Source organism: Triticum aestivum, chromosome 3B (genome assembly GCF_018294505.1).
Source record: "Triticum aestivum cultivar Chinese Spring chromosome 3B, IWGSC CS RefSeq v2.1, whole genome shotgun sequence".
Lineage (NCBI taxonomy): Eukaryota > Viridiplantae > Streptophyta > Magnoliopsida > Poales > Poaceae > Triticum > Triticum aestivum.
Window position 1 is genome coordinate 755,812,045 of NC_057801.1, and position 72,089 is coordinate 755,884,133.

The following is a 72,089-nucleotide window of genomic DNA, read 5'->3' on the forward strand; positions in this document are numbered from 1 at the left end:
AGACATTACATCTATGATGATCCACACCTTTATAAAGAAGGAGTAGATGGTATTATTAGACGTTGTGTGCCTGAGCATGAACAGGAACAAATCCTACGCAAGTGTCACTGGAGGACACCACGCTGGAGATAGAACTGCAGACAAGGTACTACAATCTGGTTTTTATTGGCCTACTCTCTTCAAAGATGCTCGTAAGTTTGTCTTATCTTGTGATGAATGTCAAAGAATAGGTAACATTAGTAGACGTCAAGAAATGCCTATGAATTACTCTCTTGTTATTGAACCGTTTGATGTTTGGGGCTTTGATTATATGGGACCTTTTCCTGCCTCTAATGGTTATACACATATTTTAGTTGTTGTTGATTACGTTACTAAGTGGGTAGAAGCTATTCCAACTAGTAGTGATGATCATAACACTTCTATTAAAATGCTTAAAGAAGTTATTTTCCGAGGTTTGGAGTCCCTAGATATCTTATGACTGATGGTGGTTCACACTTTATTCATGGTGCTTTCCGTAAGATGCTTGCTAAGTATGATGTCAATCATAGAATTGCATCTTCTTATCACCCGCAGTCTAGTGGTCAAGTAGAGTTGAGCAATAGAGAGCTCAAATTAATTTTGCAAAAGACTGTGAATAGATCTAGAAAGAATTGGTCCAAAAAACTTGATGATGCATTATGGTCCTATAGAACTGCATACAAAAATACTATGGGTATGTCTCCATATAAGATGGTTTATGGAAAAGCATGTCATTTACCTCTTGAACTTGAACATAAAGCATATTGGGCTATTAAAGAGCTCAATTATGACTTCAAACTTGCCGGTGAGAAGAGGTTGTTTGATATTAGCTCACTTGATGAATGGAGAACCCAAGCATATGAGAATGCCAAGCTTTTCAAAGAAAAAGTCAAACGCTGGCATGATAAGAGGATACAAAAGCGTGAGTTTAACTTAGGAGATTATGTGTTATTATTCAACTCTCGTTTAAGATTTTTTGCAGGAAATCTTCTCTCAAAATGGGAAGGTCCCTACATTATCGAGGAGGTCTATCGTTCTGGTGATATAAAAATCAACAACTCCGAAGGCACAAATCTGAGGGTGGTAAATGGTCAAAGAATTAAACATTATATTTCAGGTAATCCTATCAATGGTGAAACTAATATTATTGTAACCATAGCCCCTAATGAATACATAAGAGACACTTTCCAGAACGTTCCACACTCCGAAAAGGCATAGGTACATGGTACGGTAAGTAAACCGACTCCAAAACAACTCTAATGGAAATTTTTATCAGTTTTGGATTATTTGAGAATTTTTGGAAGAAAGAAGTAGTCCGAAAGGGACACGAGGCTCCCACGAGAGAGGAGGCCGCCCGCCCCCCTGTAGGGCGCGCCCCCCCTGTCTCGTGGGCACCTCGTGTGCCTCCCGGACTCCGTTTTCTTGTATGTTACGTATTTTGGTCGGTGAAAATTCATTATATATACTCCCGAAGGTTTTGACCACCGTATCACGCAAATATCTTCTGTTTTCGTTTCGAGCTGTTCCTGTTGCAGATTTGGAACAAGATGTCATCCCAAGATTCGGAGGGAGAGAGCTAGATGGCTGATTATATTGCAAATCCAAAAGTGTATGGGGATGTGGAACATTATGGCTAGACCACAGAGGAAGAAGAAGACTATGATCCAAAGAGGAAGGAGGAGACAAGCTCCGATGAAGAGGACGACCTACTACCTCAACCTGGTGATATGCATGTGGAGTTCAAGAAGTCAAGCCTCCCTAAGGTCCAAACTATCCCACCACGTTTTTTGCAGGACAGCAAAGCAGCATTATGCAAAAAGATAATGAAACTTGAGCTTGAGAATGAGGATCTGAGGGAGGAAAATTTTAGCCTCAGACGCAAGCTAGAGAAGAAAAATGCAACAATTCCACCGTCATCATCACCACCTCCATCAGCTTCGAATAAATAATCACATGGGTATGGGCACTCCCCTTGGCAACTACCAAGCTTGGGGGAGGTGCCCCGGTATCGTGTCACCATCACACTCCTATCTTTACCGCTTTATTTAGTTCGATCCTTTAGTAGTATCTTGATCTAGTAGATTGAAGTTTTGATACCAAGTAGTTTTGAGTTTTGCTTTGTGATCTCTTTATGTAAGAGAGTCCGTGTGCTATCTATAATAAAGATTAGTGTTGAGTCAAGGACTTTGCTATGTTGCTATGATCTTGAGAAAGTATAAAGAACAAAGGAGTTTATATTGATCTTATGGATAGTGATAACTTCACACATAGAAACAGTGAGGCATAAAAATTGTTGAGAGTTGATGAACGTAGCCTTGGTCATCATTGAAATTAATAGGAAGTGATAAGGAAAGAGGGGTTCACATATAAATATATTATCTTAGACATCTTTTATGATTGTGAAGCACTCATTAAGTATGAGATGCTAAAAGAGTTGATGTTGGACAAGGAAGACAACGTAATGGTTTATGTTTTCCGACATCTCAGTTAAAGTATATTGTCATTAACCTTCCAAACATGTTGAGCTTGCCTTTCCCCCTCTTGCTAGCCAAATTCCTTGCACCAAGTATAAATACTACTTGTGCTTCCAAATATCCTCAAACCCAGTTTTGCCATGACAGTTCACCATACCTACCTATGGATTGAGTAAGATCCTCCAAGTAAGTTGTCATCGGTGCAAGCAATAAAAATTGCTCTCTAAATATGTATGACTTATTAGTGCAGAGAAAATAATCTTTGTACGAACTTGTTGTGGAAGTAATAAAAGTGTCGGATTGCATAATAAAGGTCCACATACAAGGGGCATTATAAAGTGACTTTCTTTTGCATTAAGATTTCGTGCATCAACCCTAAATGCGCATGACAACCTCTGCTTCCCTCTGCGAAGGGCCTATCTTTTACTTTATGTTTTTACTTTATGCTTGAGTCAAGGTGATCTTCACCTTTCCCTTTTTCATTTTATCCTTTGGCAAGCTCCTCGTGTTTGAAAGATCATGATACATATATCCAATTGGATGTAAGTTGGCATAGGCTATTATTGTTGACATCACCTAAAGGTGAATACGTTGGGAGGTAACACAATAATCCCCTATCTTTCTCAGTGTCCGTCTGAAACTCTATAACCACAAGTATTGCGTGAGTGTTAGCAATTATGGGAGACTACGAGATAGTTGAGTATGTGAGCTTGTTGAAAAGCTCTACTATTGACTCTTTCTGATGTTACGATAAATTGCAATTGCTTGAATGGCTGAGATTATAGTTTGTTAGTTCCCAATGAATTTTATGAACCATACTTGACATTGTGAATTTCTTATTACTTGAGCATAGGAAATCATATGACAAAATCTATATATGTTCCTGTTATTAGAATGATCATGATGCCCTCATGTCCGTATTTTATTTTTATCGACACCTCTATCTCTAAACATGCGGACATATTTTTCGATTTCGGCTTCCGCTTGAGGACAAGCGAGGTCTAAGCTTGGGGGAGTTGATACGTCCATTTTGCATCATGCTTTTATATCAATATTTATTGCATTATGGGTTGTTATTACACATCATATCTCAATACTTATGGCTATTCTCTCTTATTTTACAAGGTTTACCATGAAGAGGGGGGATGCCGGTAGCTGGAATTCTGGCTGGAAAAGGAGCAAACGTTGGAAACCTATTCTGCATAGCTCCAAAAGTTCTGAGACTCCACGAAACAACTTTTTGGATTTATTAAGAATTTATGAGTGAAAGAAATAGGCCAGGGGGCCCACACCCTGTCCAGGAGATAGGGGGCGCGCCCCCCTGTAGAGCGCGGCCCCCTATCTCCTAGGCCCCCTGGTGGGCCTCCGGCGTCCATCTTTTGCTATATCATCACTCTTTCCCTGGAAAAAATCGTGGGCAAGCTTACGGGACAAAACTCCGCCGCCACGAGGCGGAACCTTGGCGGAATCAATCTAGGGCTCTGGCGGAGCTGTTCTGTCGGGGAAACATCCCTCTGGGAGGGGGAAATCATCACCAACGTCATCACCAACGATCCTTTCATTGGGAGGGGGTCAATCAGCATCAACATCTTCACCAGCACCATCTCCTCTCAAAACCCTAGCTCATCTCTTGTATCCAACCTTGTATCAAAACCACAAATTGGTACCTGTGGGTTGCTAGTAGTGTTGATTACTCCTTGTACTTGATACTAATTGGTTTACTTGGTGGAAGATCATATGTTCAGATCCTTTATGCATATTATTACTCCTCTGATTATGAACATGAATATGCTTTGTGAGTAGTTACGTTTGTTCCTGAGGACATGGGTGAAGTCTTGCTATTAGTAGTCATGTGAATTTGGTATCCGTTCGATATTTTGATGAGATGTATGTTGTCTTTCCTCTAGTGGTGTTATGTGAACGTCGACTACATGACACTTCACCATTATTTGGGCCTAGAGGAAGGCATAGGGAAGTAATAAGTACATGATGGGTTGCTAGAGTGACAGAAGCTTAAACCCTAGTTTATGCGTTGCTGCATTAGGGGTTGATATGGACCCATATGTTTAATGTTGTGGTTAGGTTTACCTTAATACTCCTTTTTGTAGTTGCGGATGCTTGCAATAGGGATTAATCATAAGTGGGATGCTTGTCCAAGTCAGGGCAGTACCCAAGTGCCGGTCCACCCACATATCAAATTATCAAAGTACCGAACGTGAATCTTACGAACGTGATGAAACTAGCTTGACAATAATTCCCAATGTGTCCTCGGGAGCTCCTTTCTCATTATTAGAATTTGTCCAGGCTTATCCTTTGCTACATAAAGGATTGGGCCACCTTGCTGCACTTTATTTACTTTATTTACTTTTTGCTCGTTACTATTTGTCTTATCACAAAACTATCTATCACCTACTATTTCAGTGGTTGCAGAGAAAACCTTACTGAACACCGCTTATCATTTCCTTCTGCTCCTCGTTGGGTTCGACACTCTTACTTATCGAAAGGACTACGATAGATCCCCTACACTTGTGGGTCATCAATCATCATCACCGTGATCTTCACCAACACCGCCGTCATCTTCACCAACATCTCCATCACCTTCCCCCTTCTATATTCAGCGGTCCACTCTCCCACATCGCACTGTACCCTCTACTTGAACGTGGTGCTTTATGCTTCATATTATTTTCCAATGATGTGTTGCCATCCTATGATGTCTAAGTAGATTTCTATTGTCCTATCGGTGAATGATGAATTGCTATGATTGGTTTGAGTTGCATGCTTTATTACTGGTGTTCTCCTATGGTGCCCTCCGTGTCGCGCAAGCGTGAGGGATTCCCGTTGTAGGGTGTTGCAATATGTTTATGATTTTCTTATGGTGGGTTGCATGAGTGACTGCAACACAAACCCGAGTAAGTAGGTTGTTGCGTATGGGATAAAGAGGACTTGATGCTTTAATGCTATGGTTGGGTTTTACCTTAATGAATCTTTAGTAGTTGCGGATGCTTGCTAGAGTTCCAATCATAAGTGCATAAGATCCAAGAAGAGAAAGTATGTTAGCTTATGCCTCTCCCTCAAATAGAATTGCAATAGTGATTACCGGTCTAGTAACATAGTCAATTTCTTAGGGACAATTTCACAACTCCTACCACCACCTATCCACACTCGCTATATTTAATTTATTGCATCTTTGTCTAAATAGCCCCTAGTCTATGTTTACGTGCTCTTTATTATCTTGCAAACCTATCCTATCACACCTACAAAGTACTTCTAGTTTCAAACTTGTTCTAGGTAAAGCGAACGTCAAGCGTGCGTAGAGTTGTATCGGTGGTCGATAGAACTTGAGGGAATATTTATTCTACCTTTAGCTCCTCGTTGGGTTCGACACTCTTACTTATCGAAAACTGTTGCGATCCCCTACACTTGTGGGTTATCAAGACCTTTTTCTGGCGCCGTTGCCTGGGAGTCATAGCGTGGGGTGAATATTCTCGTGTGTGCTTGTTTGCTTTATCACTAAGTAATTTTTATTTGTTGTCCTTAGTTGTTTTCTATCTTTAGTTATGGGTAGGAAATGCAAAATACCAAAAAAATTAGTTGTACCTACTTCTCCAATTGTTGAAGAACCACTCAAAATCTATCACACTACTGAAGCTTTTTACTTGGATCATCTTTGATCCCTATGTGCTCGTGCTGAAACCCCAACTAGCTTAGTTGAGGGAAAATCTTTAGATGAGCGTGCTTGTTATGTGCGACACCGTATATCTGAAAAAGGGAAACTATTATGGGATCAAATTCAACGTTTGCAGTGCTATGCTTGGAATTTATGTGAAATATATGATGTTACTTATTGTTCTGAAAACCCTAAGAAACACCTTCCCTACCAATGTGAGTTTATTGATAATGGAATCATATCTTCGTATGCTAAGGGTGTTTATAATTACTATGATGTTCAACAAATTGAAGAATTTGTTGCTTTTAAGGGTGCTTTTGAAATTGCTTCTTTGATTGAAAAGTATGATGCTACTCTTTACAAATCTGAAAGTTTTGCCATACTTGAATATTGTTATGATAATTATGCTTCTAATGCCTATGTTAAACCATATATTGAGAAATTCTCCGCTGTCCAAGAAGAGACTAATATTTTGTAGGAAGCTATGGAAGAAGAAATTGATGAAACTGTGAGCTCATCGGATGAAAAAGATGATGAGGAGAGCAAAGAACAAAAGGAGGAAGAGCGGATTAGCTACCCGTGCCCACCTTCTAATGAGAGTAACTCTTCAACTCATATATTGTTTAAATCCCCTTCGTGCTTACCGAAGGATGATTGCTATGATGATTTCTATGATCCCGTTGATTCTCTTGAAATATCCCTTTTTGATGATGCTTGCTATGCTTGTGGCCAAGATGCCAATATGAATTATGCTTATGGAGATGAACTTTCTATAGTTCCTTATGTTAAACATGAAATTGTTGCTATTGCACGCACGCATGATAGTCCTATTATCTTTTTGAATTCTCCCTACTACACTATATCAGAGAAATTTGCGCTTAGTAAGGATTATATTGATAGGTTGCCTTTTACCATTACATATGATGATTTTGATGAATGTAATCTGCATGTGCTTGCTGCTCCTACTTGCAATTATTATGAGAGAGGAACTGTTTCTCCACCTCTCTATGTTTCCCATACTATGAAATTGCAAGAAACTGCTTATACTATGCATTGGTCTTTACTATGTGTGCATGAATTGTTCTCTTATGACATGCTGATGCATAGGAAGAGAGTTAGACTTTGTTGTTGCATGATATATGTTACTTTGTGCTCACTACTAAATTAAAAATCATTGTTAATTAAAACTGGCTTTGATATACCTTGGGATCCGGGTGGATCCATTACTTGAGCACTATATGCCTAGCTTAATGGCTTTAAAGAAAGCGCTGCCAGGGAGACAACCCGGAAGTTTTAGAGAGTCATTTATTTCTGTTGAGTGCTTTCATATAGTTTAAAAACACACACAAAAAGAGGGGAACCTAAAAACTTTTTAAAAAGGAAAGTGAAAGTGAGAAAGACAAGCATTGTTGAAGTGGGAGCTAGCCTTGAACTTTGTTCATGCTCACGGAAACTTTGTGAATCTTGATTACATAAACTTTTTATCAAAACATAATTATCCCCTTGTGCAATTACATTGTATTATAAAAATAATGTGCTAAGATTTGCCTTTAGGATGTTTACGATGCTTGTTGGTTTGTACGGTGCAGAACAGAAACTTTGGCTGTAGTGCGCGATTTTACATTTTTATCTGGAACGTCAAATGGTTCTGATTCCTTTTGCACTGTCTTTCTATACCACTTTTTTATTTTTCCTAATTTTGGTAGTATTTTTGGGGTACCATAAGTATGGTGGATGTTCAGATCGCTACAGACTGTTCTGTTTTTGACAGATTCTGTTTTTGATGCATAGTTTGCTTGTTTTGATAAAACTATCAATTTATATCAGTGGATTAAGCCATGGAGAAATTATATTACACTAGACACAATGCGAAAACAAAATATGAATTGGTTTGCAAGAGTACTTAGAGTGGTGATTTGCTTTATTATACTAACGGATCTTACCGAGTTTTCTGTTGAAGTTTTGTGTGGATGAAGTGTCTAAACGAGGAGGTCTCGATATGAGGAAAAGGAAGAGAGGCAAGAGCTCAAGCTTGGGGATGCCCGAGGAACCCCAAGTAAATATTCCAGGAGACTCAAGCGTCTAAGCTTGGGTATGTCCCGGAAGGCATCCCCTCTTTCTTCAACAAGTATCGGTATGTTTTCGTATTTGTTTCGTTTATGCATTATGTGCAAGTCTTGGAGCGTCTTTTGCATTTAGTTTTCATTTTTCTTTTATGCACCATGCTGGTATGAGATAGTCCTTGGTTGATTTATAGAATGCTCATTGCACTTCACTTAAATGTTTTGAGTGTGGCTTTATAGAATGCTTCATGTGCTTCACTTATATCATTTGAAGTTGGATTGCCTGTTTCTCTTTACATAGAAAACCGCCATTTGTAGAATGCTTTGCTTCACTTATATTTGTTAGAGCGTGGGCATATCTTTTGTAGAAAGAATTAAACTCTCTTGCTTCACTTATATCAATCTAGAGAGATGACAGGAATTGGTCATTCACATGGTTAGTCATAAAATCCTACATAAACTTGTAGATCGCTGAATATGATATGTTTGATTCCTTGCAATAGTTTTGCAATATAAAGATGGTGATATTAGAGTCATGCTAGTGGGTGATTGTGGATTGTAGAGACACTTGTGTTGAGGTTTGCAAGTCCCGTAGCATGCACATATGGTAACCGTTGTGTGAAAAATTTGAAGCATGGGGTGTTTCTTTGATTGTCTTTCTTATGAGTGGCGGTCGGGGACGAGCGATGGTCTTTTCCTACCAATCTATCCCCCTAGGGGCATGCGTAGTAGTAATTTACTTCGAGGGCTAATAAACTTTTGCAATAAGTACATGAGTTCTTTATGACTAATGTGAGTCCATGGATTATACGCACTTTTACCTTTCCATCATTGCTAGCCTCTTCGGTACCGTGCATTGCCCCTTCTCACCTCGAGAGTTGGTGCAAACTTCTCCGGTGCATCCAAACCCCGTGATACGATACGCTCTATCACACATAAGCCTCATTATATCTTCCTCGAAACATCCACCATACCTACCTATCATGGCATTTCCATAGCCATTCCGAGATATATTGACATGCAACTTCCATCATCATCATACACATGACTTGAGAATTTATTGTCATATTGCTTTGCATGATCGTAAGATAGCTAGCATGATGTTTTCATGGCTTGTCCGTTTTTTATGTCATTGCTATGCTAGATCATTGCACATCCTGGTACACCGCCGGAAGCATTCATATAGAGTCATATCTTTGTTCTAGTATAGAGTTGTAATATTGGGTTGTAAGTAAATAAAAGTGTGATGATCATCATTATAGAGCATTGCCCCATGAAAAAAAAGAAAAAAAACAAGAAAAAAGAAAAAAAGGAAAGGCCAAAGAAGCCTAAATAAAAAAGGGGGCCAAAGAAGCCCACCGAAAAAAAGAAAAAAAAAAGAAAAAAAGAAAAGAAAAGGGGCAATGTCACTATCCTTTTTCCACACTTGTGCTTCAAAGTAGCACCATGTTCTTCATATAGATTGTCTCCTATGTTGTAATTTTCATATACTAGTGGGAATTTTCATTATAGAACTTGGCTTGTATATTCCAACGATGGGCTTCCTCAAATGCCCTAGGTCTTCATGAGCAAGCAAGTTAGATGCACACCTACTTAGTTTTCAGTTTGAGCTTTCATACACTTATAGCTCTTAGTGCATCCGTTGCATGGCAATCCCTACTCCTCACATTAAAACCATTCAGCTGCGCATCAAGGGCGCCTTCTCGCGATGTCCACATCGGCACAAGGAGACGAGCGATTCGCGACCTGCTCGTTTCTGCGGGGCTCTTGCTGGGCTTTCGTTGGGAAGAATAACAAAAGGGGAAAATGACATCGTACATGTCACTAAGGGGATTGGGCAGCGACTCTTCCTCTCGTCTCGCCTCCGAGCTAGGTTTAGCGCCGCCGCCGCCGCCTCCATACCTGCTGCTCTGTTGTTGCGCTCCGGAGGAAGGGCCCCTGTTTAGACCCGCTCCTTCCCTAAGTTAGGCCGTCTGCACGTCGTCATCGTCCTCGTACCTTCGTACGCGGTGCTGGAGAGATGGGTGAGGAGCTCGAGCAGTTCGTGCATTCATCCCTCTCCCCTCGACCATCGAAGTTACTGCGACAAGATCCGCCACCTCGTCGACCCACCTCGACCCACCTCCTGGGGCGCATCTCCTTCCACCGCCACCACCTCCTTGAATGACTGCCGCCTCGAGGGGATCACCAAGATGGCCGATCTAGTGCGCCCCTTCCCACCTCCCCTCCCTTGGCCGCTCGCACTCGTCCTCTAATGGGTCTCCATCGTGCCATCTCTTCCTTGTTGATCTCGATTGCTGCCTCCGCCTCGTCTCTTCTCCACGGGAACAACATATGGCAACAAGGAAAGTGGCTCGGCCCAGCCATGGCCATGTCGCCGCCATCAGTTGTTTTCTTCGCCCTTCCCTCCGAACTCCTTCTGATTCCTTCATAATTTTGTAGCTAGGGTTTGTGTGTCCAGTCCACAAGATTTCTTACACCAACGATTGTTTCCATAAATCTATGTTTGCTATGGAGTGGTTTTGGGTACCCGTAAGATTCTTACACCAGCAACTAAAGTGACCAAGATTTGTCTTCATAGAATCCAGGTCTGCTATGGAGTGTTATTTTTCCTGCTGAGTGTACAATTTATTATAAATATTATACGATGAAGTACCAAAGTTCAAAGTGGCATATGATCAGATATTCAGATTCCCTTTGCAGGTTAAACTCTATACCAGCAAAAAAAATGTTTTAGAGTATATCTCCAAGATTCTCCATTTCAGATATTATAATTTCAGTGATGATGCCTTATTTCAAGATAAATGGTGTTGTTTTTGCTGCAGCTCAGGCCGGATTTTGGATTGCAAGGCTAAGCAGGTCATCTAAATTGGTATGCTTACATAGAATTCTTTCTATATTAGTTCTTTTGCAATCTCATTCTATCTGAACAACAAGTTTAGTGACACAAATGCAGAAGGTGAAAAGAAGAAATATATAAACCACATTGAGAAGTTAGTCCAATGAATGGGATGGGAGCCCTTCAAAGTCACATATACAAGCGATTTATGTTCAAGCTTTATACGAGCAGGCAATTGAGTTAATCGGAAAGGGGATAGCCTATGTGGATCATCAGGTTCATTTTCTCTTCTCCTTTCTTTATCATGGTATAATATGGAGTTTGAAAGGAATAGACATGTATATCGAGTCCTTGACAAATAAGTAAAGGCTAACTGGTATATGATGCTAGATTTTAGAGCAAATCAAGAAATACAAGGAAAAGAAGATGGATAGTATAGTTAATCTGTTGCACACATCTAAAATTGTTGGATGATTTCATTTTTTTAGTTCCATAGATGGGATTCAAATATTTACATGCATGATATATCACATATTTTAGAATATGCTTTTCCTTGTCTCCTTATTATGCTAATTGAGATTCAAAAAGAGAATCCATGACACATGTCCTTTGTTCTTTCCATTTTTTTCTAGGAGTTCTTTCAATTCTCCTATGCTTGGGATCTGTTTGATTGATGGACCTTAAAGCTCATGCGATAATGCATGAACTTGTCAAAAGGTGCACATTCTAAATCAGTAATCGTGCTTCTACATTAAATTATACATCTTTGGATGGATCACTATTTACTAACTACTGAGTCATAAGCACCAACGTTTGGGGCGTGTGTTAGTATCCCTGTGACTTGGCATGTGCAGAAAATACACCATTTCTCTTTATTTGCATCTGTTCATGACATTCTTTTGTCGTCTTGATACTTCATAAGTAATCTGACAAAGTCTAGGTAGTTGTTTTACTCTTTGTTGAATTCAGTTTTTATTGTGATACAAAGGAAATAATGTAAATCATTAGGATTCTCCAAGAGTAAATCAGAATGCATGCTTCATATAAAGGCTTGGTTGATCTTAATAAAATTTCACTATCGATGTTCTATTCTTACATAGTTTTGTTCGAATTCTTCTTACATACTTCAGTTTTGGTGTGTTGCCTGCTCATTCTTCTTAAATAGTTTAGTTTGAATTCTTTGCCTTGCTGATAGTATTTATATTGGCAGAGTAAAGAACTAAGCACTTGTCCTCTACGCACAAAAGCTAGATAGAGATTCTTTTGGTTGCTGCAGCGCATGCAATTCTATACGAGTATGTCACCAACTGGTTCAGATTGGATGAGTCCATGTACCATTGAGCTCTCAATGACTACTACGATAGCACCGGTAAGGTTCATGCTTTTCGATTTCTCCTGTGCAGTTTCCCTATAACTGTGAGGAATCGAATTCCATCTGTGTCTTGGTTGTCATTCTTACAGTTTGATATTAGAGCTTCATAGTAATTACAGTCTTTATTTTTATGATGAAGATTTGGTGGGTGAATTCTATCTGTGGTTGACGTTGTTGTTGTTATATGTTGAGGTTTTAAGTGTTGATTGGTGTCTTGTCAATTTGATAGATGCTCATAGATGTCTCCTTTACCGTATGTGTGGTTATTGATTTGGCTCTAATATGTATATATACGATGTGGTGAATATGTACAAATGGTTTAGGTACATGTGGTGCATGGTGCCTACTGCCAAACTAAAGTCGATCTCATCTTGTAATATCCGTAAAGCTGGAAGACGGAGATAATTAGGCCTGCAACACAAGGCAAAAATAGATGCTTAATCACACCTTTTGGCTCCTATAGGAATGATGAAGAATTTTCTTGGGCCAAAATGTACACTAGGCTTGTCATATCGTCTAGAGTAGCATACTTTGAAGCTTATGTGAAGTTGTTCCCTTGTTCTAGCTTTGACAAATATGACTGACAAGCGGGTGAAATGACAAGTTTGAATTTGCTGTTATGTTATTTGCATCATTCAAGGGCTCGTGTCACTAATCTCATGCTAACCTTTAACCTTCAACATATGTTGAAAGCCAAAGATGGCACCAGAGAGATAGGAGGTGTGTTTGGGAATAGGGTAGAAAAAAAGCATAGTACTAGCCTGTTACTTACATTTCAAACTAGATGTCTTTGATACCATACTTGATTTGTATATATAAGAGCATGTTTGTTTGATAATAACCTTCTTTCATACATCATCCACTTGCTCATTTTTGTTATCTATTTTGGTTGACTTGTATACCTAGAGGTATATCCTCTTCCTGAACATATGTCAACTGTGTGATTTATCTACTTATTGTGGGATTTCACATCCAGGTTCAGCTGCTACCAACATAAATGTGGCTATGTTGGAAGATGATACAGGAAATGTTCATGCCGCTCTAAGCCATTTGCACGAAGCACTATTATTAGTAGTTACAGAAGCTGGCACTTACATGGGTGCATGTTGGTGCCTTCTACAGATTAGGTTCATGTTTATCTAATGCAAATTTTGCTACCTATATGGCGCAAGATTGCTTTGCAATTCTCTTGGACACTAGGATTGATTGTGTTGCTTGGTTCTGGTATCTAAGGATCTCTTGTGCTGAAACATTGCGGTGCTTTGCCAAGTGTTTGTGGTTCTTTTTTACTTGTAAAGAAAACTTACGCTAACAATCGTTAGTTCATTGGGGCACATGAACCATAGTGAACATTGGTTAAGATGAACACATTGACATAACGGCATTGATGTTTGATGTATGTATGTTTGTATGGTCCGCGATGGTGGCATGAAAAGTGAATCAAGTTGGTAAACAATCTGAGATGATGGTTGGTTTGATATTATGGAGATGGTCACTGTAGAAGTGAAATTTAATCTATAGTAATGGATGTGTCTGATACAATACTGGCAATGTCAGTATCATAGTGCTGTATGGAGTAGCAGAGGGAAATGTGTGGTGTAACATGGTTGAGCGAGCCAGGACTTTCTGGTCTCTTGCTATTTGTAAATAAATTAGCTGATTTTATCTTGATTCTAAATTTCTAATACAGCTACATATGTACATACTGCTATGGGACTGCATATTGTCAATTTTCTTATTTTAGTTAAGTACTGCATTTTAGATGTGCACTGTGCTTGGAGCAACTAACACCACCAGGACCGTAAGATTTTGTGATTTATACCAAAAACTGTTCCATGTTACTTGACAATAAATGTGTATGAACTCATGTGAATATAGACACCCTAAAGGTGCAATGAGGTGCATCAGCAAGGCCAGTGTGCCACAAGTATGCACTCAGGAGGCCCGCCATTGGCGGGCCCCAACCACTAGTTGACATTAATTGATGGGCATCTCCATAGCCCGTTGATTAGCTGCGTCGATGTGAGACTTTCTCCCTTTTTGTCTTCTCCACATAACCTCCATCATTATATTCTATTCCACCTATAGTGCTATATCCATGGCTTGCGCTCATGTATTGCGTGAGGGTTGAAAAAGCTGAAGCGCGTTAAAAAGTATGAACCAATTGCTCGGCTTGTCATCGGGGTTGTGCATGAGGGGGGCATTTTGTGGGACGAAAATGAAGCATGGCCAAACTATATGATTTTGTAGGGATAAGCTTGCTTTGGCCTTGTTGTTTTGAAAAGACATGATTGTTTTATTGGTACGCTAGAAGTATTATTGTTTTTATGTCAAATGATAGACTATTGCTTTGAATCACTCGTGTCTTAATATTCATGCCATGATTAGACATATGATCAAGATTATGCTAGGTAGCATTCCACATCAAAAATTATCTTTTTTATCATTTACCTACTCGAGGACAAGCAGGAATTAAGCTTGGGATGCTGATACGTCTCCATCGTATCTATAATTTTTTATTGTTCCATGCCAATATTCTTCAATTTTCATATACTTTTGGCAACTTTTTATACTATTTTTGGGACTAGCATATTGATCCAGTGCCCAGTGCCAGTTCCTGTCTGTTGCATGTTTTATGTTTCGCAGAAAACCAATATCAAACGGAATCCAAACGGGATAAAAACGAAGAGAGAATTATTTTGGAATATTTGGGATTTTCCGGAGGAAAAATCAACGCGAAATGGTGTCCAGGGTGGCCACGAGACAGGGGGCGCGCCCTGGACTCTCGTGGGCCAACCATAAGGAGGTTGACGCTCTTCTTTTGCCACAAGAAAGCTAATTTTATGAGAAAAATCTGGGTGAAAGATTCACCCCAATCGGAGTTACGGATCTCCAAATATAAAGGAAACGGTGAAGGGGCAGAAACAGAGAGCGCAGAAACAGAGAGATAGATCCAATCTCGGAGGGGCTCTTGCCCCTCCTAAGCCATTGGAGCCAAGGACCAGAGGGGAAAACCTTCTCCCATCTAGGGAGGAGCTCAAGGAAGAAGAAGAAGAAGAAGGGGAGCTCTCTCCCCCTTGCTTCCGGTGGCGCCGGAACGCCGCCGGGGACCATCATCATCACCGCAATCTTCACCAACACCGCCGTCATCTTCACCAACATCTCCATCACCTTCCCCCTTCTATATTCAGCGGTCCACTCTCCCGCATCCCGCTGTACCCTCTACTTGAACATGGTGCTTTATGCTTCATATTATTTTCCAATGATGTGTTGCCATCCTATGATGTCTGAGTAGATTCCTATTGTCCTATCGGTGATTGATGAATTGCTACGATTGGTTTGAGTTTCATGCTTTATTATTGGTGCCGCCCTATGGTGCCCTCTGTGTCGCGCAAGCGTGGGGGATTCCCGTTGTAGGGTGTTGCAATATGTTTATGATTTGCTTATGGTGGGTTGCGTGAGTGACTGAAACACAAACCCGAGTAAGTAGGTTGTTGCATATGGGATAAAGAGGACTTGATGCTTTAATGCGATGGCTGGGTTTTACCTTAATGAATCTTTACTAGTTGCGGATGCTTGCTAGAGTTCCAATCATAAGTGCATACGATCCAAGAAGAGAAAGTATGTTAGCTTATGCCTCTCCCTCAAATAGAATTGCAATAGAGATTATCGGTCTGTAACGTAGTCAATTGCTTAGGGACAATTTCACAACTCCTACCACCACCTATCCACACTCGCTATATTTACTTTATTGCATCTTTATCTAAACAGCCCCTAGTTTATGTTTACGTGCTCTTTATTATCTTGCAAACCTATCCTATCACACCTACAAAGTACTTCTAGTTTCATACTTGTTCTACGTAAAGCGAACGTCAAGCGTGCGTAGATTTGTATCGGTGGTCGATAGTACTTGAGGGAATATTTATTCTACCTTTAGCTCCTCGTTGGGTTCGACACTCTTACTTATCGAAAACTATTGCGATCCCCTATACTTGTGGGTTATCACATACCACATCACCTTCGCAGGAATCTTCTTCCTGGGCCGCTCGCCCTCGACATCACCAGGGTCATCGCGGCTGATCTTATAGCGTAATGCACCGCATAACGGGCACGCGTTCAAATCCTCGTACTCATCGCGGTAGAGGATGCAGTCATTAGGGCATGCATGTATCTTCTGCACCTCTAAACCTAAAGGGCAGACAACCTTCTTCGCTTCGTACGTACTCACAGGCAATTCGTTGTCCTTTGGAAGCATATTCTTTATCATTACCGGCAACTTTCCAAATCCCTTCTCAGATAGACCATTCTCTGCCTTCCATTGCAGAAATTCCAGTATGGTGCCCAGCTTTTTCTTGTCACCTTCGCAATTCGGGTACAACAATTTCTTATGATCCTCTAACATGCGCTGCAACTTCTTTTTCTCCTTTTCACTTGCGCAGTTTCTCTTTACATCGGCAATGGCCCGACCTAGATCATCAGCGGGCTCATCTGATGCCTCTTCTTCAGCTTCTTCTCGCATGGCCGGCTCAGCTTCTTCCCCCAATGTTGTATCATCGTATTCAGGGAACCCATGGCCAGGATAGCTATCGCCATCCTCTTCTTCTTCATTGTCTTCCATCATAACCCCTCTTTCTCCGTGCTTGGTACAAACATTATAGTGGGGCATGAAACCGGACTCAAACAGGTGGACGTGAATGGTTCTTGAGTTAGAGTAATTGTGACCATTCTTACATCCAACACATGGACAAGGCATAACACCATCCGCCCGCTTGTTTACCTCAGCCGCAATCAAAAAAGTGTGCACGCCATCAATGAACTGGGGAGAGCATCGGTCATTGTACATCCATTGCCGATGCATCTTCATTACACACCACTGAATAGACCAAATTAATACAAGTTCATACATAAAGTTCATATACAACACTTAAATGCAACATACAAATAACTCTCTAGCTAAAAAATTTAAATGCAACAACAAATGCGATCAAGATCGCAACTAAGGTAACAATTGATCTAACAGCATAATGATACCAAGCCACACTATCAATGGCATATTTTCTAATCTTTCTAATCTTCAACCGCATTTTCTCCATCTTGATCTTGTGATCATCGATGACATCAGCAACATGCAACTCCAATTCCATCTTCTCCCCCTCAATTCTTTTCAATTTTTCTTTCAAATACTCGTTTTCTCTTTCAACTAAATTTAACCTGTCGACAATAGGGTCGGTTGGAATTTCCGGTTCACATACCTCCTAGATAAAAATATCTATGTCAACTTCATGGGAACAATTTGTCATCAACACGAAATGCAACAAATAGTTTTAAAAGGGAGTATACGACATCTGAATCATAACACAGACAAGGGCCGGCGGGGACGGATATCAAAACGATGGCACTATGTATAACAAACAACGTATGGGTAAGATAATTATACAAGTAACTATATATCTAAATCACACAAACAAGATTTTTTTTATATAAAAAAGATAAGAACAAGAGGCTCACCACAAGGTGGTGCCGGCGACGGGTCGGTGCGGACGATCGACGGTGGTTACGACAGAGACGGGACGACACTAAGTAAACCGCACCTACATATGCAAACTAAGAGTTATTTTAAGCTTAAATTGCATATAAATCAAATATACTACCACATATAATTCCTCCCAAATTACTAAAACCCACAAATTAATCATTATATAAAGCATTGCAAGAGCTAATATAGCAATGAGAGATGAAAGGACAAAGTTGCTAACCTTTGTGATCACTTGAATGGATGGGGGCCTTCAAATCTTGACAAAATTTGGGAAAAATGTGTGATGAGCTCGAGGGGAGAAGAGGAAGAACAGAGAGGAGAGGAGAGGGGAAAGGGGGAAGAACAGAGCGAGCTGGACGAAGGGTTTATATGCAGGACGACCTATAGTACCGGTTTATGGCACGAATCGGTACTAAAGGTGCTGGACGGGCCCCAGTCTGACAACATCCTGCCACCACATCCTTTAGTACCGGTTCGTGGCACGAACCGGTGCTAAAGGTTCGCCACGAACCGGTACTAAAGGGAGCGGCCCGCCTAGCCATTGGAACCGGAACTAATGATCACATTAGTGCCGGCGCAGTTTCAAACCGGGACTAATGAGCTGCACATTAGACCCTTTTTCTACTAGTGCCACCCCACGCCGCCCAAAGTAGCTCCCAGGTCGGAGAAGCCGACGGAGCCGTCATCTTCGAAGCCTGCGTCAGCGAATCCTGAGATGAAAGAGAAGGGCACGTCAGAGAATTCGACGAAAGAGAAGGGCAAGTCCGAGAAGCTGGCGAAGCAAAAGATGAAAGAGAACGGCAATGGAGCCGGTCGCCATGGAGAGAATCCTCCGGTAACGAGCGAGATCCTTCTATTCTGTATACTCCATTCTTCCCAAGTCTAATTTTTTGCATGCAATCCCATAATTTACGGCACACTTGATCAAGGATGCCTTCCTCTTTTAGTTTTTAGTCGTGAATGCCTCTCTGTAATGAAACTTGCGCTAATTTTTGTGCTGGAAAGTTCTACGCTTAACGATATGGATAGGAGGGACTAGTAATTTAACTTTGTTTAAAACCAGCAACCGAATCAACAAAATAATTGTAGTACTCCTAAATGGCTGATCAAATACGCAGTAGACATAATACAAAGTAGTTTTGTACGTAAGTTGTTTTCTCTTTTTGTTGATTGGCCTGTTTTACACTAAACGTCTAGAAATTCAAGACTAGTGTTTGTAGCTAATTTGTTCACTGTGAATCTGTGGTAACTGGGCCAACTTGTCAGTTATGCGCGTTCCAACGGTCACAATGTATGTACTATACATACATTGTATGTACTATATTAAATTTTAGGCTCACATGTTTCAGTCCATGTCAACAATTTTAGGCTGCTTGATGATGCCTAGTTGTGTTTTTGGTTGCTCGAGTCAACTATGGTCATGTTTACTGGACATCATGGTTATCGTCTCTGTTTATATGCCTTAAAATTTGGAAATTGCTAATTTTTTAGCATAGGCTTTCTAAATGACGTTCAAGTTGACTGGAGAACATCATATTGATTCGACTTATGCAAGTTCTTAGTCTCTAGTCATTGAAACTGTTGGTGATTGCCCTTAATTTTGGATGGTCTTTACTATAATATTTTTTTTGCATGGACAAAAATCAGAGAGGCGAGCTTGATCCTTTATTTTGTCATGCCACTTTCTGTTGCTTCTTTCGTTATGCTACTCAAATACAATCAGTGTGGTTACTCTTTGTAGATCCTTTCGGGATTCGTGCCAAGAGCATTTGAGCTCGAGCTCAGATTAGGACTTTCAGGAACAATGTATAGATACTGAAGTATCAAGCCCATGCCAATTCCATTTCTGTTCTCAACGAACTTGATAGATAATAACTGACTGAAACAGAAAGTGACAAACTTAAAGATAATAACTTAATGTTCCTTCTTTTTTGAGAAAAATAACTTATCATTTCTGGAAAAAAGAATAGATATATTTTGTTTGAGATGAAAAGAATAGATAGATAGATAGATAGATAGACTAATCGATAGATAGAATTTTTATGATAAAGGGTGGGATAGACAGATAGATAGATAGATAGATAGAGGAAACTGCTAAGATTTGGGTACCGAGCATAAAAATTGGTTACCAGGGGCGGTAACCGCAAATCCCAGTACACCATGAGAAGCCGTCTTACCGGGCTGAAAATTCTAAAATTTTGAATTTGAATCAATTTTGACTGAATTTTGGATGAATTTTATCCAGAATCAAAATTCATTTAAAATAATTGTTTGGTAACTGTCCGGCATTTTTGGTTACCGTGGTAACCAAATACCTCAGTGCCCCACGAGATTTTCTTTCATCCGGGGTCCATTACCTTGGTCGAGTGAATAATATGTATAGCTGGTTGGGGTCTGGTCTTTCTGATACCTTTAAACTATGTGAAACTGATTGTGACCGTATTATTTGAATAACACAAGTATCTTTTTTCTGGCGAGAAAATAATACAAGTATCTCCCATGCAAAAACATGAGTGAATGTATAGCCAATCTTTAAAACTAGAAGGCTGGAACAATGGATATAATGAAGTCTCAAGCCCAGCCCAATTCCATTTCTTTTAATTACCAACGAACTTAACAGATAATATAACTGACTCAAACTGAAATTGACACACTTAACAGATAATATAACTTAACAGATAATATAATAGCTTGGCACTCTTTCTGGAAAAATAATAGATAGATAGAGGAAACTGCTAAAAATTGGGTACTGCTTGGCTGCCTGGCTAGGCCTTGAGACTTGAGTCCCACATCTCCCCTGTGCACTACAGGTTGAGAAACTCCGGCAGAGCGCAGAGCCTCACGTCGCCACGGCACATCGGGCAAGTTGTCTTCTTAGAAAACCATGTGGAAATGCACTGGCTGTGGAACGGGTGCTTGCACGGCAGCTCCACGGCGGGCTGTCCTTCCAGCTCCAGGCCATCCAAGCAGATCGGGCAGTCGTCGGCCCTCTTGCTGCCGCCCAGCTCCCACTCCTTGCAAGCCATAAGGAGGGCCAGCTCGCCGTGTATGAACCGCCGGTTCACCTCCATCGCGAAGCAGAAGGTGAAGCCGTAGCTGGCGTCGTCACCGTGCGCCAGGCGGACGATCTGCGGCACGACGTCCGCCGGCACGACGGCGTCCCACTCGTCCTCGGGAAGGTCGAGCGCCCGGACCTGCGGCAGCTCCGCCAGCATCCCGCGGAGGGCCCAGCGGCAGGCGCCGTCGCTCTGGAGCGTGGAGAGGTCTCTGACGAGGAATGTGGTGGTGGCGGTGTCGCTGCCATCCCAGATGTACTCCTGCTCCAGCACGTACGGGCGCTGGCCGTGCCCGCGGAAGTCCAGGGACCGCTTCACGTAGCACGTCACCATCACCGCGAACAGGTAGCCGGTGTTGGCCGGCGCGGGATCCTCGGAGAAGCAGATCGTGGTCGCCTCCACCTGGCGCACGACTACTGGGCCAGCGACGGCGGCGAGGCCGGCGGCATGCTTCGACATCGCCATAGCTGCACCGGGCCGATCCGAAGTGGCAAAGTGGTAGATGGTGTTGGTCACCGGGCGGTCGGCGGCGCTATATGTAATCGACTACCGGGCGGCGCGGGCGCGTACCGCTCTTATCACTCGGAGAATGCTTCGCGCCCGCGGGAATTTTGAATTGTTTTTCTTTTTAGGAAACAAACGCGATGCAAACCAAACTATTCCCCGTTTCACACGGCCAGTCGGAGAATGCTTCGCGCCCGCGGCATTTAGCGCAAGTGAACCCAGCTTCGCCTCAAGCACCAGTAAAATGGGCCGGATATTTGCGCGGCCCATTAGCATATATGTTTTTCTACTTCCAAAATAGCATTTTCTATTGTCTTTAAAGTATATAAAATATACTTCTTTCGTCCCATAATATAAGAACATTTTTGACACTTCTTTAAAATATACATTTTAGTGTTCGGTGTGATGGATGATATATAAAAAGTAATAACAAATCAAGAGAAAACATTACGTCTAACTCATTGTTTTTTTCATGGTAATACGTGTCTCATTTATATCATAAGGATCATAGTACAAGTCACGTACATACCGACCTCACAAAACTGAAAAGACAACAGAACACTAGCCTTTGCACCCAGAAACACCAGCCAAGAATTAAAATTACAACCAAGACCAAATAATCCTCTGAGCTTGACACCAACGCCCGTCACCTGCATGTGGCACCACCATAGCAGCCACCAAAGGAGAAAATGACGGATCACCTCCATATTGGAGCTTGAAGTGGCTCCATCGATGATATGCAGCTTTGCGGTCCTTTAAGGTGGCTCGCCAATAAAGTCGAAGCCATTGCCGTTGAATGAATCAGACCGTGGCAACAATTCAGACAATGCCATTGAACTCCAGATCTGGCTCCCCCGCCCAACTAAGACGTTGAAGGAGGAAGACATACATGTCTGCCACGAATCACGAACCCAGCACACGATCCACCATCTTCCAGATGCCGCCGTTGCAGACCACAATTTGCATCCTCTCCTAGACTACCTCCCAAGCTCCGCGGCGGCGCTGGAGCAAATGATGTCGCAACGGCGGAGCCCGAGGACACAGGTCCACCACAATGATGCCGCCACCGCCGCACCACCCTTACTTGAACAGACTGGTTTCCAAGTCAACCCCAAAAGCGGGTCGTCTCATCGAGGAAGGATATGAAGATTTATTAGTCGGCGCCATCGCCATCACCGAAATCAAGATGATGAACACCCAAAATCCCTAAGAAACTAATGCCTAAAACAATTCACACGCGTGGATCCGGCGACCCCCCCCCCATCACCACCACCAACACGACCACCACCAACGACCGAGGTCTTCAACAGAGGTGAGGCGCCGGAGAACGGCGGTGGAGGAAGGCACCCTGGCGGCTGGAGGCGAGATCGCCTTTCTTTCTTCTCCTGGAGTAAAGAAAGCGATGCGTGTTTTCCAGATCTGCTAAGTGGATCGAACTAGACGCGTCTAACTCATTGCGTTTTTTTAACACAGTACAGACGCAAGCGCTCATATACACGCGCATACACTCACCTGTATGAACGCACACACGCATACCCTACCCCTATGAGCAGCTCCGAAAGATTGAGATGGCATATCATCTTGAAATTTACGAAGTCGCCGTAGGCACCTCGTCGTCGATGGGAACGTCTCCTCCCACGGAATACACATCGCCGAAAATCCTGAAATAAATCCAGGAATAAATGCGAGCACCATAATTTGAACCCTGATGAGCTGGGGATACCACAGTCCCTCTAACCATACAACCACAGGTTAGTTCGCGTCTAACTCATTGTTTGTTCGTATGGCTTCTTAGATTGGTATGTGTATATACCTAAAAATAGGGTATTTACGTTTCTAGTGAAAAGTATTCCAAAAAATCACAAGTTCAAAATATTTTGTGAAATAGTTTGCCGCCTGAGTGCGAAATAAAAAAACTAAGGACGTAGGAGTTGAAGTTTCAATAACGACGATACATGGCAAATGATCTGAAGTGTGACAATTCTGATGATTTTCCATGGTACTGGGGAATCGCAGGGTCCAAGTGTGTGTCTTGGAAAACCAGTCTAGCTAACTGTTCTAACATTGGGTGATCATGCATGTTGCTCTAGGCAAACGCACACCCTTTAATCGTAAGGTCAATAAGACCCAAGTGGTTGATCATTACATTCAAGATGAATATATCATTCATATTAGCTCCTGGTAGATTGTAGTTTCTAGTAGATCGTTAGAAGCTCTTCTCTCCAAGGAGAATCCAGTTATGAAGTTAGTTGACAAGCTCTGGTCATATCGGTAGGAACCTTGTGGCAAATGTTTGGAACACTTTCTACCCTGGCCTAGACGCCTAGTTAGCAAATGCATGTCTGCTAAATTTCAAACCCTGGTAAAAAAGCTATCAAGAGAAGGAAAGTAAATATATTCCACATGGATCTTCAAGTGGAGATAATTATTACGCCCATCATTTTTTTTGTTAGCTATGTATATTTTGTTCGGTTTTGTTTGTCCTTTCCCCTGTTTTTGGTTTATACATCATTATTTTTTTGGAGTAACATATTAATTCCAATTGCTATTTTTAGTGTTTTCGATGCAAAAGAAAAAGGTATTTTACGGAGATATAAAATCAGGAAAAAAATCACTTCCAAAATTTCATCGAAGGAGTTATATCAGCCAAAGAACCACTAGAGGAGGCGAGGTGGGCAACACATTCATGGCCCACGTGGCCCAGAACTAGGGCACGTGGAGGGGGCGTGAGGAGCCCCTGGTTACCGCCTCCAGCACCTCTTCACCCCGATCGCTTTATATGCCCCCCAAAACCCTTAGCTATATTTATCGCATAATTTTCTGCCTCCACCTAGATGTGATCCGAGGGGATCCAATCAGGATTTCTTTTCTGATATTGTGGTTGTGAGGGAGATCATCGTCGATGACATCTTTATCGACATTGTTGCTCGCCTGATTATGTGTGAGTTTCCCTTAGACTATTTGTCCATAAAAGTAGTTACGTGGCATCTTATCTCTCTCGTTATTCAGTAAAAAGATATATAACATGAACTACCTACCATGATTATGATCAATTTGAACATGGTGTGTTTGTCACGGTGTGAGGAATTGTTGTTTTGATTTTGTTTTGGTTATGTGAACATGATTTATATAATGATATACTCTCGAGTCGTTTAGTTTATTCGCTGGTTATGTTTTGATGAACGGTCTGCAATAGGGAGTGGTGTGCATTAGTTTGGTTTGATCGCTTTGAGAGATTATTTTTAGGGGTTGTAAGAATAGAAAGCGCAATGGTGTATCATTGCCACTAAGGATAAAAAATATAGTTAATCTCGCTATCTTTTCAATGGATGAGGTGTAGAGAACCCAATTGATAACAATATTGCACGTTGCTTAGTGCAATACTCTATTTTATGACTTAATACTCATGATGTGATGTTGTATAGCAGTCTTTGGGTGGACTATTAGCTATATATGCATGTTGGATAGTGGTCTATGGATATAATGCTGTAATGCCTATATATAATCATGACATGTATGATTTTGCCATAAACACTAGAATTTAGTTGGTATGTACTTGTAATTTGTTAACCATGCCTATGCTCTCTCTAGAGACGTCGTTAGTGAACTTATGGATCCCGTTCCTATTTTCCTCATAAATACAAATAATTATTTTCTTTTGTATTGCTATTTAATATCTGAACTTTTTTATTTTATTCATTCTCAAACAATTCCAAAGACTTGATATGCTAATCCTTGTTTAACTACCCAAGCTAGTGAGATTGAAAACCTCACCAGAACAGTTGTGGACACAAGTTAAGTTTTTTAGTTGAGTTTACGGCCGATGATTGAGCTTGTAGTTTAGCTTCACGGATTGATTACCTTGGTTCCTTAACTGAGAGGAAAGCTATATAAGTAGTACAAACCCTTATGTCTCAATGCCAAAAACATAATTGTTTTCGCACCATAGCCAGGGAACATCAGGTTCCTATCACAAACAATTCCCTCAAGCAAAATTGTATGTGTAGTCTTGTATTATTTCTGACCCGTAAAGCCAGAGGTTCCCACAATGGTTTTTATCATATTTTGTCGTAGGCTTTCCTATAGTAGCTAGTGATCAATTCAAAGTAAATACAATGTGCTCTTGCTTTGTCACGGGACACATAAGTATGAAAAGTCAAATATGATGGGTATTAGGCCTACACCACAACTTAGCTATTTCGAGCAAGAAAACTACATAAAAATCTAAAAGATAGGGAAGAAAAGATATTTCTAGGTCAATCCATTTTTCTCCAAAGATAAAAATTAAGTCAACGCCATGACAACTCTATTCTCATTTTTGTTGTCAATGGGTCACTACTAGAAAAAGGCCTACTAATGGTGCACCGGTTTTGCCTATTAATGGCGCACTACTGGTGCGCCATTAGTATCACGCCACTAGTATTTTTTACTAATGGCGCACAGCTGGTGCGCCATTAGTATCTGGTATACTAATGGCGTACCGTGCAGTGCGCCATTAGTTTTGCCCACAGTGCGCCACTAGTGTCTGCTATACTAATGGCGCATCATATGGTAGTGCGCCATTAGTAACAATTTTTTTAATTTTTTTTGGTTTTTTCTTAATTTCAGGTCACTATTTCACATATGAGATATACATACATAGCCAACACATAGCCAACACATAGTTCCATATAACAATCATAGCCAACATATATATATACAACAAGCATCCATATAACAATCATAGCCAACACACAAGTTCCATCATATATACATACATAGCCAACATTGATACATAGCCAACATCATATACAACAAGCATCCATATAACAATCATAGTTCCATCATTACATATTACAAAAGTTTCACATTGTTCATCCAACACCGTTATCCATCAATTCACAAAAGTTTCACATTGATACAAAATAAAAACACAAATGGAAAAGAAGCACTCCATCCATGCAAGCTTCCGTGAATTAAATCAAATCTGCAAAATGATAAACAAGAAGTTAGAAGAAGAAGAAGAAGAAGACTAGAAGAATACTAGAAGAAGAAGAACACTAGAAGAAGAATAAGAAGAATTTTGGAGCCAACTTAGGTAAAATGAATCTAACCTATGCCATTTTGGAAAAGAAGAAGAATAAGAAGAAGACTATAAGCTTATTATGTAAACTTGATCATTTTGTGTGCTAACATAAGTTATTTTGGAGCTAACCTATAGGAAACTAAGCATATAAGCTCTAAGTTAGCATATTAGAGCCAACTTAGGTAAAATGAAGCTAACCTATGTCATTTTGGAAAAGAAGAAGAATAAGAAAAAGACTATAAGCTTATTGTGTAAACTTGATCATTGTGTGCTAACATAAGTTATTTTGGAGCTAACCTATAGGAAACTAAGCATATAAGCTCTAAGTTAGCATATTAGAGCCAACTTAGGTAAAATGAAGCTAACCTATAGGAAACTAAGCATATTAGAGATAACATAAGTAACTAAGTATATATATATATATATATATATATATCATTTTGGAGATCTGACATACCTGACATAGTTCAGTTCTCATTGTTCTTCTCCTTCTTCTTCCTCAGTCTGATGCGCCAAGAGCGGCGAGGCGGTGGAGGCAGTGGGGTGTAGTCTTCTACCACAATTGGCGTGGTCATGTCGCCCAGCTGTGGGATCGTCGGCGCCACCACCGGTGCGTGGTCATTGTCAGGCACCACCACCATCGCGAGGCCACCTTCAGGCAGGATGGGCACGACCATCGCTAGGTCATCCTCAGCCACCTCCATCTCTTGCCCATGGTCAGCCACCACCATCTCTTGCCCATGGTCAGCCACCACCATCTCTTGCCCTTGGTCAGCCACCACCATCTCTTGCCCTTGGTCAGCCACCACCATCTCTTGCCCTTGGTCAGCCACCACCAGCGCTAGGTCATCCTCAGCCTGATGCCCATCGTCATCCTGCAGCTCCTCATCCCCACTCTACTCCTCTTCTCCCGCACTCCAGTCCGGATCAGCGTAGCGCATGCGACACATAGTCGCGTTGAACACCTTCACGATGAGCATGGTGGCGTCGTCGTCGTACCTGAAGAGAAGGAAGTACCCCAGCCGCAGGTCGTAGGCACGGTAGAACTTCTCCCACCCACGAGACAAGTACATGTGGCCCTCCTTGATCAACAACTCCACATCCCACTGCCTGCGAAACCCGCTGCCGGCCTGTCGCGGCTTCACATTATTTGGCGGATCTTCACCCAGCATGTTCATAAAACTGTCAGGCGGCCTCTGCAGTTTGGGACAATGAGTGATGTAGCAAACAACAGATATCATAATGAGATGGATGAAGGGGAGATCTCTCGTTTTATATACCTGCGTCATGGATGATACTGAAGTCCCAAGTATGATACTGAAGAACTTGGAAGCATCCAACTCGTACTGCGGTGTCGCAGAGCGGCGGTGGCTGCTTCCCCCCATCTCTGATAAGCAGCAGAAGAGACCAATTAGTACGCTTACAACAGATCATAAAACATGCATGATAACAAGCTATACTGAAAGGCCAATTGTACTGGACTATAAATTAGGGTAACAATGACACAGAAGATGGGAGCACCTAGTACACATTAGCAAAACAAAAAGGTACCACGCTTAAAAGGAAAGACCACTTGGCTCTATTGCCACCTATGGTTTAATGCAGCAAGAATAAAGGGGTCGTTGATCCTACTTAACTAAGTACTAAGATACCCCGGCCCATGCATTAGTCTCAAGTACCCCATATGTCCTATTTTCAGCAAAGTATGACTTTGCTAAAAATACGACATATGGAGTACCCGAATTTGCCGGAACGGAAGTTAACCGACAATCCGGCAAACTCAAGGGCCTCTCAGGGTACCTGCAAAATCATTATCCCCGCGTAATGAAGTCCCCAATGGGTCGACATTTCAGAAGATCACAAGTAGCACGCACCTTGCTACCCACACCACCACAAAATAATACTGGAAAAAAATAACATTACTATGCCAAAGCAAGTGACTTCCACAGCCACACAAATTAATTACTACTAGATGGAGTACTCCTAACTAAGCTTGTACTACAAGTGACATGACAAGCATACCAAATAGGCAACTAAACTGTTTTTTTACCAAATAGGCAAATAGTATATGCACACCATGCATAGAGGGACAAATCAGGAGTTCAGGACGTGGATTCTCTGCTCCCGAGCTCAAATACACCATCTTGATCAGTAAAATAAAAAATACATAAATTTAAAAGATCCTTAATTTGTTTGACAACAAACATTGCTTAATGTTCACCGTCAAACATACTTTAAATTTCCATTAAAAAAAGTCCTGATGCTTATAAGAACAATGAACTTATAGAAACTCCTTAATTTGACAGCAATGCTCCCAAGAGAGAGAAGTTCCAAACTTGTATGTTTCTTATCCAGCAACATTCAGATTATCAGATTGGCAGTAAAATTCACAAGATCGGTTCCCAGACTTTTATTTTCCTTATTGAACAGCATTCATATTGGCAGGAAGAGACACACTAGTACAATACAACTGCCCAATTCACTAGAGGAACGTTACACATGACACATGAGACCAACAGAATTGTGTACATCCAACAAGTGCAACAACGGCCACCACATACCTATCACAACACGAAATGCGCAAAGCCTATCTACTTGAAGCAAATGTGACAAAATGCAGAAAGCCTATCTATATCTACTTCATCGGCACATTCAAAGCAAAGCGACACTTGTATCTGGGCCATGTGACACAACACAACCGATGCCAGCAATGTGAAGCCACATGACTGCTGGCAGACAATTGCTATGCATTGTGGGGGAAATAATCTTAAGTATTTCTCCTAAGCGTGATTAGCATTCCAAGAGCACTAGTCTGCTCCAAAGATCTGTGATGCAACGTTTCATCATTCTGGTACAACAGTTTACACGACTGACCTCGTCACTACACTTGTAACATACTCCCTCTGTCTCAAAATGATTAATTCAGGGTGAAGTGTGACCAATTAAATTGTACACGTGCGCCAAGCAAACAAAAAAATTGCAAGATGAAAGGAAAATAATATTTCAGTTTATCAAGGATCAACACAGCTTCTTTTTTGGCAGAAACATTTGTATTAGTAATAAGCTACAAAAATAAACATGGTTTATTCAAGGAGTACACTTGACTGAACTCAACAGTACACTTAACATTGCAATTTCAGGGTGAAGCACAACCGACTAACCTGTACAAATTTTCCATCCAATATAACATCGAACAAGGTTGTAAATTAACAGTCAGGCCTTAACGGCTTAACATGTCATTATTTTCACAGAAAAATTGCAAGAGGGAATTAAGCAATAAATATTTTCCAGTGCCATGATCATCATGGTCCTCACTGGGGCAACGAGAGAGGAAACCTATCAGATGCAAAATATGTTTCTGCGATCATCAGGTCATAGTTCATTCCGTCTTCAGAAAGAAAGCTATCAGCTACACAAGTTTTTTTTCTGTGATCAGGAGGTCATAGTTCATTCCACCTTCAGAAATAAGCACAACCATGGGTTCTTAGATGCAGTTTGGACAGTGAATACAGTTTGGACAGTACTCCACTGTCAAATTTCATTTAGGGCAAAAACTAAATACAGTTTGGACAGTTTGGACAGTTTAGAGAGCAAAATCTAAAGATTTGTGAACATTTGTTAATTTTGAAAATTTAGAGAGAAGAAAAAGGGGGATACCTCGAGCTTGGATAGCCTGGGCTGCGGCTTGGGCTTGGGCGGCGGGGGCGGCGCGTAGTCTGGCGGCGGCGGGGACGGGGACGTCTGGGACTTGGTCGGCCGGTGGTGCGCCTCGTAGGGCGTGAGGGCGGGCCTGAGCTTGGGTGCGGGCGGCGAGTCCGGCGCGAGGGCGGCGGGGGGCGCCGACACGACCTTCTCGGGTGCCGGTGTTGAGGAGGCGGTGGGCGGCGATCCGGAGGAAGGGGCCGCCTTCTTGACCTTCTGAGCAGAAGAAGGCACGGGCGGTGAGAGGAGGAGGAGGAGAAGCTAGGGGAAGGGAGGGAGGGGACGTACGTGCTGCGGCGTGGCAGCGAAGGAGCGGCGGGGGACGACGACCGGGCGGTGGAAGGACGGGGGCGGGGGCAGGGGAGGCGTGAGGGTGGGCGGCGAGGCGGCCGCGCGGGGGAGCTGCAGTAGTGGGGCGCGGGGACGCGGGGGCGGCGGGGGTCGGGGCGGCGGCGGCGGGGGTCAATCTGGCGAGGGAGAGGGACGAAGGGATCTGGCGAGGGAGAGGGTGGAATTAGCTAGGGGGGAGATTACTAATGGCGCACCCCGCAGCGGTGCGCCATTAGTATGTTTTTTTTATTACAGTTCGAGCCCTCGGGTTATATTCCACCTAACCCAATCTAGATCAGAACCCGCCCACTAGCCCGACTGATCAGCACGTAGCACACACACTAGTTGGTCCTGGGTTTGATTCCCAGGCTCCCCAATTTTTATTTTTATGCATTTAAAATGTTGTTTGATATTTATTTGTGTTTAAATATCTTCAAACTTGTTTAAATCATAACAGTAATATTTTTTTATAAAAACAAGAATAATTTTTTTAAAAAATATGTTCAAATTTGTTATTTGAAAATATTTATGAATATGAAAAAGGTGGAGTGGAGGGTGCGGTGGGTCATTAGCGACGGTGGAGTGGGGGAGGGTGCGGGCCGGGGGTCGGCGGCGGCGGCCGGTGGAGCGGGGGAGGGTGCGGTTGGTCGGCGGCGGTGATGGAGTGGGGGAGGGTGCGGGCCGGGGGTCGGCGGCGACGGTGGAGTGGGCGGGCCAGGCATCACATAACAACTTAGCATTCAAGAGTACCATGATAACACAGACCAACACATGCCCTAACCAAAACATGCTACGAGAGAGGGCAAGGAGGGAGGAGCAGAGAGGGAGAGGTGGGAAATGGAGGCGGGGGTGAGTTGGATGGGGTACCTGCAGGCGTAGAAGACGGGGGCGTCGTCGGGGACGAAGACGTCGATGCTGTGGATGTTGCCGCCGCGGGAGGCGATGCAGTCGGAGATCCGGGACGGTGAACTGCGCGCGGAGGCCAGGGGAGTCAAGTCAGTCGGGAGGAGGGGGGGCGGGAGGGAGGAGAGGAGGAAGAGAGGAGAAGAAGATTACCTGACCACGATGAGGTGGTGGCCGGAGCGGAGATGACGGAGGGCAGAGACGGCGAGCTTGGGGGAGGCGGGGAGGTCGCCGGCCTCCTGTCCTGGTGGACGTGGGGCCTCCTCTCCCTGGTGGACGTGGAGGCGGCGCCGAGGCTCCAAATCTCCGGTGGCTCCGAGGGTTAGGGAGGGAGGCGAGGGAGGCGGCGCTCGTGGGGGAGGCGGGGCTCGGAGGGAGGCGGTGCGTGGGCGGCGGGGGCGGGGGCGGCGGGGCGCGTGTGCGGCTGCGGCGGCTGCGACGGACAGAGGAAGGGGAGAGGGAGGCGGCGGGGGCGCGTGGGCAGCGGCGGCGTACGGTGAATCTGTTATTTGAAAAAAAAATATTATCAAATTTGTTATTTGAAAATATTTATGAATATGAAAAAATATCATCAAATTTGTTTTTTTTTGCAATTTTAGTGGCATTCATTTGTGACGGTGGAGCGGGCCGCGGAGGGTGCGGGGGAGAGGGTGCGGGTGGTCGTCGGCGGCGGTGAAGTGGGGGACGGTGCAGGCCGGGGGTCGGCGGCGGTGGCCGGTGGAGCGGGGGAGGGTGCGGTGGGACGTCGGCGGCGGTGGAGTGGGGGAGGGTGCGGGTGGTCGTCGGCGGCGGTGGAGTGGGAGAGGGTGCGGGCCGGGGGTCGGCGGCGACGGCCGGTGGAGCGGGGGAGGGTGCGGTGGGACAGGGGGTCGGTGGAGGGTGCGGTCGGCGGCGGCGGCCGGTGGAGCGGGGGGTCGACCCTGGTACCATTAGAAGTTTTGCAAAAAAAAGTATATATTCTAATAGCGCACTCTGTGTCCAGTGCGCCATTACTAGTTAGAACTAGTAATGGCGCACTTCGCTCGGATGCGCCATTAGTATGTATGGTAAAATGGAAAAAAAATACTAGTGGCGCACCGTGTGTCTGGTGCGCCATTAGTGTCTTCCACACTAATGGCACATCAACAAATGGTGCGCCATTAATATATAATAGTGGTGCGTCATTAGTACCCATCCCATCTATAGCCCTTTTCCTAGTAGTGGGTGATCGTTGAGATCAAGAATTAAGGATAACCCTCATTTAGTTGTTTGACTATGGGCTAAATCACTCCAAGGATCCTACTAAGTAAATATGCAAGATAACAAATGTACCTAAGTAAGCACTTACCTAGAAATGTCAACAGAGGTGGGATGATCGGTTAATGGTGATTTTAAAGACCAAAAGGATTGAGTATGAAATAGAATTCTTAGTTGGATTGAGTGGATTTCGTTCCTTTATTTTGAAAGAAGTTTTAATCAAGTTACACTGAAGCAGGCGGTCCCCACTAAATTTATGGCTTGCTTCAAGCTCGCGAGAGGTTTATGCAAGAAGATAAATTCATTAATAATTGTTTTTTGTGGGGAAGCAAGGATGGATAGTGAAATCCTCAAGGAGTTTCATGGGATTCTCACAATGCTTGAACATATGGGGACTTGGTTTTCGATATATTGAGTTATTAAACTTCGCACTTCTCGCACACGAAGCTTGAAGTTCTTTTGAACTTAGAGACATTGAGTGCTCGAATTCTTAGTGGTCTATTTTACAAATGCGGACATCATGAATGAAACTTTGGGAAATAAACCATGGTGAATTTGGAAAGTGATTTTTCAAGAATGGGATGTTCTACAGGTTGGTTTCGCACGTCGTATTTGCAATAGTATGACGACGTCTATTTGAACTATAACTAGATACCAAGATCAGAATGGATATGGCCAGTGGTTGCGCTTTCTGATGGACCACCAGAGTCTATGTTGCCCTCATTCATGGTATGAATGGAAGTGGACCAATGAAGTGTTGCAGATTTATTTCTGTTGATGGACATCAATGCCATTAATACAATACCAACCAACATGGTACATAAAGAGGACTTCTAGTCATGGCTGCATGAACAAAGTGGCCCTTTTGAGGTAGATCTTACTATCTCATGTTGGTGACCATGAACAAGACATGAGAAGACTAGTTGGAGGGTAGGCTGAGCTCGAGCTCCTATAGATCAACGAAAGCATGGCAATTCACATAGAATTCACTACCAACGGATATGTCTTGCATCGGGCATGTGTACTTCAACAAAGTGCACGATTTGCGAATGATCAAAGGAAACATGGCAACATGCCCTCGTTGATTGCACTATGGCCAGGAGTGTGTGGGCACTGGCACATGGTCAGCTTACCAAGCATTTGTGCGCAAGTTTGCATTAAGCGTAAAGTAATGGTTGTTCCATCTAATGGATACTACAACACATATAGAATTCTCAACTATATTGTTGATGTTGTGGGAAATTTGTGCGGCATGCAGGAAGGCAATTCTTGAGGAATTTTTCAAAGCCTTCTATGGTGTTGTGTAGAGATTACAGGTGAAGCTTGGACTGGCGAGATGTTGGAAATATGCCCTAGAGGCAATAATATTTGTATTATTTATTTCCACATTTATAATTAAGTGTTTATATTCTATGCTATAACTGTTGTGATTCTTGAATAAGTGATTAAGAGGAAAACTCATAAGCACATGTAGAATGATAACCTAATTCCTAGTCTTGCCTCTAAGCCTACCTAAGTGTTGTATGATGATTATGGTTTCCTGACCATAGGCATTTGTTTAGTGTGATGACTCGGTGTCATATTTCCTCTCAGCTAGAGAGATATTCTTAGAGAGATATTATGCCTTTAGAGAGATATTCTTAGGGCCCTCTCAGTGTGATGACATCCATCATCGTCTGGCCAGACACATGTGACTAGATCACAAGGATGCCTGAACTTGACAATGAGAAAGAAGAACAAAACCGGTAACGAGCAGACTGGTATAGTGAGCATGTGTATGACTCCTAGGCCAACATATCTCACCTTGGGTTTTGTAACGTATCGCGAAGCAACGGGAATATCATGTGATAACCAAAGCTTCACTTGAATATCATTCATGTATATATGGATGTCCATGGTTCCCCTATTGATCATTCAACAAAAGATGTTTTTGTTCATGTCTATGTTTTACAGAACCTACAGGGTCACACGCTTAAGGGAATTATGATATGTTAAGTTCTAGTGGAGTAAGGAATGTGAGAAAATATTCTCCAAATAGTTTTGGTAACAAAAGAATAGTTTCAAGAGAAACCGGTAATGTTTTGGGGTTACCAGAAGTGTTTCAGGGAGTACCGGGTAATACCTGGAAATGATAGATAGGCGGTAAATATTTCTGGGGATATATATATATATATATATATATATATATATATATATATATATATATAGTGGCCTTAGATAATTATCTAGGAGTCCATATTATTTATTTAGAGTCAATGGGATAAACAAAATATCAATAAGGCCTATTAGGGGAGAGTTTGGGCCTATGGGCCCAATAAGGTTGTGGCACCCCACTATCTTGTTGGACAAGCTTGGGGCGAATTGCATTGGGAGTAGGACTCCTCCCTTGGCCGGTGCACCAAGGAGTGAAGCCTCCTCCAAATTGGCCACCCCGCTTCCCTTCACCTATATATACTAGAGGAGTTGGCCCCAAGAGACACACAAGTTTTATTGTTTAGGGCCTCCTCTAGTTCTCTCTTGTTATATATAGCTCTAATTTAGACTTGATATATAATAGAGCTAATTCTTGTTTTTATCTTATCCACACAATAGAGAAGACCTATGAGGTTCTCAACTCTCTCCTCTAATTCTCATGCAACGTCTAGCACCGGAATGTGAAGCCTGAATGCATGCAATGTGTAGGGAGTTCGTGCTTTTGTTCTTTGGTTCGAGGGGTCATTCTTGAACAGTTCGAGGGACTTCGTCAATGATCTACACTAAATCTTCTTCTGCTGCAACTCGAAGTTGGTAATGATCCAATCTATAGCTCTAATGCTTCTTCATCGTGATCTTGATTATAGGACACCATTTTCTACTGTGTTTCCCAACATGAGACACTAAAACACGACAAAATTGTCTCTTCTTGAGGGCCAACTCCCAGGAGGATTCTGTCATCAAAGGGCTACCTGGAGCTTAATGTAGATGTGGGTGTAGCCAAGGTAAAGTCAAAGGGAGTCGTTGTTTGTCTATCTGGACTAGGATGGTATCTACCATGATTCTTGGGTATGTGTATTTGATGACCTCGTGGACCCTGCAACCCTTCTGGCAATGGCATATTGCCAAGCGCTTTCTCCAGCAAAGCATCACACATCAAATTTTGATAGTTATAATTTAGATAGGAGCTATCCTTTGACAGTGGAGGCAGGGTTTGGCTGATCCAACTGCTTAACTCACTCATTGTACCCATAAATAGTATTGAAAAAAGTTTGTGTTGATGATAAAAAAACATGAGGCGGTGGGTGGCCGAGTACAAGAGGATAATCTCTTTCTTAGTGGAGGGTATACAAGAACAAGACTCTGGGCGGACACCGCTCATTGTGTACCTTCCCTCCCACCCCTCTCCCTCTATCTTCCCCCGCCCCCTTTCTTGTTGCTTGAAACATGTATCCCAGATATGTAACTATCTAGTAGTGAATTGAAAGAATGAATGTAGTAATGATCCTATCATCTGGTATTCAAAGCCTGAAATTATCACCCACCTTCTCTTGATTCGGTTGAGCAATCCTGGATCACACCCATACTCGAGCCTCGCGTAGATTATGGCAAACTTTGATCTACATAAGCAGATAGTTGAGGCGGTGCAGGAGTGCAGCAACATTCGTGCACCTCCTGATCCAGTCAACACTAGACAAGAAGAGTCGACAGTGTCGAAGATGGAGCCTAAGTCCATCTGTTGATGGCTATTGTGTGCTTTGGTTGGCAGTGCCTTCTCTTGATCGCCACTTCACTCTTTTTGTGTCTTTTTTGTAACCCGTCGATCCTTGCGCTGTAAGATCACAACCTATGTGTTGTGACCAATGGCAGAAATTTGTAATGTAACTTGTTGAGTACCGCATGTTCTTAAGTAATGAAATGTATGTATCAGTTAGCTATTTCTTTTGTTATTGCTAGGTTCCATTTATTCATGAAGAATGGTCAGCGTTTATGTTTAGTAGCGCATGTGTCTAAGCTATATATGATGCTAACGAAAAACTATACTAGTAGACATATTTCTTGCCACTATGAAACCAATAATACTATACTACATTATAATACAGTTTTGTAAAAGTCAATCCCCCACAAAACAAAATCAATCTCTCTCTCTCTCTCTCTCTCTCTCTCTCTCTCTCTCTCTCTCTCTCTCTCTCTCTCTCTCTCTCTCTCTCTCTCTCTCGCTCTCTCTCTCTCTCTCTCTACACACACACACACACACACACACATTCGAGCTATTCTTTTGAACTTAAGAATTCAAGCGATTGGACTGATGCTTTCATTTTCGTCGAATAGATCAACTTGTTTTGTTCAAAAATTTGCAAATTTCTTTGTCGGAACGGGGCGCGTAATATATCGCTGGAAAGCTCTTGACAGCTAGATTACAAGTCATATATATTTATTTTTTGCAAAAAAAACTCACGGTTTAAGAGCGGTTTTTTAAAAAACTGTTTTTCAAATTAAAAAACATGAATCGTATTTTGGCCTTAATTTTCAGACGGTTTGTCGAAATTGAGCAAATGAGATGGCGTTGGAAAGCTGGTGAAATTCTTCTTCCGTATATAGAATGTTTTTTCAAATTATATATGATTTAAAAGTAATAAGAAGAATGGTGAAATTCTAAGTGAAATCTATTTTCTTGAATTTTTTCAAACGGTTCGTTGGATTGATGCAAGTGATACGGCGTTGGAAAGATATGGAAAATGTGCAACTTTTGCGTATAGAAACTTTTTTTCTAATTCCTTATGGTTTAAATTCAAATTCGAATACGGTGAAAGTTGGTTTCGAACACGATTTTTTTAGAAGTTTGTCGAAATGAGTCAAATACTATACTGTTTGAAAGCTATCAAAAATGCAAAAAATATTCATGTTGAACGTTTTCCTAAATTAACAGCCGTTTAAGAGTAATTTTGAATATGGTGACATCCATCGTGTTGTTTTCCGTCCGAAAAACAGAGTACTCATTCTTATCTATGTCTGTGTTTGTACTGAGGCATTTTTCATATAGTAATTTTGAATGGTTCCAAATGAAGAGTACTTGAACTGATGTCCGTATGGGTTTTCTCTGAGCCTGTTTTCATAGACTAGACTTTACTGATCTGTTTTTTCGGTATGGTTTTCCTCATAACTTTTCAACGTTTTATGGTATCATAGTCCCCGAACTTGCATGGTTTATATTGTTGAACTGGATTTTTCGTTGAGCAGGTTTGCGCTGAGCATTGTTTCATGATTGCTCGCAAATGATAGTACGAATTGAGCTTTGTGCGGGTTTGTACTGAGCATTGTTTCATCATTGTTCGCAAATGATAGTACGAACTAAGCTCTGTGCAGGTTTGTACTGAGCATTCTTGTCACGGTGGCATGATGTCCAAACATATATTGTTTTGTTCTGCGAACTTTCTAAAAGTTTGTTGGTGAATCACCCCGGTTCTTTTTCTTGCTGAAATTTTTGTCCTCTAAACTTATGCCCTCTGGAGTTTGTACTGATGTGAATCCTTTTGCTGAACCGCTACAAAATTTTGTGTGCCGGATCACCATATAACTTAGAACGAAATTGTTTTTGAACATATACTCAACTTTTTCTATGTGTACATGGAATTGGGGGAATAGTAGCAATAGTTATACTTTCTGGATAGTAATACATGAACTTCTTGGTAAATAATTGAAGTTTGTACTCTGGACAGTAATACATGCCCTCTCGAGTTTGTACTGATGTGAATCCTTCCAAACTTGTGTGGCTTACATCGTTGAACAGGCTGTATTCTTTTTCACCACCGCCATTGTTTTGTCCATCTCCTTCACCACCATTCCACGAATACATACTGGACTAGCACACCTAGTTTGTGTTTCAGGAAATAAGATTGTAGGTCAAGGTTCATATACACAAAGTTTGAACTTCGCTCAAAATAGATACTTCAACCTCACATACAAACCGAAAACACGCAAAAATTGGTTCTCTTTAGACATATTAACATGGAACTATTCTTTTTTTAATAACTATAGTTGAATTGTTGTGTTTTTCTTGTTACTAAACTAGTATAAAAATAGTTATTGATGTATATATGAACTGATATAATTTTTTGTCAATGAGTTGATGTAATATCTGTACTAGATCTGCTACAACTGTATTATATATAGAACCAAGCACGCTCATCAGAGCAAGTAATTGAAATGATTAAGCCAAGTCAGAATGTCCACAAGGCACCTCCACAGGAAAGCATAATGTGAGAAATGATTCAGCCATGTCAGGATGTCCACAAGGCACTCAACTCATTTCACATTTCTAATCCAACTGCGAATTATCTCATATATTCTAGCCTGTGATGTGTGAGAAGAATAGATGGAGGTTCATCACCATAGCACCTGCACTGCTCCAGCATATAGAGATTCAGATGACTCCATTTTTACAGTAAAAGAGAGTGAGGTTCGCCTTCAACAACCTGCAGAAGTAGAAACAATGTAACTTTTTAGATGTTGCAGATATATAACTCAAAAGCACATATACCATGATGACTCTATCATGACAGTAGTTATAAAAAATCAAACTTGTTGCTTCAGTTACCTCATTTTCCCAGTCTAGTTCTCTCAAGAAAAAAAATACAGGAACATCTAAAAGAATGCATTCTTTTAGTAGTCAGACACCAGAGAGAAATCCAGAGAAAATCGTTGAACCTTCAGAAGCAGAACAACGAACAGGTTGTGAGCATGGGGCAGTTCAAAAGCGGGATTTTGATGCAGCATAATGTACATGATGCACCTCCCCTATTGTTCAGATTGTGTAGATCATTTAGTTCCATAACACGCTCACACACGCAGCAGACAGACGCAAACACATTGGTCACCTGGAAGCCGGAGCAGGAGCAGCCGCGCAAGGCAGAGCTTTGGAGGCGGCCGCAGCCGGCCGGACTACAGGACGGCGCGTCGCAAGCGCCGGCAAGTACTACTCCCTCCATAAAGAAATGTAAGATCGTTTAGATAACTACTTCCAAACGATCTTATATTTCTTTACAGAGTTGATAATGTCTACAAATTACAAGTCCGCATTATGATTCATTTTATGGGGAGAAATCTCTAACAGAGAAGGGATAACTGGGTGAAATATGACAGACGACCTTACAATCTTTCAACGAACATAACAGATAACCGAATGAATCGCTAACAAAGAAGGGAATAACTGACAGAAATGTTGACGACGATATTGCAATCTTTGGTATTTGGAAGAAAGGAAAAAGGAGACTGGATGCTGCTGCTCTGGTCGGCCTTGAACCGTACGTCTCATGAGTACACTACTACAGAGCAAGAAACTCCGGCAGGGCACAGATCCTCACGTCGCTGCGGCAAATCGGGCACGTCGTCGCCTGGCAGAACCACCTGAAAATGCACCGGCGGTGGAACGCGTGCGGGCACCTTGGCGGCTGCACGGCAGGCTCTCCATCCAGTCCCTCCAAGCAGATCGGGCAGTTGTCGGGCCTGTCGCTGCCGCCCAGGTCCCTCTCCTTGCACGCCATCAGGAGAGCCTGCTCGTCATGTATGAACCGCCGGTCCACCTCCATGACGAAGCGGAAGGTGAAGCCGCGGGTGGCGCTGTCGCCGCACGCCACGCGGACGATCTGCGGCACCACGTTCGAGGGTACGACGCCGTCCCACTCGTCGTCGGCAAGGCGGAGCACCCGGAGCTGGGGCATTCTCGCCAGCATCCTGCGGAGCGCCCAGCGGCAGGCACCGTCGCTCTGGAGCGCGGAGAGGTCTCTGACGAGGAACTTCATGGCGGAGCCGTTGCTTGGCCCGATGTACGCCTGGTGCATCACGATCGGTGGCTGGCCGCGTCCGCGGAACTCCAGGGAGCGCTTCACGGAGCACTTCACGAACACCGCGAACTGGTACCCAGCGTCGGGCGGCGCGGGATCGACGGAGAACCAGCTGGCGGTCGCCTCGACACTGCGCATGACTAATAGGCCAGAAGCGGCGGCAGCGGCGACGGCGTGATTCGACATCGCCGTCACTATTTCACTACACCGGCTGGCAACATGGGATGTGTTGGGGCGCTATTTGTAGTCGACGGCCGGGGGGCGCGTGCGCGTACCGTGGCTACGAGTCGGAGAGGCTTCGGGCGGGACATTCGAATTCTTGTTAGGAAACGAACGCGATGGAAATATTTTTGTCCGTTTCACGCGGCAAATTCGAACTCATTTTAGGAAACGAACGCGATGCAAAATGTTTTTAGGAAAGAAACGAACGCGATGCAAATCTTCCGTTTCACACGGAAAAGGTAGGCAGTTAAATGATTCTTTATTTGACATCGAAGTTAAATGATTCTTTTTAGGAAACGAAACGTGATACAATTCTGCTCTCCGTTTCAGGCCTTTAGCCTGGCAGATCCTATATGACGCCCGCGTGCGTCCGTTCGTCGCTGCTTCGCTGAAGCGAAGCGAGCGAATGAGGCGCACGGGCCGGCCCACTTCGAGCGAGGCTTGGTTTTGGGAACCTTCTAGTAGGTTCCCTGAACCGTTTTTTTTGTAGTTTTTCCGTTTTTCCCTGTTCCTTTTTTTACCTTTTGTTTCCTTTTTCTGTTTTTGTTTCTGTTTTTTACCTTTTGTTTCCGTTTTCTGTTTCTGTTCCTTTCTTGCATTTTATCCTTTTTCGTTTTACTTTTATAGTTTGTTTTAAGAAAATTGTTCGAATTTCAAAGTTTGTTCATGATTTAAAAAATTGTTCATGGATTTCAAATTTTGTTCACTTTTTAAAAATTGGTTCCCAATTTTAAAATTGTTCAACATGTATCAAAAAATGTTCAATATGTATTTAATATTTGTTCAATACATATAGCAAAATTGTTCAATGTGTAGTTAAAAATAGTTCAACGTATATTACAAAAATGTTCAATGTGTATTTAAAATTTGTGCATCATATATCACAAAAATTTACACTGTGTAGTTAAAAGTAGTTTGGCGTATTCATAAAAAAATCAATGTATATTTTAAGCGTATATCGCGAAATGTTCAATCAAGTTTTAAAATTTTGTTCGAGGAAACGATATTAATTTCTTGAAGGAATGATTAAAAGACAAATCTACGGTGTACATAATACCTATTATTGAGCGCTGCAATCAAACGTATGGTCAGTCGCTAGTGCGGTGGCTAGTAAGTTTGCTGCGTATCGATTTGTCGCGGGTTCGAAACCCGAACGCTGCATTTTTTTTCGTGGCATTTCTCTTTTGGATTCGCTTGTGGGAATGGGCCGGCCCGTTTGGCGCGAATCCTTCAGCGAAAGCTACTCGTTTTGACGCACGCGAGCGTCAACTAGGAGCACTCCTTTAGCCTCGCCTTAAGCACAAGTTAGTTTGTTTTCGATGGGTGAGTAAAATGTGGGCTGGCCATTTGCGCAGCCCATTAGCGTATATGTTTTTTCACTTCCCAAAAAATATTTTATATATCTAAATAACAAATGAAAATAGAGTTTGCTTTAATAAATTAAATATTAGAAAATTGATAGATCAAGAGAAAAATATCATCTATTTATAGTTTTGTTCACATAGCTTCTTAGATTACTTCTTGTATACTTACAAAATGATTTACACTAATAGTGAAAAGTATTTCATGAAATCACAAATAAAAGGGTAAAAGAAATAGTAATCTATAGTTTGCCACTTCGCGGACGCCATTCGCAGCCGGATGATTTTGGGGCGGGGGGGGGGGGGGGGGGTGTTGTGGAACTCATATGTAAGGCTGGTTATTGAAACGGGAATAACAAAAGTCATCCTTGAAGTGCAATAACATCGCACGAGGGCAGGGCATCAAAAGTCAAACTTGTAATACATGTGTCACTTCTTTCTCATGCCACTTAGAAAATTCTATTAGCACTGGAGTCGGCTTCATGCAATTACTCTATATTGATTCTTCATTATTAGGGTCTGATTACATTATCATTGCAAAAAAAAAGGAGTTCGTTAGGAAAAGAAGCCATGACAACTGTATTACTTTAAGCAAAGGAGCACATGATAAAACTATATGACACCCATCACATTATTACATAATGATACCATTTACATTACATTACATAATGTTGATGGAACAAAGTAATGCATAATAAGGGTGGCTATTTCTTCCATGATGAAATACAAAGGAACTTCTTGTATGGAGCAACAAGTCATGTCAATGAAAAAATGCTAGATCAAACAATCTACTAGTTTGAAAAAAAAGCCACTTTGGTGGAATAATTTCTTGCACAATATGGATTTTACGTATACTCGAAGGAAAAAACTTCCAGTGTGAAGAAAAAATCCGTGCCAATTAAACAAGTGTTGCACAATACGAAACATATTTCGGTGTTCACAAAATAAGAAATATATTCGAGTTATTTTTTGTATATTGGATCAAAAAATTTAGTGGTGTGAAGGAAATGATTTCATGTAGCCTAAATAATGAAAAACAGATGAAACACTTAAAAAGTATTCATGAAACATTTTACAAAAAAATATATCTACTGTTTATTAGGTGAATGTACCCATAAAAAGTATTTATGAAACATTTTACAAAAAATATAACTATTGTGTATTAGGTGAAAGTCACCCATAAAAATCATATTTGTGTGGAAAGGGTAGTTATATTTTTTTTGTCTGGAAAGGATAGTCATCATATGCAGGGTGGCACAATTAAGCGAGTGGGCAGGCGTCACAGATCAAAATTCGGAATGGTAAAAGACACATGTGTCATCCACTCATCCTATGTCGCTTCTTTCTCGTGCTACTCAACTACAATTAGCATTGGAGCTAGCATAGGGTCTTCCGATGTTTGTCTCTTAGCATGGGTTTGCGGGTAAAATGTTGATGTGGCACATCAATTAAGGGAGAGTGAGGAGTTGTATATTAGTGGAGATAAAGTTTAACCATGTTTCTGTATGTAGTGTAACTGATGCTCTAATCCGGTGTGGCTTCTCGCCCTATATTCCTCTCCTTCCCATCTCTCTGTAACTAAACATGAACCCTATACCAAATGAATGTAACATCATTTAGATAAAAACATAAAGAGACAATGCATTGGGTGGTTGTCTCTAAAACTCTTTCACCGCCTAGAATGACGAGTTAAGAGCCAATGTATTAGGTGTGCCCTCAGTACAACTATCTTTAAACATTCTCTCAGATAAGTAAAGGATTTACTTTAAGCAAAGGAGCATGCAATAGTATTTCTATGAAAGAAACGTGTCTAGTTGTAATTTTCATTTTCGGCATGAAACAAGCCTTAATAGACGTGGAAGTCCATCTACTCCACCTTTTTGTCTTTGAAGGCTAGCTAGCTATATGGTCGTGCACTAGCTAGCAATGCCCAGCAAGACTTGTCACAGCTTAGTGAGTTATTTTGCTTCGATGGAACGGAGCTTTAGCTTCACAAGCACAGATAGCATAGCCCACATACTTACAACACTATCCATGACCACCACGCCGAGCTCGTAATCGCATAACTCCTAGGAACATCTACTCGCTTGATCCTAGAGATTGTCGTTTCCCAACGCATGATATACTACAAGGTGGGGTTCCTCTATGAAGAGCGGAACGCCTATTACGACAAGGCCCGAGATCTCATCGACACATCGGATGAGCCTTGAGACCTTGATCCCATGAAAGTACGAAACCATGTGTGAGGTTCTCACTCGAATTGGATATTCGTTACATTGTTCAACCCAACCACCCACATAGCAAATTCAAATTACACGTGAATTTCAAGTTCAAGCCAAAGCATTCCTTTCTTTCGGGCCAAGCTTATAAGTAGTCATTGTGCTTAATGGCCCAGTCTGGGCAGGAGTGCCATCTGGGGAGCCTCTTGTTGCGGTTGGCCACGACCTAGGTGATCTTTGAGATAAAAATGTGCTCATTTGCACTTGAATTTTTTCAAATAAATTTGAATTTTTTTTCACCTCAGTATAGATAGGTATTAAACCCATATTTACCAAAAATGTGTTGCTAACTTTTTTGAGATAAAAATGTGCTATTAGCTCAGTGGAATATTCTCTGCACCCATCATATCTATGCAACTCACGAGTTCGTGCCTAGTCGCCCTCTAAGTTTTTCGCATTGTTGTGAAATACATGTTCCATAAAGTAACAAAAAAAAGTGCAACTCGGGATTCCATAGATGTCGAAGGCACGCACCTATCACTGCATCGTGACTAGTTAGATTGCTACATGAAAGATGCTACTCCCTCCGATCCAAATTAATTGCCGCAGCTCTAGTACAAGTTTATGCTAAAGCTGCGACAATTAATTTGGATCGGAGGGAGTGTGATATTTAACTATACAATGACTAATTAAATTTAGTTCCTGTTAAACATTGGCATTTCTTCGCAATATGTGTGTTAATCGTGGGTAGGCATAGTGGATCATGTTCCACGGGTAAGGCATGGAATAATTTCTTTTTGAGTGGTGTAAGGCACAGAATAATGATACGACGGGCATGAGGCACTGTTGTTAGGCTAGCCCACGTGCTCTGGGTTTCGTTGTTTTTTCTCATTTTTATCTGGTGTACTTTCGAATCTTTTTTCTAGCTTTCCTGTTTTGGCTTTCCTTTTTTATTGAGTTTTATGTTTCATTTAAATTTGCATTTTTTATTTTCATTTATTGTTTTATTTTTTTTTCTTTCTTCTTGTTCAAAATAAATATGTAACTTTTTTTATAAAATGAATGAACTTAATTTTGAAAATAAATCGTTCTAAAGTACAAATACATTTTTTATCCATGAATAATTTTAAAAATTATGCAAACACAATTTAAAAAGTCATGACAATTTTTCGAAATTAGCAAACACTTTTTAAATAGCGGAATCATTGTTCAATTACAGGAACATTTTCCTAAAATATTTGAGACTATATAAAATTATTATATCATTTTTTGGAAATATGGGAAACATTTTTTGTTGCACTAACATTTTAAAAATATGTGAACTATATTGAAAGATAAAATTAATATTTTAAATGTGTAATAACTTTTCAAAAATGTATGGTCATTTCCATAAGATATAATACTTTATTTAATTGTACAAACAGTGTTAAGAAAATTGTGAACTCTTTAGAAATTGCCAGAACATCTTTTGTTAAAAGTTCGAGCATCTTATATCTTATATCCTATATATACTAATCGGAGGCACCATAGAGGCAACTAAATGATTCTTTTTTTGACATCAAAGTTAAATGATTCTTATTAGGAAACGAAAAGTGATACAATTCTGCTCTCCGTTTCAGGCCTTTAGTCTCGCCTTAAGCACAAGTTAGTTTGTTTTCGATGGGTAGATAGAATGTGGGCTGGCCATTTGCGCGGCCCGTTAGTGTATATATTTTTTCACTTCACAAAAAATATCTTATATATCTAAATAATAAATGAAAATAGAGTTTTCTTTAATAAATGAAATATTAGAAAATTAATAGAATCAAGAGAAAAATATCATCTATTTATAGTTTTGTTCATATAGCTTTTTAAATTACTTCTTGTATACTTAGATTTACACTGATAGTGACAAGTATTTCATGAAATCACAAATAAAAGGTTAAAAATAGTAAACTATAGTTTGCCGCTTCGCGGACGCCATTCGCAGGCGGATGATTTGGGGGAGGGAGGGAAGGGGGGGGGGGTAGAAGGAGGAGGAACACACACAAATTTGTTCTCTTTTTAAACATATCATGACAACTTTTTCAAATTAGCAAGCATTTTTTTAAATAACGGAATCATTTTGTTCAATTACAGGAACATTTTCCTAAAACATTTGAGATTATATAAAGTTATTAGATCCTTTTTAGGAAATATGGGAAACATTTTTTATTGCACTAACACTTTTTAAAATATTTGAACTATATTTAAAGATAATATTAATATTTTGAAAGTATAATAAGTTTTTTAAAATGTATGATCATTTCTATAAGATATAATACAATACTTAATTGTAAAAACAATGTTAAAAAATTGGTGAACTCTTTAGAAATTACCTGAACATTTTTAAAAAAAAATTCGAGCATCTTATATCTTATATCTTATATATACTAATCACAGGCACCATAAGAGGGTCCACGTTAATCTTGAAAACTAAGAAAATTGCCGTCTGATCTCGATGTTAAATATGTACAGCCGTTGGAGGAGATTTCAGGAGTCCTTAGTCGGATGAGGTTTCAGGAGTCTCACGTGATGCCCCACGTCCACTCTAGCAAATTATTGCGCAGAATATCTTCCTTCACGCCCCCGCAAAAAGAGAATATCTTCCTCGCTATAGAAAAAAATCTCGCATACTCCTTCCTCCACCCATCCAGCCTAACACTGGCACCGGCGCATCATCCACACATGTTCATTCCTCCTCCTCATGTGCTCCTCCTACCTTCACTTTTCCAGACTTCACATGGCAACCATTAACAATCCAGGTAGCCTATCCCCAATCCCATCCTCTAGAATCTATGAATCTACATTGCCCAACCACGCCACAAACCATCTTGGGTAAGGAGGAGGTAGTTCCAATCTCAACTTCCATGCCTGGCCAAACTGCAATCCAAGGCAGTTTGTATCAGCTTGGATAACCACCATTTTTTTGTGAAGTTGCGAGCCTAGGCAATGTTGGTTTGCAAGGAGTAAGAAATGAGTAGGGTTTTGTTTTTGAGGATTTTTGTTTGTTGTGCTATTGCAATTTGAGAATTGTTATATAATGCGAAATTATAGCCTAGAGTTTGTTCTTGGGGATTTTGTTGATGTGCTTTCTTTAGTTTCAGACCTATGTATTACATGGATTGCTAGGATTTCTAGGTGATATATAGTCCAATTCAAGAAAGACATGGGTGTACTTCTGCACAACAAACTCAAGCACCTCTTCTTTATATTTTATTGAAAGCAGATTAGTCATTTTAGAGCATCACATTGTTAGTTATGTTCCTTACAAGCAAAAACTATGCATTTGTCTACATGGATCTACCTTTTCAATTTTATGATCATCACTTGATCCATTATGATATATGTAGCTTAGAAGCACAAACTTTACTCTGTTCTGATGGAATATCTTTGATAGTCTTGTTACAAACTTGGAGTCTACATACAAATTATGCATTCAGGAGGCAAGTTAACCTTTGTAGGCTTTATCATATTTCTTTTCTGCTTGATTTGTTTTAATACCTTTCTCTTTGTGAGATTTGATATTACCGAATCATTAAAACATATTTGAGTTGATTGTTGTACAATTTATACATCTTTTGTATGGAGCACAAACTTGCTCAGTAAGAGCTCCTGTGTAATTAACATCTGATCCAGTGCAGACATTAGTAGACACGCATGATGACCAGATAAGTTTAGTCTCCATTGTTTTGTTAAAACAGAAGATATGACCTCGCATACATGTATTTCCATTGTAATAAAATGGAATATAATTAAAGGAAGAAATCATTTTGTATGCTTCATATTCATACTGAAAGTGTGTCCCATCTTTCCTGCAATTCTTATTTTTTACATAATAGGAAAAGATGCGTATCAAAAAGGACACTCGCTAAGCACGTTATTACGGATTAGCTAACAAAGCCCATGCAATGACGAGGATAATCAAATCGAGAGCCGCCGAAGAGGATAACAAAAGCCCATGCCACTTCTGCAGAAACATAGATATCTAGAAAAAATAGAATTTTTTATTTCTTCTAATTTTAATTTTCATGAGTATTTATATATGAACATACTGACAGACTATTTATCTTATAATTAAAATAGTGAAGTTATGATTTAGATTGGGAGCCAATAATTTCAGTAATTTGTGTCCTTCAGCTTAAAGAGAAACAAAATTTATCATTTTATGATGCACTTCATATACAATAACCATGCATAACTCAATGTCCAATTTTAGGGGAAATATATGTACAATAAAACTAACTATATTCAAATCTCATGACCTTGAATAGGTCACATTCTTTCTTCTCAGTTAACTGAGCATGTGATTCCTTGTAAATGTTCCTCAAAATATATTATCTTTGATTTTTCAGCTTTATTTTCCCATGGCGATTTTTTTATGAATTCAAAAAAAGGAAAAAATATATCTGCAAGATAATAAAAACTGTACGCCAAGTTCGCATATATTTCTAATTGCTACCACATTACCATAGAAAGGTCTTTAATTGTATTAGTACCTATTTAAAATCACTAGCTTGTGCAGACGCATGAGTTGATGACTAAAATTTTCAATTATTTGAACATTTCAAAAAATGAAGACCTAATTAATTCCATGACCATTTTCCAAATATATTGACATTGTTACAAATATAACACAAAAATGGTGATAAACATCTTTCAAATAGGCTATGTATAGTTTCAAATATGTTATTTAAAAGAATACATGATAAATATTTTAAGATAAACTATGTACATGTTTTAACTACACATTGAGCATTTTTATGTATTTTATGGATATTTTTAAAATATATGATGAAATCTTACATGTACATATAAGATTTCATGTTCTGTAGTATAAATTTTATATCAAAAATGGGTTTAAAAACTTAAAATAAAAATAATCATTTGTATGAAAATAAATTAAAAAAACAGCTCAAAATAGAGCAAGGGCCAGGCTAGGCGCATTGATAGACCATTGCTTCGCTACATTAAAAATCCGGAAAACAGTCCATTCATGAACGATAGTCTCTTTGTTTTCTAATGGACAACGAACAAATAGTAGATCAATGAAATAGATGTAAATGAGCCACCAAATAAGCACAACAGTAGATAAGCAAACGAACTGGCGCACCTTGCTCGTTGTTTCGTGCGTAACACACGATATAGGAGAGCAAGTAGCTGAAGGTTACTCCTTAGGGGACGGCCGCAAGGTTCAGTTTCACGGACTTGGAGCGCGCCAAGTGGTGCGTCCAAACGCCACTACGTGTTGCTTTCTGGGCACACCTCGTGATTTTTTTTCTTTGTGCATGCATTTTAGGCATTTTGTTTTTTCTAGGTTTTTTGGCTTGTTGGTTTTTGCTTGATTTTTTTGTACATTTTCATGGGAAATTTTTGGGAGTTATAATAAATCAATGCTTTTCTGGAAAAAAGCATAACATGTGCTTGTGCGGGAAACACATGTGTGCTTCCCAGAAAAGGAAAAGAACAGCTATGAGAAGCAAAACTTTGCTTACGCGGGAAGCACCCAAATGGGAAAAGGCACAACCGTGCTTTCACCGAAAAAAGGGAATGACACAACCTATGCTTTCAGAGAAGCGCAGTTATGCTTCTCAAAGCTGAAAAGTGCAGCTGTGCTTCCACCAAAAATAGGGAAAACACATCATGTGTTTCAACGAGAAGCATGGTTGTGCTTTCATGAGAAGCAGAACTTTTCTTATGCGACAGGCACAACCTATGGTTCCACGAAAAAAAGGAAAAATCACAATTTGTGCTTCCTGAAAAAATGAAAATGCAATTGTGCTTCTGGGCTCCTTTATTTCTTTCATTTTTTGGTTTTTTCCCAATTTTCTTTGTTTCGGTTTTGCTGGTTTGTTTTGTTTGTTTTTTCTGGTTTCATGGTTTTTTTCATGAAAAAAGTTCATCAAAACCTATTAACACTGGATCTAGTTTAGAAGAATTTGGCGTGAAAAATCCAACATCAAAAATGGATTGGGATTTGGAAACACTGTTCAAGAGATAAATTGTTCTCAAAAAATGAATCTACAGAAAAAAATATAGAAAACTTTCAGATTGGTACAAGTGGTTGTGCGCCACTTGTCAACACCAGGGAAGGTGGGAAGTGACCTTTTCATGGGGTAGCCCTTAACTAGTCATTTTGGCGATATATGATCTTACCAGCAGGGGGAGCGTCCCCTCGATTAGGCCGGCCTATTAGCAGTTCGCACAATGTAAAATCCAAAAAACAAGAGAGCACACGAGGGGATTGAACTCAGAAAATGCAACTTGCGAGCCCATAGGGTAGCTAGTTGAGCTGATGAGGGATGTTCGTACCTAAGTAGCATGGAGCGGTAATAATTACTAACAGCAACAGATCTAAGACATTTTTTAAAACTTCAATACACAATCTTTTCACAAAAAAGTGATTTTTTTAAACGCGAATCATTTTCAAAATTGTGATTTTTAAACACAAACATTTTTGAAACAACTCAAATAATTTTTGAAAACATGAAACAGTTTTGATCTTCGAATTTTGTTCGAACAAGAGAACATTTTTTTTGAACTTTTGTACAAACTCTAAATACATGAACATTTTTTCATTTACAAATAAATTTGAAAACGGGAACATTCTTTGAAATTCCAAGCAAAATTTGAAAATGCTAACATTTATTGAAACTCCCAAACAAAATTTCGAAACTGGATCAAATTTTGTAAAGGGGCACACTTTATGAATATGTGAGTTTGCTTGACAATGGGGACATTTTATAAAACTCCTAAAGAAATTCGAAATGGCGACCAATATTTGAAGATGCGAACAGTTTTTGAATAAGTGAACAGTTTTGTAGACTCCCAAACAAAATTAAAAAATGCGAACAATATTTGAAACTGCAAAGATGTTTTGAATATGTAAACATTTTTCAAGATGGCAACATTTTCTGAAACTCTGGAACAAATATTTGAAAATACAACTATTTTTCTTAATATGTGAACATGTTTTTAATTTATAAAATAAATAAAATGGGAGCATTTTCTGAAACTCCCGAACAGAATTTGAAAATGCGAACAATATTTAGAAAAATTAGTATTTTTAAACTCTCGAACAAAATCTGAAAACTCGAAAAAAATTGAAAACAAGACCAGTTTTTAAATATGTTAATATTTTTGGAATTTGATGAGCAAAATTTTTAAAGAGGAAAATCTTTGAAACTCTCAATCAAAATTTCAAACTCAAATAGTTTTTGTAAAGGCGAATGGTTTCTGAATATACTAATTTTACTTGAAGACGTGAACATTTTATTAAATGCAAACGATTTCGAAAAATGTAAGCAATTTTTGATATGCGAACGATTTTTGAATAGGTGAACTTTTTTGAAAAAACGGGAACATTTTCTGACACTCCCAAACGGAATTTGAAAATATGAACCATTTTTTTCAAACACAAACATATTTTTAATATGCGAACATTCCTGAATTTTATAAACAGTTGTTTTGAAAATATGAACATTTTATGGAAAGCATGCATTTGTTAAAAAAAATCTGTTTTTTTTAAATGAACTTGCATAAAAATATAAAGGGAAAAGAAAAAGACAAAGAAAAGGTGAAATAAAAAACCATTCAGAAACCATAAGAAGGTTCCGGAAACCGGTAGAACTGGCTAAATACAAGAACTTGAGAGGTTTACATATCTATCCTAAGTGTGATTGGTCGAATGTTTGACGCATAACACATCAGATAGATTTTCCACAAGCAGTTATCCGATTCTACAAAAACCTTGGATACTTACCCCGAGGGGCACTGTGATAGTTTATTTACCATTACTGTTACTTATCCGAATAAAGTGCAGTAAGGTAGCCCAATCCTTTTGTGGCAAAGGACATGCCAAAACGGTGTTCTTGAGGGTACACGGGAATTTCATCTAGTCACTTTCATTATGGTGGTTCGATTTGTGTTCACTACTTTGATAGTTTGATATGTGGGTGGACCGGTGCTTAGGTGTAGTTCTTACTTGAGAAAACCTCCTACTTATGACTAAGCCTCTCCCAAGCATCCGCAACTATAAGAAAAGTATTAAGATAAAATCTAACCATAGGATTAAACTATAGCGCATAAACTAGGGTTTAAACTTCTGTCACTCTAGCAACCCATCATCTAATAACTACTCCACAATGCATTCCCATAGGTCAAAATTTGGTGAAGTGTCATGTATTCGACGTTCACATGACACCACCAAGAGAATCACAACATACACATCATCAAAATATCGAACACATATCAAGTTCACATGATTACTTGCAACAAGATTTCTCCCGTGACCTCGAGAACAAAAGTAACTAGTCACAAATAATAATCATGCTCAAGGTCAGAGGGGTATTATATAGCATAATGGATCATAACATATGATCTTCCACCACATAAACCATATAGTGATCAACTACAAGATGCAATCAACACTACTAGTCACCCACAAGTACCAATCTAAGGTTCCGGTATGAAGATTAAACACAAGAGATGAACTAGGGTTTGAGAGGAGATGGTGCCATTGAAGATGTTGATGGAGATAGCCCTCCCAAAGACGGAACATTTATTGGTGATGACGATGACGATGATTTCCCCCTCTGGGAGGGAAGTTCCCCCGACGAAATCTCTCCGCCGGAGGGCAAAGGTGCTCGTGCCCAAGTTCCGCCTCGAGACAGTGGCGCTTCGTTCCGAAAGTCCTCTCCGTATTTTTTAGGTCAAAATGACTTATATACCAGAAGAGGGGCACCAGAGGCGGGACGAGGAGGGCACAACCCACCAGGGCGCACCCAGGTGGGTTGTGCCCACCTGGTGGGCCTCCCGCAGTAGTTATTTGGTCCAGTATTTTTCTTTTATTCCCAAAAAATTCTCCGTAAAGTTTCAACTCATTTGAAGATATGCAGAATAGGTAACTCTGATGTAGCTTTTTCAGGTCCAGAATTCCAGCTGCCGGCATTCTCCCTCTTTGTATAAACCTTGCATATTATGAGAGAAGAGGCATTAGAATTACCCCCCAAAAGCATTGTTATGCATAAAAGCGTAGTAAATAACGGTAGGTAAACATGATGCAAAGTGGACGTATCAACTCCCCCAAGCTTAGACCTCACTTGTCCTTAAGAGAAAAACCGATATCTAAAAACATGTCCACGTGCCTAGAGAGAGAGAGAGAGAGAGAGAGAGAGAGAGAGAGAGAGAGAGAGGTGTCGATAAAAACAAAATACGGACATAGAAGCATCATGTATATTATTATAACAGCAACAAACTTTATTATAGAACTTTTACCACATAACTTTTATCATAAACCTGTCATGAAAAATTAATAATTCAACACAACATCGAAGTATAAAGCATAAACTCTATTGAAAACCAACAAATTATGCTCTCAGTCAACTTTGCAACTACAATTCATCATCTTTCCAGGAAGGGTCACGTATCGGAGCCTTATGGCAAGTCCACAATACTCAACCATCATATAGTATTCTATGATTGCTAACACTCACCGCATACCCATGACAAAAAATGTTTCAATCAGACACATAGGAATATAGGGGCTTATAGTTTCGCCTCCCAACGTATTCACCTCAAGGCTGATGTCAACAACAATAACTCTGCTCAGTCACATCCAACTGGATATATGTGCCTAGATCTTTCCTCACCACATGATGCTTGCAAAAGAGAAAATAAAAAGGAATAGGGAAGAAAACTTTGATTCTTGCATAAAAGTAAATACATGAAAGTAAAAGATAGGCCCTTCACAGAGGGAAGCAGAGGTTGTCATGCGCTTTTTGGTTGTATGCTCAATCTCTTAGTGCAAAAGAATGTCACATTATATTGCCCCTTGTGATAGCAACCTTTATTACGTAGTCTGTCACCTTTATTACTTTGCCATCACAAGTTCGTACAACGCTCAATTTTCTCTTACACTAAATGATCTAACACATTTAGAAGCAATTTTTCTTGCCTTATTGCACTGATGACAACTTACTTGAAGGATCTTACTCAATCCACAGGTAGGTATGGTGGACTCTCAAAACAAGACTTGGGTTTAAGGGTTCTTTGATGCACAAGTAGTATCTCTACTTAGTGCGGAATTTTTGGCTAGGAAAGGTAGGGAGCAAGCACCACATGTTAAAGGATCTATGACAATATAACTTCCATGTGAACATGAACAAACATAAATCATTACGTTGTCTTCCTTGTCCAATGTCAACAAATTTGGCATTTAATATTTTGATGGGGGATCACAATCATAAAAGATATCCAAGATAGTGTATTTGCATGTGAATCTTCTCTTCCCTTATTAATTCTTTCATGAATTGCATCATTGACCAATGCTATGTTTGTCAATCTCCAATAATTTTTACTACTTATATTTTTCCTTATGTGACGTCATTACTTACCATAAGATTAGCATATGATATTTTTCATTATTCCTTTTCTTTATTTTGATTGAAACAAAAAAATAAAAGAAAGCAAAAATCAAACTAAACTTTATTATATATCTCGCACACGATTACAAAGATAGATAGATCACTTAGTAAAACACTTGAAAAGGATCAAACTAGACTTTTATTCAACTAATTCAAAAGATAACTAAAGATCGAACTAAGATAAATAAAGGTAAAAGAGGTGGTGTGATACGACAAAAGCCAAGGGGAGTGCCCATTCTCGATACTCAAGTATCCTTTGGTGGTGAAGAAGAAGGTGGTGGTGATGAGGTAGTCGCGATCTTTGTTGGGGAAGGTAGCAGAAATTCAAAATTTTCTACGCATCACCAAGATCAATCTATGGAGATTCTAGCAACAAGAGAGGGAGAGGATGAGCATCTTAATACCCATGAAGATCGCTAAGCGGAAGCGTTAGAAGAACGTGGTTGATGGAGTCGTACTCGCGGCGATTCAAATCGCGGAAGATCCGATCTAGTGCCGAACGGACGGCGCCTCCACGTTCAACACATGTACAGCCCGGGGACATCTCCTCCTTCTTGATCCAGCAAGGGGAGAGGAGAAGTTGAGGGAGAACTCCGACAACACGACGATGTGGTGGTGATGGAGCTCGTGGTTCTCTGGCAGGGCTTTGTCAAGCACTACGGAGGAGGAGGAGGTGTTGGAGGAGGGAGGGGCTGTGCCAGGGGAAGGGTGTGGCTGCCCTCCCACCCCCTCACTATATATAGGGGGAAGGGGAGAGGGGGCCGGCCCTTCTAGATGGATCTAGAGGAGGGGGCGGCGGCCAGGGGAAACCCTAGATGGGTTTTGGCGCCCCCACCCCCTAGGAAACTTGCCCCCCAAGCGGGGAGGGGAGGCTGCCCTAGGGGTGGCGCTCCTACCTCTCCAGGTTACGTGAGATGGGGTGGGAGGGGCACTCAGCCCCTTAGTGGGCTGATGTGCCCCCTCCCCTTGGCCCATAAGGCCCCCCCAACACTTGTCGGGGCCTCCGAAACCTCTTTCGGACACGCTGGTCATCACCTGGTACCCCTGGAACAATTCCGGACTCCAATACCCTTTGTCCAATATACCGATCTTCACCTCCGGACCATTCCGAAGCTCCTCGTCATGTCCGGGATCTCATCCGGGACTCCTAACAACCTTTGGTAACCATATAATATTTCCCATAACAACTCTAGCGTCACTGAACCTTAAGTGTGTAGACCCTACGGGTTCGGGAACCATGCAGACATGACCGAGACATCTCTCCGGCCAATAACCAACAACGGGATCTGGATACCCATGTTGGCTCCCACATGTTCCACGATGATCACATCGGATGAACAACAATGTCGAGGAGTCAAGCAATCTCGTATACAATTCCCTTTGTCAATCGGTACGTTACTTGCCCGAGATTCAATCATCGGTATCCCAATACCTCGTTCAATCTCGTTACCGGCAAGTCACTTTACTCGTTCCGTAATGCATGATCCCGCGACTAACTACTTAGTCACATTGAGCTCATTATGATGATGCATTACCGAGTGGGCCCAGAGATACCTCTCCGTCATACGGAGTGACAAATCCCAGTCTCGATTCGTGCCAACCCAACAAACACTTTCGGAGATACCTGTAGTGCACCTTTATATCCACCCAGTTACGTTGTGATGTTTGGTACACCCAAAGCATTCCTACGATATCCGGGAGATGCACAATCTCATGGTCTAAGGAAATGATACTTGACATTAGAAAAGCTCTAGCAAAACGAACTACATGATCTTGTGCTATGCTTAGGAATGGGTCTTGTCCATCACATCATTCTCCTAATGATGTGATCCCGTTATCAATGACATCTAATGTCCATGGTCAGGAAACCATAACCATCTATTGATTAACGAGCTAGCCAACTAGAGGCTCACGAGGGACATGTTGTGGTCTATGTATTCACACATGTATTACGGTTTCCAGTTAATACAATTAATGCATGAACAATAGACAATTATCATGAACAAGGAAATATAATAATAACCATTTTATTATTGCCTCTAGGGCATATTTCCAACAGTCTCCCACTTGCACTAGAGTCAATAATCTAGTTCACATCACTATGTGATTGTAATGAATTCAACACCCATGGGGTTTGATCATATCTCACTTGTGAGAGAGGTTATTAATCAATGGGTCTGAACCTTTCGGATCCGTGTGTGCTTTACAAATCTCTATGTCATCTTGTAGATGCAGCTACCACGCGCTATTTGGAGCTATTTCAAATAATTGTTCTACTATATGAATCCGGTTTACTACTCATAGTCATCCAGATTAGTATCAAAGTTTTGCATCGACGTAACCCTTTACGACGAACTCTTTTACCACCTCCATAATCAAGAAAATTCCTTAGTCTACTAGTTACTAAGGTTAAGTTTGACCGCTGTCATGTGATCCATTCCTGGATCACTCTTGTACCCCTTGACTAACTCATGGCAAGGCACACTTCAGGTGCGGTACACAGCATAGCATACTGTAGAGCCTATGTCTAAAGCATAGGGGACGACCTTTGTCCTTTCTCTCTCTTCTGCCGTGGTTAGGTCTTGAGTATTACTCAATACTCACACCTTATAACACATCCAAGAACTCCTTTACTGATCTATTTTGAACTCCTTCAAAATCTTGTCATGGTATGTATTCATTTGAAAGTACTATTAAGCATTTTTGATCTATCCTTGTAGATCTTGATGCTCAATGTTCAAGTAGCTTAATCCAGGTTTCCATTGAAAACCACTTTTCAAATAACCCTATATGTTTTCCAGAAATTCTACATCATTTCCGATCAACAATATGTCAACAACATATACTCATCAGAAATTCTATAGTGCTCCCACTCACTTCTTTGGAAATACAAGTTTCTCATAAACTTTGTATAAACCCAAAATCTTTGATCATCTCATCAAAGCGTATATTCCAACTCCGAGATGCTTACTCACTACAAAAAAATACACTTCCGTGATGATACATGTTTGTCACAGTAGGTCGCGTTTTTTGTCATGCATGTACATCCATGACAAATTTATGACAGAATAAAGATAGTCATACCTGTGCTGTTGTAGAAGTGTTCCATGACATTACCAAAATCATCATCACGGAAGTGTCCACTTCCATGACGATAAATCGCGGGTCACAGAAGTGCTTTCGTCAAGGGTGACCGACACGTGGCATCCACCGTAACGAAACGCCGTTAGGCTATCGGGTCGGGTTTTGGATCCGATAACCCGTTAACAGCCCCGATCAATGGGGATTTTCCACGTGTAAAATCATCATTGGCTGGAGGAAACACATGTCAGCTCATTGTTGGGACAGATGTCATCCACTCATTGGACAGAAGGTGCCTATAATACGTCGACATGTGGCACGACCCAACAGAGGCCCATTCCTGTGAAAAGGCCGGCCTGTTTGACTTGGTCAAAAGGTGACGGGCCGGCCCATGGAAAGCCTGTTAACGACCTGTTCGCATATAGCCCATTTACAGCCCGCTAACCCAAGGCCCGTTATGCCCTATCCGAATTAGGCCCAGTAGCGTCATCTGGGCCATCCAATATGATTCCAGCCCGTTTTCACTTTTGGCCCATGTATGGCCCATGACATCTTTCGTCCCATATGAGGCCCTATGTAACTCTTGGCCTATTAACGGCCCGTGGTGAAACTGGCCCGCAATGAACGGTGTATCACTTTAGACCCATTAACGGCCCGTGGTGAAACTGGCTCGTAATGAACAGTGTATCACTTTATACCCATTAAGGGCCCATTATTCAGTTGGGCCGTTTCCAGCCCATGTTATCTTTCGGCCTTCTCATAGCCCATTTATTCTTGGGCTCATTTCGAGCATTCGTTTACTTACAGCCCGTTACTGTCATTTTCTGCTTGTGGGCCAAATTCAGCCCGTGGTTACAGTCGGCCCGTTTGTGGTCCGTTAATACATTGGGCCATTTTCATAGCGTCATCAAATACAGCCTATTAACGATGGCCCGTTATGGTCGGCCCATGAATGGACGATTCCAACTCTAGCCCGTTACGACCATAATGCGGCCTGTTATTGGCCCATGTTTGGCTAATCGATCATACGACCCGTATAAGGCCCATTGAGGATACGGCCCGTAGAAGGTCCATTGTTTCTACGACCGGTAGAAGGCCCAATGTTTCTACGGCCCGTAGAAGGCCTACTGTTTCTACGCCCCGTAGAAGGCCCACTGTTTCTACGGCCCGTAGGAGGCCCAGTGTCACTACAGTAAATATTAGCCCATGGTTATTGTGGCCTAGTTTTTAAAAACAGGTTATTGCAGCCACTAGCAAACCGCAGAAAAAGAACTGCACTGAGTACAAGCAAACAAATAAACAAGACAACAAGGAAATAAATAAGCAAGCAACTTATGCTAGGCTATCACGGCTATTACACATATTACATCCACTGGGCATCAAAGTTCACCACCAGTGCAAATATAGGGAACACAGCAGCATATAAGCGCCTCAGCAAAACAAGTCCAGAACTGAAACCACTTCAGAAGAGTTCAAGAAACAATATCCTGGGTACCCATAATGCTAGCAAGATGCTTAGCAAGCTTATTAACTTTCTCTTGTTTGGCGCTTAAATCCTCCAGCGCTTGCTGTTGCACAAGAAAGTATGCATCTGAATTCTACAGGGACTTCCTTAGTCCTTCGGCTTCTTGCCGCAGCATAGCTGACTGATGCCTTTCAGCTTGTAGCTGAGACTGAAGAAGCCAAAGTGATTCAGGCAGCGAGTTCGAAGAGCTTGTGCCAGCGGTACTGGCCAGTAACTCGAACACTACATCAATGCAGGACTGTGGGGTTTCCTCACTGTCTACAAGATCGTTTTTATCACCTTTCTTGGAGACCAACAGGGTTGTCTCACTATTTTGAACCTTGTCTGCATTACTTTCTCTACCATTGCATAGTGGGGTGCTCTTCTCCAATATTCTGTTTGCATACTACAAGAGAAACAAGCAGACACATCACATGTTTAGCTTGTAGTATACCAAAACTCATTTTGGTAAACCGGTTCAGTAGTAAGGTGGACAGGATAACAACATGAAACAATCATATATCTATGTACTATGGTCACTATATTGTCCATATCATTCTAGTTTATGTTCCCTAATCAAGATAGAGACACAGTTCAACTCATATATTTTTAAGACACAACAACATAGACAGAATATAAGTGTGAGAAACTACACAGCATTGGCAACACTTGTAATGTGCATCACATGAGAACATAACTGTTTATACAACTTAAACTGAAATCAACATAGAGCAAGAAGTTAGAACAGCAATCCAGTTAAAGAAATAGGTTTAAAACATACCTATTGCGCCATTGGAGTTTCAATTGGATCCTTCAAATTCGAGTGGAGCTTCATTTCTGGCTGAGGGGTAGAAGGGGGATTTCGCGTGTCTGGGCTGCGGGAGCGATTTCGGATGAGGAGGGAGTTCTCGCGCGCGTGCAAATTTCGGGATAACAAGGCGCGGCGCGAGTTGAAGAAGCGGGAGTTTCGAAGCAGGTGAGACAAAAGATACTCGAGCTTGAAAATTTCGGGATAACAAGGTGCGGATTCCTTGTTCAGCAGAACAAACTTAACATGTAAAAAAAATCATACAAGACACAAGATAGTCATGTCCCCTTTTACTATATTGCTATAGATGCCACTGAAAAAACTACAAGAAAAATGTAAAAAAAATCGGGAGAACAAGATTACCCTGCACAATACCAAATCGATTCGCACTTCCCTCAACAACAACAAAAAACAAATCAATTCCCACCAAAGAAAGAGTAATGTCCCTTTTTATATGATTACAGATGCCATGATCTCGAAATTCAATTTTTGAATCCACGTTATGCTGAATTCGAATATATCATTAGGTGACCTTGCGGTTTAATAATTGATGTAGTCGTACATTTTGATCTTCCATCATATATGAACATTTTACTCCACCATGTGAACATATATATTGTCGTCTACCATATGGACTAAATTTGAATGAATTTTCGTTATTTGAATACGATTGTTGTCAAGTTATACAATAATTTAAATATTATCTTGATAACAAAAAGACATGCATATAGCAGTAATCATATTTCACTATGAACTACATGTACCATATGCTCTCCAATTCAAATATCTGTATCCATTTTATGTTGAATTCAAATCATAGTACATTATTGGTCTAGGTAGCGAGATGTTCGGGATAATCTAAACCCTGTTTTCATACATATAATTTTTGGCTGAATTGGGACAAGTTTTGGTATAAGCCTCTTGCAAAACCGGAGATTCTCTCAACAAGCCTCGTGGTTCTGAGAGGGAATGTGTCACCTTTGTGTGCGAAATGATATACGCTGCCTCCCCCTGCTTTTATTTACAGAGGCAACATAGAACTATATGAGTGCCCTGTTAAATTTTGGAATTATTTCAGGTTCATTTGGCCTTTTTATACATTAATTGAGTTTCTGGACTTTTAATGTGCATAATCTAAATATGAATTGCATGCACATGCTCCGGTGCACCAAAGTGGGTTGAAAAATCACATGTGTGTCCTTGGTTGAATTTCTAGGTCCCATGGAAGAAATGAGAATGAAATTCAAACATCTGGGCATCATGACTCTGCCGAGAACATCGAGAAACTTAGATTTTAAATTCATGTAAATCCAAAACTTGGCTGGAAATCATGAAACTTGGCATGGTGTCATGTCATGGCACTAACATGTTGTGGTAAAAAATTGGACCGATTTGGAAGCTCGTGGTTCTAAGAGGGAACGTGCCACCTTTGAGTGTGAAATGATATACGCTGCCCCCCCGCCCTTGAGTTTCTTAACAAAGGCAACATAGAACTACATTAGTGCCATGTTAAATTTTGGAATTATTCAGGGTTCGTTTGTCGTTTTTTATACATTAATTGAGTTTCTGGTCATTTAATATGCATAAGTCAAATTTGAACTACAAGCACATGCTCTCGTGCACCAAAGTTGGTTGAAAAATCACATTTGTGTCCTTGGGTGAATTTCTAGGTCCCATGCAAGAAATGAGAATAAAATAAAACATCTGGTCATCGTGGCTCAGCCGAGAACATTGAGAAACTTGGTTTTAAAATACTTGTAAATCCAAAACACGTCTGAAAATCATGAAACTTGGCATGGATGTCATGTCATGGTACTACCATGTTGTGGTAAAAAAATGGCCGAGTAGGAACAGATTTTGGTATAAGCTTCTTGCAAACTGAAGCTTCTCTCAAGAAGGCTCGTGGTTTTGAGAGGGAACGTGTCACCTTTGAGTGCGAAACAATATACGTTGTCCCCCTTGAGTTTATTTACAAAGGCAACATAGAACTAAATGAGTGCCCTGTTAAATTTTGGAATTATTCCGGCTTCGTTTGGCCTTATTTACACATTAATTGAGTTTTTGGTCATTTAATGTGCATAATTCAAATTTGAACTACAAGCACGTGCTCCCGTGCACCAAAGTTGGTTGAAAAATCACATTTGTGTCCTCGGGAGAATTTATACTCCCATGCAAAAAATGAGAATAAGATTCAAACATCTGGGCATCGTGGCTCGGTCGAGAACATTGAGAAACTTGGTTTTAAAATCATGAAACTTGGCATGGTGTCATGTCATGGTAGTACCATGTCGTGGTAAAAAAAATTGGCCGAATAGGAACAAATTTTGGTATAAGCTTCTTGCAAATCGGAGCTTCTCTCAAGAAGGCTCGTGGTTCTGGGAGGGAACATGTCACCTTTGTGTGCATAATTCAAATTTGAAATACAAGCACATGTTCCAGTGCACCAAAGTTGGTTGAAAAATCACATGTGTGTCCTCGGGTAAATTTCTAGGTTCCATGCAAGAAATGGGAATGAAATTCAAAATTCTGGGCGTCGTGGCTGGGTTGGAAACATTGAGAAACTTAGTTTTTTAATTCCTATAAATCCAAAACACGAATGAAAATAATGAAACTTGGCTTGGTGCCATGACATGGCACCAACATGTTGTGGTAAATTTGCAGTCCGATTTGCGTAGGCGCACACATTAACAATCAACAAAGTCATTTTGGAACAAGTGCTGTCACGTTACAATCGGAAACACAAGTATTATTGAAATTGTGGGCGTTCTACTTATTAGTACCATTTACGTGCCGCCACGCGTCCCCATTTTTTATTAGCTAGGAGGCACTGTGCAGGGTAGCTATTTGACTACGAGAGGCGTGCGATCATACCCCTGTGCGTGCTTATCGGGAGGAGAGCCCTTTGACCTCCATCTACCGTCCACCTCTCTCCCAAGGTCTCCATTAATGGCGCCCGAGCCTCTGTTTAATGGCGTGGCTATGTCTCACTCGACTGAGATTTAAGAGAGAAAAAAGAAAATCTGAAAGCACAGATCTTGATGTAAGATCCGACGGACCTATATAGCATCTACTGCGACTTATAGCAAGACTGTTGAATATATAAGGACAATTTTTTTGATCAAAGAAGGGCTTGCCCCTTCCGATTTTCATTACTGAAAACTACCACAATTCACAAGAAGTTCAGCACAACTCCAGCCTAACACGAAGGACTAAAAGCTACTCCCTCCATCCCATAATATAAGACGCTTTTTGACACTAGTATAGTGTCAAAAAACGTCTTACATTATGAGACGGAGGGAGTACTAATTGAAATCGCAACATCCCAAGAGGCCAACAATGGCCAAACATCCACGCTAGAACCCAACATTTCACAACCGACGACACAATCCACATCCTAAACCGATTATTACATCAAAAGAAACCAGGGAACTGAAGGAAGCCCAACAGCAACTAGAAGAACAACAACGCCACGGTCGCCACAGCAAGAGTTTTCTTCATTCCAGCCTCGCAACATTGATTTTCCACAGAAAGATAAGGACGATTAATTGTCTTACATAATTAGAAAGATAATTAAAAAGCCACATGCGGCTACGCCCAAAATACACAAGGGCAAAAGAAGAAGGAAGACAAGGATCTGGCTCGCTGATCTCTACTTTCTTGATGCGTTGCTGCAGGTCGCGGGAACTAGTCTCCGCGACGAGCGGTGATGAGCTCTTTTGTGTCCTCAAGACGCTGTTTGAGAACATCCACGGATTCCTCCAGCAGCCTTTGGCACTCGTTGCGGAGCATGTCATTCTTGTCCATAAGTTTCTTGACGATGACGCCGGTCCTCTTCAACAAGGCACTGGTCTCCTCCTGCTGGTCTGCACTTCGGACGATCTTCTCCCTCAGCAGGTCGCGCTCGGCCCGGAGCCTGTCATTGCCCTCCCTTAGTTGCCGGATGATGCTGGTAGCCTGTTCAAATGAGGATTTCACGTCGTCCTGCAACCTCGCCAAGCCGGAGATCTGATCCATCTGGCTATGGACGATCGCATGCATGCGCCTCTAACAGTCGTCGCCTGCTCGCGAGAAATTTTCCCAGGCCGACGCGGCGCGGTGGGACATCTCTGCTGCATTCGTGGTGCGGCGGGACATCTCTGCTGCTTCCGCGGCGCGGCCGGACCAGTCTGCTGCATCGACGACGCGGCGGGACCTCCGTGCTACTTCAGCGGCGCGGTGGGACCTCTGTGCTGCTACTTCCGCGCGGCGGGACATGTCGGCTGCTCTCGCAGCAAGGTGGGACATCTCTCGTGCTTCTGCTTCCATGATCGCCTCTCCCTGGTGGCAATCTCTCGACCCAGAACTCACGCTGGCCATGGCAGACGCAAGGGAAGGATGCTGAATGACTTGTTTGTTTTTGTGGATGAGGAGTTGAGGAGGAATGTGCAGTCATCTTGGCATACTAGTATTTATAACCGAGTACTAATACTTATTTTTCTACTCCCTCCTTTCCGGTTTTATAGGGCTTATCTCAAAATTTTAGTTTTTCCATTTTATAAGGCTCAATTTGGTTGTTCCCCAACACATGTTCAGATTCCAAGGTGCATTAAATCATTACATGCAAGTATTAAGAGAAAATTGACCAATGCATGTACTTCATGCACGCATGCATTGCAATTAATGCATTGATAAACATAATTTTTTGAGAAAAACAAGAGCATTAATTAGGTGCTTTTGCAAACTATAAAAAATATTCCACCACTCACCATAAACCGGAAAGGAGGGAGTACTGCTGTGTACGTGCAATAACTTGCACCATCGTATACTCCTTCCGTCCGGAAATACTTGTCATTGAAATGAATGCATCTAGATGTATTTTAATTGTAGATACATCCATTTTCATCCATTTTGATGACAAGTATTTCCGGACGGAGGGAGTACATATCTTACGGTTAATGGGGCGTTCAACAGGAATACCCGCGTGGCGAGCTCTAGGCTAGTCCTTTTTTCAAACGCATTAAACCTATCTCTCGGGACTTCTCGCACGCACCATCGTGCCACCCACAAAAACTTGTACTCTGAGTTTAGTAGTACGTTATACACGAAGAGAAGAGGTGCACGCACGCACTCGTGCTCTCACACACGCGTCTGTTTTTTCTCGAAAAGGAGGATGATGACCCCCAGCCTCTACATCTAGGAGTCACACACGCATCTGTAGCTACAATTGTAGTGTTCTCAACCACCCGATTGGCTCTATCATGGATGTACCTATATACTAAAACATGTCTAGATACATCTATATTTTGACAAATGGAAGGCATGTATTGCAGAACAGAGGGAGTGCTTGTCATCAAAATGGATAAAAAGGGACGTATCTAGAACTAAAATACGTTTGCATACATCTCCTTTTATCCATTTTGATGACAAGTAGTACTTCTTACCCAAAGGAACTTTATATCCAACAGACACAAAATATTCGTTCGACTGTTGGAAATTACTGATCTGATGTCGAAGTAATTGCTGCATTGCCACCAAAACCCACCATTTCTGAAGCTAAAGTAGACCAAGTTAATCCCTATATTAGCATATTACTAAGATAAACAGAAGGCACCGTCGAAACATTTAGGACGTGAGCTTGTCAATCTGAATGTGGAGGGACACAAGCTTAGCCCCGGCCAGCAGCTTGGGCGGAACTGTCAAGAAGGTCAGCTCCTGCACGTCGACGTCGCCGTGATCCTTGCTGCTTGTCACCTCCATTTCCACCTTAACGGTGTCAGTCCTGCCTTTGGGCTCCCCTGGCGAGCCGTTCGCTCACAGCTTGGCCAAGTAGTGCGGCAGTGGGGACGCCCCCGCTCTGATGCACACGACTGACACGGCGATAGGCGCGCCGATGTCGAGCACGCCGCCGACCAAGAAAAACGCGCGGCGGTCCTCCTCCGTGAACAACAAGAGTCGTGGTCCGACAGTGGCACTTAAAGTTGGAGCACCTTGCTGTACTGGATCCTGTGCACGGGCATGGGATGTGCGGTGCTGATGTGGTGGTAGAGCACCGACGACGGGCCTTCGTAGCCGCAGACAGGCATGGGGCATTTGCAGGGCACGAGTGGACACACGCTCTGGTGATCGGCGAGCTTGTGGTAAGTGACGTAGAGCCCACAGCCTTCGTGCGGGCACTCCACCCTCAGCGACGAAACGACGACGTCCACCACCTTGTTACGCACGTCGAAGCCACCGCCGCACTCGCACTTCTGGCACTGCCTCTTGTTCCCGGGGCGCTCGAGCGACAGTCCGTGCAGGCCAGGTGCCTTCCCTTGCACTGTAGAAATCAATCGAACAACACATCAATCAAGAAACCTACACCTTGCTCAATCAGCCGAATGGACGAGGTGTATTCGAACCTCATACACTGGAGGCGTCAAGGGGTGGAGGCACAAGGGTCAGTGGAGCACGGTGAGGTCCATCGAGACCTTAGTGAGCTCCCTCGTCAGTTCCTGTTTCGTCTGCATGATCTCGCCCTCCTCGTGCACAACCATCTCTCGCTTGGACCGGGGCATTACAAAGCTTTACCGTCACATATTTTATACTCTGCGCATAACTGTCCTCCCGCATACCAAGGAAGGCAGTAGTTTGAGTTTTCTGGACAAATTTGCCCCTGTGCATGAGTAATCTGCATAAATATCGACAGTAAATGCGCATGCAATGGTTGGCTGGTCCTCCTTCCTTTTCACTTGAGTTGGCTTTCCCAGGCGGTCAAGCCGCATCCGGCGCTGCACGCGTTTGCCTGTAGCCATTTTCTGCTTTGGAAACTGGCGCGATTAATGGGGGCAGAACTAATCGAGCGGGGGCAAGATGAACCAACGCGGACGCGCAGACTAATCTGAGAAAAACAAGAAAAAGTTATACGCAAAGTAAAAGGAATCGGAGGGAGTACTACTTCAAGGTGCATTAAATCAACACATGCAAGTATCAAAAGGAGAGTCACGTCATGCATGCATGTGTTGTAATTAATGCATCGGTAACCCTAAATTATTGAAATATATCGAGTGCAGTGCTTTGATGTGTCGCGTCAACTCGTACATCAACGAGAAGTTTGATTATCCTCTCCCTCGCGGACTTAACTGCACCTGCCTTTGGCTGTATGACAGGTTGGCCACACACCTGTCGGGCCCACCTGTCATACACGCAAAGACAGGAGCGTCCCTCGCCCATGAGCGTGGTGGCTGGCAAGACTAGGAGAAGCTTTTGCTACATGCTCTCCCTCCCGCACGCGGTGGACATGCAACAGTTCAACCGGTGTTAGATGGCCAGAAGCGTACTGTAGTACTCCTCCAGTGCAGTAGTACACCATCATTGTTCGACTTCCCGAAGAGGCGAAGAGCCAAGCGCAGCCCGGACGCTCGTGTGGCAGTTTCATGTGTAGAGTAGTCTAGATAGCGTGTACCGTGCCTGTAAGCTTAAAATCATTGGGGTCGGCTCCATGCTATGTGGCCGTCTCGAAGTTTTTTAAAAAATTAAAATAGTCTTCTGGCCCTACCTGTCACCCTGGTGATTGTAGTTTGCACGCTCATCTGGTCAAGACAGGAATATATATTTTAATTTGTTTTTTTCGAAAAGGGGGGACTCCCCGGCCTCTGCATCAGAACGATGCATACGACCACATATATTTTAATTTGTGGTGGGTAAATGTTAGAGGTTGCAGCAAATATATTGTACACTGCGGGTCTTTCAGCCAAGTTTAGAGGCAAGCATGTGGGGCCAGTGCTATGATGTGTCGCGTCAACTCGTAGAACGAGGAGAAGCTTGATTTTACTACACGCCTTCTCCCTCGCCCATGCGCGCTGTTGCTCGCAAACGAGGACAGGCTTTTGCTTAGTAGTACTTCTACAACAAGCTATCCGTCCCGCTCGCGGTGGACGGACATGCAGCAGTGGATTCGACACTGTAGAAGCAGTAGTAGTAACATCATTGTTCGTCTTCTCGAAGAGGCGAAGAGCCAAGCGCAAACCGAACGTTGCAGTTGCGAACATTGGAGCACGCATATAGCCAGGCTCTTGCATGAGACAAAATTGCTATGTGAGCCCACTATTGTACTAGTACGTACAACTACTTGCTAGTATAGCCCTGTAAACCAGAAAGGAGTATTTGCCCTTCTAGAGATTTCAACAAGTGACTAGACTACACCGAGACGGAGTACATATGGAGCAAAATGAGTGAATCTGCACCGTAAATAAATACGTACTAGTTCTATCGTTTTCCTCTCCGAGGTGCACAATATTGAGTATACTGACTAGTCTCTTTTTGACACGCATTTACGTTTTTTTTGACACAGTACAGACGCAAGCGCTCATATACACGCGCATACACTCACCCCTATGAACGCACACACGCACGGCACTATCATCTTGAAATTTACGAAGTCACCATAGGCACCTCGTCGTCGACGGGTCCATAGGTGCTTGAATGCCAAGGAGGAAGAGGGTAGCGGTTCCCGAGACGTTGAACGGTCAATGATGCATCCTCAATTACATGCAGAGGGAATTAATTGGAGAAGCAGACTAGAGCCAGCACGATGTGAATGCAACAGAGTTTGGACTCTCATATAATAAAGGCGCCCCACCACTCCAATCCATCTACTCCCAAGTCTCTGCGCAACACTGCTCACTCCAATCCAAGACCAAGTGACCAGAAGCCACAAGCACCTATGGAGGCGATGGACGCGAGCGGCAGTCGGCTGTGCCAAATCATCCAAGGCGCCGGCCTGCGGCCCCGCACCGCGCAGCGTTTCCAGACGGTGCTGGCGACCGCAGGCATCGTAGCCCTCGCCGACGCCGGCTTCGCCTCTCGCATGGACGACATGATGGTCAACTCCATCCGCAAGTTCACCGCCGTCAAGAAGCGCGCGGACGACCTTGCCGTACTGCTCCAGCCCGCGCGCCCAGGCTCCTCATTGCCTGCCACCCTCATCGGCCTACATGGTGACGAACTCTTTCAAGCCCTGGTGGCCCTGCAGGTGCCGGAGGTCGCGACGAAGAATGTGCACCTCGAGGCCGCGCTCGCCGTGCAGCGCCTCGCCATGCAAGAAACCGTCGACCTGCACATCCACGTCTACGAGGAAATCGTCTACATAGGCCACTACAAGGCAAGCGAGGACAGAAAGACGTTGGCCTTCTTCCAGCGGCTGGAATCTTTGGACGCCATTGTTCAGAAGCACGTCGACCTGGCCACGAAAGCCGCTGCTACTTAGGCGCCGTTCGGTGGGCCGGCGCCCTGAGTCGAGGAGGTGGACGTCGTCGATGGATGCATCTCTTCTTCTTGCCTCCTGTAACCAGCACTGCATCGCCTCGTGGCCTTAATGTTTTATTAGTATAGTACTCCCTCCGTTCCCAAATATAAGTCTTTCTAAAGATTCCAGCAAGTGACTACTACATACGGAGCAAAATGAGTGAATCTACACTCTAAACTATGTCTTCATACATCTGTATGTGTATTCCATTTGAACTAGTATCTAAAAAGGCTTATATTTATGAACGGAGGGAGTATATGGCATTTTTTATTCCAGTCGTAACGTTTTCACTGTGAGGTGGGGCCGCAGTTGAGCAAACCCACCCCACCCACCGGGCGTCGGCCGAGTTTAGAATTAGAAGAGAGAAACGAGGGAGGAGAGCTAGCTGTAGCACGGACGCTGTTGTCAGATGGGACTCGTGTTTATAGAATAGGAGTACTGAGCACTCGTGCCTCTTTTTTTTGAGGGAAAAATTAGTCGTATGTCTAGTACCACTAGTTGGGTGCGTGCGACCTATAGCTGTCATCACTTTAGGTCTCCTTTTCGAACCGCGGCTACGCTTCACAGTACATATTTTTTCACGCATTTATCCTCCTATATGTACTCCTAGGCTATTTCCACGTGCTCCCATTCGCCGACATGTGGGACATAGAGCATCTGGGTCGTAGTGCATGCACGACTCGGAGCATATGCCGGGGTACTTTACATTTCAGACCTCACGAATTACATGCAAACCCCCCGCAGAAGAATAAATAAATCAATGAATTACTACATGAAACCGGATTATTTTCATGGAAACCGGAGCACGTTCATTAAATTTTGGACATAACACGTTTATAAAAAATGACCGGACCTAAACCAGTCTAAGGGCCTCTTTGATTTTTCCCGAAAAAAGGGCCTCTTTGATTCGCAGGATACTGAAAACACAGGAATGGGGAAAGTATGATGGCGATGAACCGAGACGAGGAGAACTCTAACTCAGTTAGAGGTTAGAGTTAGATTCTAACCCTGAACTAACTCTAAACCAAAGAGGTGTATGGATGGCAGGGTTAGATTGACAATAAATGCTCTATCTCAATCATTTGACTACTTTGGACCCTATTTTTAGTCAGACTAAAATAAGTCCCTTGGATCCAAGCACCCTCTTGGTGTGGCCGGCTCTTCTGTGGCCTCCTCCCGCTCACAATTGACATAAACGAACCATCTATACAAATCAAGCATGCAAAACATGATAATTTTTACTTTGTCCATACAAATGAGATATCCCACTTAAACATACAAGTCGTCAATCAAGCTTCACAAAATAAAAAAACACTTCATGAAACAAAGAATGAGCTAACTCATCACGGAAGTCGTTCACGATAGGGAGGGAGCCCGGAGCCCCTCACGCACCGAGGGAGGAGCTCGCCATCGTCGCTCTGGAGGAAGGCTCTGTAGAGCCCAAGCCCCGGGAACCCCTCCGACGCCGGCCCTTGCGAGTTGAGGTCGACACCGGCATGGGTAGCAGGGCCGCTTGCCGCCGACTGGGAACTTAATCTTTGGGCCTCTAGAAATAATGCAAGCCTGTAACTAAAATACCTAGAAAGGTGAACTGAATCTTTGGGCCTCTAGAAATAATGCAAGCCTGAAACTGAAATACCTAGAAAGGTGAACTGAATCTTTGGGCCTCTAGAAATAATGCAAGCCTGAAACTTAAATACCTAGAAAGGTGAACTGAATCTTTGGGCCTCTAGAAATAATGCAAGCCTGAAACTGAAATACCTAGAAAGGTGAACTGAATCTTTGGGCCTCTAGAAATAATGCAAGCCTGAAACTGAAATACCTAGAAAGGTGAACTGAATCTTTGGGCCTCTAGAAATAATGCAAGCCTGAAACTCAAATACCTAGAAAGGTGAACTGAATCTTTGGGCCTCTAGAAACAATGCAAGCCTGAAATTGAAATACCTAGAAAGGTGAACTGAATCTTTGGGCCTCTACAAATAATGCAAGCCTGAAATTGAAATACCTAGAAAGGTGACCTGAATCTTTGGGCCTCTAGAAAGATTTATTACCTCCTCAAGCAGCATCAAACAATTCCATGCGTGCACCGCAAATCTATAGCAAGTTTGATCAGGATCTACTTTTCCAAATCAGAATTAGCGCTAGAGCAAGCAAGATCAATGATATGGCCGTGAGACAGAGAAGGAACGAACAAACTCACCCCTCTCGCGACCTCCCTGGTAGATGCGCCGCCGCCGCGCACGACAGAGGGAGAAAAACGACTGGTGAAGGGGGAGCGGGGCGACCTTCGAAGGTCGGAGGGAGAGGGCGGCCGGAGTAGGGCGGCGGAGGCCGGAAGGAGAGGGCGGCCGGAGGAGAGAGAGGGCGAGCGGCGCTTGGGCGGGCGGCCCTATGGGGAACAGAGAGGAGTCGTGCGAGAGGGGGGGAGCGATTTGGTGCGGGCAGGTGAGATTTTTTTAGGGGAGCGATCTGGTACGGGCAGGTGAGATTTTTTAGTTCTCTTTTAGTGGGCCCGAGGATAACTAACCCAATTAGAACCTCTCCACCGGGCTAGTTTTTTTAGCTGGGTTAGAGCAAACTAGCTCAAACTAACCCCTCTTGTTTCGAT

At 42.0% G+C, this 72,089-nt stretch overlaps 2 protein-coding genes and 1 long non-coding RNA gene across 3 annotated transcripts; 1 reads left to right on the plus strand and 2 right to left on the minus strand.

The window, feature by feature from the left end:
* Positions 1-11,207: 11,207 nt before the first annotated feature.
* On the plus strand, positions 11,208-11,772 carry LOC123066368 (uncharacterized). The gene is made up of 2 exons (XR_006431325.1): positions 11,208-11,337; positions 11,694-11,772. It is a non-coding gene; the product is annotated as an uncharacterized lncRNA (long non-coding RNA).
* A 9,001-nt stretch (positions 11,773-20,773) lies between these two features.
* LOC123067830 (E3 ubiquitin-protein ligase RING1-like) lies at positions 20,774-21,490 on the minus strand. Its single transcript, XM_044490450.1, has one exon. The coding sequence runs from the start codon at positions 21,488-21,490 to the stop codon at positions 20,774-20,776; it is 717 nt and encodes a 238-aa protein (XP_044346385.1).
* An 18,573-nt stretch (positions 21,491-40,063) lies between these two features.
* Positions 40,064-40,768, minus strand: LOC123067831 (RING-H2 finger protein ATL78-like). The gene has a single exon (XM_044490451.1). It carries the CDS (start codon positions 40,766-40,768, stop codon positions 40,064-40,066), a length of 705 nt encoding a protein of 234 aa, XP_044346386.1.
* Positions 40,769-72,089: the final 31,321 nt, after the last annotated feature.

What these genes read in the sequence shown, in the direction of transcription:
- LOC123067830 (XM_044490450.1), bottom strand. Translation starts at nt 21,490, where the DNA reads ATGGCGATGTCGAAGCATGCCGCCGGCCTCGCCGCCGTCGCTGGCCCA.
- LOC123067831 (XM_044490451.1), bottom strand. Translation starts at nt 40,768, where the DNA reads ATGTCGAATCACGCCGTCGCCGCTGCCGCCGCTTCTGGCCTATTAGTC.